Here is a 64,404-nt window from a genome sequence, read left to right on the forward strand (position 1 = left end):
GGAGGTGATTCTCCCTCTCTACTCTGCTTTTGTGAGACCTCACCTGCAGTACTGCATCCAGCTCTGGGGCCCCTAAGCATAAGATGGATGGGGCTGTTGGAGCAAACCCAGAGAAGGACCACAAAGGGCTGGAGCCATTAGGCTGAGAGAGTTAGGTTTGTTAAGCTTAGAGAAGGCTAGAGGGAGACCTTAGAGCTGCCTTCATGTGTAAAGGGTACCTACAGGAAATCTGCAAAGGGACTTTTTATAAAGGCATGTAGTTACAGGACAAGGGGGAATGGGTTTAAGCTGACAGAGAGAGATTTAGATTAGATATTAGGAAGAAATTCTTTACTATGAGGGTGGTGAGGCACTGGAACAGGTTGCCCAGAGAAGCTGTGTCTGTCTCATCCTCAGCAGTGTTTAAGGCCAGGTTGGACAGGGCTCTGACCAATCCAGTCTACAGGAAGGTGTCCATGTCCATGGCAGAGGTGTTGGAACTAGGTGATCTTGGAGGTCCCTTCCAACTCAAACCATTCTATGATTCTAATTAAGTTATAGTTTGCGTATTTTCTGAAATCTTGTTCAAAATAATATACAAAGCCATCAAAGATTTAGGGGGAAAAATGGTTGAAACTTGGGAAATGTTCACACAAAGACTGAGGCTGTACCTGACCATTGCAAAAAATACCTTGTGTTATGCTGTGACTTGAAATGTCTGTGCATTTTATGAAGTTTTGAGGTAACGCAGGTGGTGATGTAGGCTGCAGCATGGAGAATGCCCCAAGTGAAATGCCAGACAGTGCCTATTGCCCATCAGCACCAGGCGGGGATAAAAGAACATGATCACCTTTAACAATTGGTCTTTAACTAGTTCTTGGCTATGCTTATGAAACTGCCTGCAGACAAGAGTGTCAGAGGAGAGGCTGTTGACATGGCAGGTGTCTGTTTTCCTGAAGAGAGGGCCTTATAACACAAGAGTATGGAAGGGTAGGACACACCGTGGTTTGCAGTCCCTGTGAAATGAACAGCAAATACACTTGAAATAAGGCCAGGAGAATCTCCCTTTTCTGAGAACCTGAGATGCAAAGAGAGGTATTGGATGTCACAATGGATGTCACATGGACCTGGGGAAGGCAGCCTACTGGTATTTAGGTAATTAAGTATTTAAATTGGGTCCCGATGCATCAGTGCAGTAAGCAATCAATCAGGAGTGTTATTTAGATCAGTCTTGAGAATGGTGAAGAACAACTCTTTGTCGGCAAGTTGGTTAGCTCCCTGTTTCACATTTAATTTCTAAAAACTGTTACTCATGGGACTAAGTGCCATCTACATTCACTTTACAACATAGTTCGAAAATATGCAATAGTCCACCAGACTGTCAGCTTTCAGTAAATTTTAAAAGCAAAGATTTAATATGACAAATGCTGTATCACAAGAAACACTGTTTAATTTCAGTTTATGTGAAATAATCCTCATGCTTCTTGTTTCAGGTGTATATTGGGTATTTCCCAAGAGTTTTGAAGGCTTTGGAAACACGCTGGGACATACTAGGTTTTACCAAGTTTCATCAATCTTCATTCTAGTAACTAGGATCACTGGATGCTTCTAAAGCCTTGGCAGTAAACCAGTGATCAATCTTGATGCTGCAGCCACTTGAGGCCTTCAGGGCTGTGAAACCAATGAGGTAAGCTTGGAAGCTCTTTCTTGTATGAAACAAGCGCTTCCAGGTTACTGCAGATACACCTCTGGGCTGTGCTGGCACCTTCTTGGGTGCAGGGGTACAGAAGCAAAGGGTCAGGCTCTGCCATAGGTTTGTGAGCACACACAGCCTGCATAACAAGCTGCAGCGAGGCCCACACATGAGCTCCGTCAGCAGCCATGGCAGTTTCCACCATGGGAAGACATCGCCCTTCCTTGGCAATTCGGCTTCAACTGCCCCGACTCAGGGCCACGCCTGTTCTGTTCCCTGGTGTCCAACCACCCCGTGTCCCACCAACCTGGCTGCAGCCCAATGCGGGCAGAGAACACCCAGCCACCTGCTGCCGCCAGTCCCAGAAGCCAGGCGAGCCCTTCGGGCGCTCCCATAACCACGGCGACAGCCGGTGCCTCCGGCCTCGCTGGCACATTGCGCCTCGGGGCTGCGGCCGTCATGCGGGCTCCAGAGCCCCCACCGCCGGCAGGCCGACGACGGCGGCACGGCGGGGCAGGTGGCGCGGGGCGGGGACTTGAAGGGGCCTCTCGCTTCCCCACCCCTTCCCCGCTTCTCGCGAGGCTTCTGCCGGCAGCCCTAGGGCCTCTGTCTGCTGTCGTTGGGGCGGAGCGGTGGCCATGGCCGCTCTGCGCACCCTGCTGCGGTGGCGCCGTCGCTTGGGCCCCGCGCCTGGTGCGCAGCCGGCTCGGCGGCTGTGGGCTGGCGGTGGGGCCGGGGCGGCGGGGCTGAAGCGGTGGCGACGGGAGCTGGGCTTGGCGGCGGGGGGTGCTCTCGCTGCGTACATGGGGTACCGGCTATCCGACCGGCACCGGGAGCCCTCCCGGGAGCCGGCAGCCGCCGGGCCGGGCGGGTCCAGGGCGCTACTCTCCATCCCCGTGGCGGCCGCTGCCAAGGAGACGGTAGGTGTGTGCGCGCGGCGCTCCCCTCTCGCCTCACGGCCCGGAGCCTTCGCACTGTGCCGCACTCGGCGGGCAGGCTCGGCTCAGTGCGGCGGGGGCACCGCCGGGCGCTGCCCGCGGGGATGGAGGAACGTCGCTCCCCTCCCCTTCGCCGTGTAAAGGTCCATGCGAGCCGGTGGCGCAGAGGTGACCCCGCGTGGGGTCGGCCCGGGGGCTGGGAGGCGAGGCAGGGCCAGCGGTGAGGGCAGGGGCCGGAGCTCCGCGCCCGTCAGGAGGGAAGGGCTGTCAGTGGGGCGTCGCGGCAGGCAGCCGGCCTTGGCTGCGCTTTAAGGCGTCAGTTGCATGCGTCCTCCACGGCTTTTCGGCTCTGGAGCTGTCCTCAGCGAATTTTTATTCTTTGATAGAAAATAGTGTTTTGCAAATAGAACTGCTGCTGACAGTGCAAAACCTGCCCTCACCTACTTTGTATTTAGGACAGTTACCTTCTTACTATAAAATGTTCTGTAGGGTGAAAGTTCTTGCAGTATTTTAGAAGTGATAGCATAGTGATTGGTGTAAATAAGTAGCACTTCAGTTGAACTAACTCAGCAAAATGGCCATGGGTAACAACGAGCTGTTGGTGTAAGTCTGGAAAAAATGTTCTCTGTATTAGGAAACTTAATGACAAAATTTTCTATCTCAAACATAATGTTTGAGATAGTTTGTACCATTATGCATGGTACACCTGTACCATGCTGTATGTAACATACGGTGATGCTGTACCATGCTGTACGTAACATATGTGATACGAACCACTTGCATCATATGGTGATGATAGTAGTTTCCTCATTAGAAAATTGTTTTTTTTTTTAAAATGTCAAGAGCTGTGATTAGGCAGTTTGTCAGTATGGCATCTGCTGAGACTGGAAATCAGTGATGCAAACAGCCTGCTTTCTGTGGGTAAAGTCTATTTTGTAATATGTTTAGAAGACGATCTGTGTCTTTTCAATGGAGGCCTTGGGCTTAACTATAAATGTTGTTAGCCCTTTTGCCCTGAGTTGTTAGTCAAAAGGCAGATTCTGTTAGTAGAATCCTTTATGAAAGGAAGTGGAGCCAGGTGTTTTTTATTATTCATGTGCTTGTTGTCTTGAGTATGTTACAATGGCACAGAAAACCAAAGGCAAACTCTTCCAGCTTTTCATACTGCCTTGATTTGACAGAACTTTACATTTTTACTTAGATGGTCTTAATTCTCAGTCTTCTCTCAAGGGAAATACAGCTGCTGCACCCTTGAAAAAGGTGACTTTAGTGTGATGTGTAATTATGAATTTTCATATCACTATAAAACTGCTGAGGTTACAAAGTCAGAATTAAGGTTATATTGGAACAATGTAAAAAATGTATAAAATGTGTCTTCTGTGTGTACACAGGACTATTTCTTCAAGACAAACACCATGCTCCTTTGTGAAAAGGGTCTAGTTAATTTGGTTTTCCATTTGCATAGTAAAAAATTTGAAAGATTAAGGGGTACTCAGTTTGTGTGGCCAGAATGTATGCACAGTGCAACATTTCAGAATATTAGCTTTATGTTCCATTTTTTACTTTCTGAACGAGAGGTCTCACTGATTTTAAATTTCAGATCTGAGTGCTCAGCATTCCGGAAAAAATGGCTTTTCAGTTGAATCCCACCAAAAATGAGGCTCAAATAGTTGTGGAATTTTTGGTCTGAGGTAGTGGGTTGCTTCTGCTTTTTTTATTGTTGACTGTCATGCTGCAGAAGGGTTTGTGTGGCAATGGGGAAAGACCATAGTTGGATACAGGATCTACCTGGTGAACTACCAAGGATAGTTTGACCATGAGCTCCATCTGTGATCTGTACTCCAATTTATGTTTGCCCTCTAGACCTGCGTTGAGCACCAACTCTTTCATTACAGGTTTCTAAAACACCTCCAGAGGTGTCTTCCGGGGGAAAAAAAAAGGTGCAAATACTGTGTTCAAACTGCATTGAATGTTACTCTGCAGTGGTTTTGTATTGCAGTGTCCTTTATTAGAAGGCCGTATTTATGTTGCTTGAGTGACAGTAACTTTTTAATTCCTAATTTTAAGTACTGAGCTTACACCTTAATAGTGTTTAACAGCTTATAAAACATAATGTTTGAGATAGAAAATTTTGTCATGAAAAGTCATATACATTTTATTGGGTTCTGTCATGTAAGTGATACTAGGATGAAGGTTGGAGCTCATGGGTCTACTTCAGTGTGTTTAAAGTAATGGCTGCAGAATGATAACCTGCAGTTTCTATATAGATGAGTTTGATGGAAATGTGATGCATTTTTGCCAGGTTTCTTATGATTCTATGAGGTACTGGCCAGCAGAGAATGATGAGGCTCGAGCATCTTGGGATCCTCTCCAGCTGCTTTTGAAGGTCAAAGACCTTTATCCTTTATTCCTGATGCACAAAGTCTAGCAATGTTTTCTGGGGCTTTCTAGGTTTGTCCTTCCCCCACTTTCCTATTTCTTTAGCTCCCCATTTAATTTCCAGTCTCAGTCTGCTTTTCATTCCACGAAGGCAAATCATCCAAAATGTTTTTTCCTCTGTTCATCTAATCCAAACTTTTCTATTTCATCCTAGCATTTCCATTTACATGGAATGTCAATGTCTTGGTATACAGATTTACAACAGCTGGTAGAAGCAGTTACACTGAATGTTTCTGTTGTCCCCACCAGTAAGGCTCTGACCTAGAATGACCATATAGGAGGTGGAAATTTTGGGGAGCTTGGCTAACAAATTATTTTGGGGTGATGGTTTGCATAGGCTCATACCTTAGTTACTTCTTAGCAGAACCACTAAAAAAAACCCAGTACTGATGCTAAACCCTTGAAAAACCTGAAATAATTTCCTTTTAAAACATGGAATTGCTGGAGATTTGTAAAAAATTTAAGAATGTTCTAATGTGGGAAAAACAGAAACTATCTCCTCCCATAGTTTTTGGTTCCATTCAAAGAAAATCCATTCTGAAACATTGACCATGGATAATTTAATTTTTGTTATTGAGTAGTAAGTTTTTAACTGAGACAGTATCACAATGTAAAGTATTCAGATATTCAAAGTGTTGAAAAGTATTCAAGATAGCTGTGGCTGTCTCATCCATCTTGTTGTGGTTTAACCCTGGCCAGCAGACACCACACAGCCCAGACCACTGCTTGCTCACCCCTGCTGCTCCCCAGTGGGGTGGGGGAGAGAAGGGTGAAAGTTAGAAAACTCATGGGTTGAGATAAAGACATTTTAACAGGTAAAGCAAAAGCTATGCACACAAGCAAAGCAAACCAAGGAATTCATTCACCATTTTCCATCAGCAGACAGGCGTTTAGCCATTTCCAGGAAAGCAGGGATCTGTCAGTTACTTGGGGGGATAACAGTTACTTGGGAGACAGATGGAAAAATAAATGCCTTCACTCTGAATGTTGTCCCCTTCCCTGTCCTCCTTCTTCCCCAAATTTTTTATTACTGAGCATGATACTGTGTATTACGGAATATCCCTTTGGTCAGCTGGAGTCAGCTGTTCCAGGTGTCTTCCAACTTCTTGGAAGCTAGGATATGTGTCACCAGCATGGGGTTAGTGGTGTGGCAGACATTTCAAACAGACCAATCTCATGTGGTCAGTACAAAAAAATACTTGTTTGGCCAAGCATACCACTAGAGGTGTTTTGGTAGAGAGTAGGATTTGTTACAGGACCAGCATGAAGCTAAGCTCCCTACAGGATTCCCTTTTCCCAGACCCTTTCTGAGAACGATTGCAGTCTTGAGGACCAGTGGTTTATTTGTGATTACCTGGAGCAAAATCTTAGACACAGTAATAAAGCAACAGTTTTAATTCCAGCTTTGCCACTACATAATATTTCAGAACCAAAGTAAAATTCTGCACTTAGAGCTGCTGGTTTTGTGTCTGCAGTTTTGGTCTAGACTGGGAAAGCTCCACCAGTAGACAGTTTCTTTAAAGTGTAGGAGATGCTTGTGCAGAGCAGGAAACTCTTTGAAAAAAAACTATTACTTTGATACAGATTTTGTGTGCTGACCACTGAGAACAGTATTGGCTCAAGAGCCTTGATCCAGTATACTGCTCATGAAGTACTTACCTTGTTGGAATAGCTGTGTATCATGGGTTTTTTTTCCCAGGGAAAAAAATAACAATTTTAGAAAAACATAATCCAGTGTCAGAATTCCTCAGAGGAGTTAATATTTGTCTTACAGTTCCTGGCTTCTGTGCTCCTTATTTTCAAAAATACAGTTAATTTGTAAAGCTTATTAAAATGATCTTGAAAATACCAATGATGTTTCTTTGCACTCTAAAGAGATCTTTTCTGTAATCATGTTGTCACTGTGTAAAGGTAGTGAACTCCAGGTCTCTGTTTTTATGAAATACTCTGAGAATCACCTCCTTCAGAGGTGATTTAGGAATTAAAAGTTGGGCAGGGAAAGGCATACACAGAATATGTACTTTATCACATTTCTTGAAGGCACACTGATTTCTAGGAGAAGGAAGTTGCATACTTCAGATGTTTCCAGAGGGTTTTTTTTCTAGTATCTCAGCAGTACTGTCAAACTCTGTCTGTGAAAATACTCAAAAGGTCAAGTTTATTTGTAGCAGCCCATTTCTAAGTGGATTACATAATGTATTTCTATCTGTATAATGAAGAACAAGATTTAACTCCAAAAAGTAAGGCAGACTTCCCTAGGGAGGAGACTCCTGCCTGCTCAAAGAGGATGTTCCAAGAGGTGCATAAAGCACCACTTTTACAAGAACCACTTGTAGCTAACCTTTTTTCATAAGCATGGTGCATTTCATGTCATAGGTCAATTGGCAAATGTAGGAAGATGATTTGCTCTTTGGCTGATGACATCTGAAACTCTTCACGGTCATCACCCTGAGAAGGATACTGTGCCAGGCAGCTGTAGTGAGAGATAGGCTGATGGAAAAGAAGCATTTACCTCTCAGCATTGATTCTGTGGTTCCTTGGGATGCTAAAAAAGGATGAGACGTGTTTGGGACATACGGCTCCAGCTACTACTATGTGTTAGTCTTACAAGCAGTGAAGCATATGGCAATGCATAGCAGCATATAAACACTGACTAAGTCTTCTTGAAGAACTGTTAAGAGATTAAGTAACTTCCGTATGAAATTAATGTGAAAAGGACTGTTGGAGAATATTTTATCATAATACTTATTTTGGAAGATTTCTGGAATAGCTGTGTTTACAGCTAAACATTGTTACCCCAAGGATTTCCTGTAACAGAATTTTATTTGAACAGGGCCCTTTTTACAGCATTTTAAGCACGTTCCGGCTTCCTATGCTTGTAAATATTTTAATATAATAATGCCCTTATCTCAGTGGAGCGGGATCAACTGACAGAATTGTTGGCTGCACTACATCTAAGTAGTCTGCTAGAAATATAACTTCAGTAAGCATCAAAACAGTTTTGTCTGCTTGGGATTTTCCCACACTGGGAACTTGACGTTTAACCTTTTGGCCACCCAGCATGAAAACAAAATGTGCTACTTTTATCTACATGGGAGCATATTAAATAAGCCTCAAGTCAAATATAAACGAAGGAAGTAAGGAACAGCATTGCTTTGAAAACCTTTTTATTTTAATAGTTTGCACAGATTCTCATTGATGGAAGACAGATTACTTTGCAAGCAAAAATTCAAAGAAACTCACTTGAAATAAATTAAAGATTAAACTACTGTAACAGAACGTATATTTGACTGCAAGCAAAAGGTACTTTAGTAGTAAACGTTGGCTTCTTTAGCTAAAATATTCTTACCTTTATCTCAGTTGGAAAAAGCAATAGGACACTGATTCAACTTGGAACTCTGCAAAGTTATGGGATTTTATGTGATACTCTTGGAGCTTTTTGCCTTGCATGCACATGTGGCATATATATATATTTACCTATTTGTTTTGTAAAATACATTGCATTATTTGTAGATATTCTCAGAATCTGGGAGCTGGGATTATTGTTCTGGGTTTTGCAGATTATTTCTGCAGAGCTTTATAACCTTGTAGGCATCAGTTTTTCTGCCAGTTTTTCTGGCATTTGAGCTTGTTTCTATGGGAAAACCAGATTTAATCCATTTTAGAAGGTGGTTTGAAATGTCAGCTCTGTGAAAATTGCGTATGTGCATATACATTACTGTGTTAGGGGGATAGCAAGAAAATAGGCAGAGATAATTTTTTCTCTTTAGCTGATTTAATCTGAGTTTGGAAGAGTCACACACTCTCTGTTCTTAGTTTTGCAGAAGGCAGATGGAAGCCAAAACCGTGCATAACATCACCCCAAAAAGATGCTGTATTGGGTCTGCACTCCTTCTGCAAGATATGGCACAGGAGGACGGGAGGTAGAAAGTGAAATACGGAGCAACAAGGTACCAGAGTTTGAGGGAGGAAGGGCAGAAGGATGATAACTAGGAGTTTTCTGATTACAACTCTTAATGCTGAAGAATTTGTTGAGAATAGGGAAATTATGATATATTGTTCTTGAGAGCTAATGAGCTTCAGTCTTGCCTCTTTATTTACTTCATATGTTGTGAAATTAGAAGGACAGAAATTCTGACTACTAGCTAGGTTCTTGGTTTCAGCTGTGGCACTTTTGTTTTCCTAATAGTTCCCATGACAAAAGTGGGTTGGTGTAGATGTGCAGATAAAGCAAAGCTAACCTGCTAAACCTAAAATGAAGACAGTACTGCTATTGGGAGATTCATGACATGGTGCTTGAAGGAAATGGCCGTGTCCAGTTTTTAAAAGGCAAAGAACCATAACATAACATGATAAAAGATTATAGTGATTAGTAAGCAGGATTGCCAAGAAGGTTAGTAAACAGAGCATAAAAGAAAAAATCTCCCCTCTTTTATTTGTCAAAGAGATGTAATTTCATGAAAGTTTTTGAAGATTGCTGATAATTATAGGGAGATTTAGTCTGGATGAGCTCTTGAAACTTCAAATAGAAATTGGAATCTTACTGAATCTTGTTCATTCTTTCTCCAACAGTACCTTCCCTGAGGTATTGAACATCTACTTTCTGTGTCCTGTTCATGTGTCTGTTGGATTTGATACTAATGCTAATAGTATCAAATAATAATAATACTAAATACAATAAGATTGCCTAACCTGGGCATAAATATGAAGTAGATCAATTTAGAGCAATTGCTGTCACTAAGACTCTCACACTTGTCTTCACTGGATTATTATCTGCTAATGCTGGGGAAAACAGGGACATTTCATACTTTTTCATAGTTAAATGAATGCCTGAAGAGGTACAAATTGAGGCTATACTTTAGAATGGGTTGGCCTTTAATTTAGCATATTGATTAGTTCCTTATAATTGCAGCTTTTATGCAAGAGAAGGTTGCTGTATCATACATACATTCTTAAGCAGTAATAGAAAAATGAAAGCCATAAACAAGAAACTTGGAGAAAAAATAGTAGTATTCCCAGGGATGGTTTTATTTGTCAGTTTGCTAAGTTATGTTTCTTGCAGTCTTCTGCAGCCAAACCTTGTTTTTTATTTGGACATTTAACGTATGGGTGAGTGTACACTTAACTGTACACAGTAAGCCCTGCGTACATTTGTTTGAATTCATGTTGGAGCAGTAGCAGAAACAACTTGGTTTGGTTCTTTCAGATACAAGCACAGTTCAAAATAAAGTGGTACTTTTATTCCTTGGAATAAAATTGTCCTGGAGCTTGCAGTTTTCCCAGAGCTTGCTGCTGGAACAGGTGATAGCTTCTTTGCATAAGCTGCAAATTTCCATGGCCTAGGTTTTGAAACAGCTGTTGTGGAGTAGATCCAGGCATTTATCTGGCTAAAAATTACATCCCCCAAACAAAAGTTTTCTCAGTCAGATCAATTCCCTTATCCAGTTTGACATTTGGAAAAATGAATATAAAGTGCCAGAGCAAGAGCATGCAGGGTGTTGAGCTCTTTTTAGTGGTAGGCTGCATTCTTATCAGTTTACAATGACTTTGAACCAGAGTGTGGCATGCAGGCATTGCTATATACTCAGAATGAAACTGCAGATTGGCTAAAATGAGACAGAAATTAAGGTTTTGCAGACCTGACATGAGTTATGTTTAAGGGTGTCTTGAAAATTCCTGTTTGCAGGATGTTCTTTTATATTTATAGTAGCATAGAGTACTTTAGATAATGTTGAAATATGTGTCTGAGAATGTAGCAAATGCTTTTCGAAGTGTCTCAAGAAAAATACTAAGTGGTAGTATCTGAGAAAGTGTGAATTTCTTGAGAGAGCAAAGAATCTCAACATGCTTTTACAAATACTAGCAGTGATCAAAACTAAGATGATATTTCTTGAGTGGTACATTATCTACAGATTCTCCTGATTATGTATGATTGATTATGACTGATTACTATTGATTACACCTACTGAATGTGTAATACGGCCTTGAAGCAGTTTCTTTTCTGAAAATTGACTTTGCAGAAATACAGCTTTATTTCTCATACTTACAACCTGCATGCATTAAAAACATGTTTCTAGTACTGATAAAATAACATGTATCAAAAATAAGATAGATTATTAAACTTCAAATACAGGGATAATCAGTTAATGTCACTACAAGCTCTGTCAAAACAATTGAGTTGTGTAAATCCCACATGAAGGCATAGCTTGAATGCCACTGGACTGCTGAAGGATCAGTAAGACCATAACATTCAAGCAGTGAGATAGGACAGAAATATTTTGGCTTGCACGTGAGTATGTCGGAAGGGAATTCAGCTTTTTTCTGTTAGTCTAAAGTAAGTTTGTTGGTCTAGCTGTTAGATTTATTTTTTTTCCCTCCCCATATTTAATTTGGTGATCATTTGAAAATTCTAAGCACCATGAAGACCAGGTTTAAAGCTGCTTCTTGGGCAGAAAGGCAGTGTATTTATATGTAAAGTAGTGTTCTGTAAATTAGATGGTTGTATAAGCATTTTTATTTCTTTCCATTACAGACTTTTCCATTGAAACATTTTCACATATGCACACACCTAGTAAAAGGAGTAATTTCAAAAAGACTAGAGACAATCCAGAAGGAGAAGTACACAGTCAATAGTCTCTTTTTCCTTCTAGAAGGCTGGTTAAAATCTAAACTAGTGAAATACTGAGACTCCCATATATAAATTCAAGAAATTGTGAGTCTTCTTTTACAATGTGATTATATATACATGAATTTTTTTGTTCTCTTTTCCTAATAGGAATTGTTTGACTTCCTTCAAAAGTAGACATACTTTTGATCTATTTTACACACCTAATTTAATTTTCTAGCTACAACTGAGGCCATAAAAATTTGCTTTGCTGCCATAATCTTACTAATGTGAAATCTGAAACCTGTTCTTAGAAGGGTTTTGGAAAACCTGTTTCCATTAATAGTTGAGGACTCATGTCTTAGTGTACAGAATTGCAGACATCTCCCAACTTACCTTTGTGTTTATATACCTCTCTGAAAAACAAAATGTATTTACCTGTTTTATTAGTTGTTAAAAGAAAACATGAACATTAGTTAAACCAAGTGCTACTGATTGCATTTTCTTAGTTTGACACCTGAAGAATTTCAGGGATTCTGTATGAAATGATAGGAACAGTGGAGAACAGTGGCAGCTTGGGGTATTTCATAGGTAAGATGAAATTCCTATTTTAACATACTGGGAGGAGTTAGCTATGTCTTTGTTTTGCCTTTTATGAAATAGTTTGTGAAAGATTTATACTTTTTATTTCTGAAAAAAAACTTCAAGATGCTTACATTTTCTTCAGGATGCTGATTCCACAGAGTAGTTTGCCTTGTTACAGGCTAAGAGAGGTTTTGCATAGTGGTAACGTATTTTCTGTTCAAAGGTTTGACAGTGTAGCACAAAGATGTAATAATTTAGAACACTTACAGTTTTTTACTACTAAGTTTACATGTAAATCAGCTGGATAGTAAACATACCAGAGACTCCTGACATCTACAAACTCTCATGAGGTGTGAAATTACTGCCATATGGTACTTCTGCAACTCTGGAGGAGTAATTGTGCTTTTCTTCTGTCCCCCAAGTACGGTAGCTTTAATTGCACTGGACACTTGATACAGTTGTATTCATAGAAGATTTACATTGGGGTATATTATGAGGTGTCTTGCTTACTATTGTCAACAGCTGTGCTCTACACTAAGAAGCAATAGAAAACAATGTTATTCCATTCTCTTCTGGAAATGTCAGAGAGCTAAATAATTTTAGCAGAGTTGTTTAAGGTTTGACTGCCTAAGTTACTGGATTTCCTTGAGTCAAAGTTGCCCCTTCTTCCATGATTCAAGAGCCTAAGTTCTCTCTTTCTCCCTTTTTTAAGTTTTTCTGAGCTTGGGTAGTGTCAGCAATTTGAATGCATAAAGATTGATCGCTAAAATTGTAGAAGACTGAAAATTATAGCAGTGAAATCCTGATCGGTGTTTCAGCTCTCCCCATACAAAAGTATTCGGATGCATGGACCTTCTGAATTATCACCCTTATGTTTACATTTTATTTATGGTGAATGGCAGTAGAAATTGTAAAACAAAACTTTTTTTGTACATTAAAATTATTTCCTTCTTTCTTCCAAGGTTACAGAAAACAGATCAGACCTTGAAGATCTGGAGCTTTATGCAACTCCTCGGGAGCAACGGTTTCGCAGGTTTGCCAGTTTAGAGTTTGAAGGACAGCTATATATGACTCCATATGACTTCATTCAGGCTGTCACAAGTGATGAGCCCAAACGTAAGCAGGAATTTTATACTGATTAAATTGCTAGGGAAAATGCCAGTGGCATCTGTTATTTTTCCATTTGCTTTTGATTACTACTTCTGTTTCTGATTGTGGTAAAAAGGTACTGCATCTTCCAGAATTTTGGTTTTAATGGTATCCCCAAGGGCATGCGGTCAGTACCCTGATTGTTATTAGATTGCAAACATCTGTATACTTGTCATTATTTAAATGTTCTTGTCTTAGAGGTCACAGGTAGCTCAACAGGCATGAAAGACAAGAAGTTCATTTGTACCGTTTGCACTGACACAGTTACTTTTTTTTTTTCCTGGGCAGGTCAGTATAGCTGTAAGACTCTTCCTGCTCCTCTTTGTAATTTCTGTGTAAATAGGCAAGATATAAGTTCCCTAATAACTTAGGATAATTTTATTTTGCAATTTTTGCCATCTTAAATTGTTATCTGCTATCATGTTGGGATTTTTTTTGCCCTACAGAGATCTTACAACCATATCACATCTTTCTAAATAACATGCTTTGACTAAAACTTTCAGTCCCCCAGGGGATCCACTTTCTATACTTAGAAGTTGCCAGAGTTAAGCGCTATGTGTTAATTAGATTAATGAAAAATAAACTATCAACTTTAATTCAGTTATTGTAAAATGTTTGCTTTAAGTATCAAAGAGTGACTAAATAGTAAGGTGATCTATTTCTGATATAGTTTGATTTCCTGGCCCTCAGGCTTGCAGTGCATTGGTAGCAGCACACAACTTCTGGGGAAAGTGAATATCTTTGCTCAGGTGTGACATGTATAATAACTCACCTTAAGTCTTTCTTCCTAAAGTCTATACCACAAAGCTAGTATAGAGATCAGTCAAAAGCAGCTAAAACAGTCAATGGAGATCTTAAAGCTCGGCACAGATGTTAGATTTTTCCCCTTTGTTCTCTTAACAGTAACAAAACAAGAGGAAAGAATTCAGCCGTGGCACATCAGTTGTCAAAACTTCTGTAACTTTTGAATAAAGATATAATCTCCTTATAACAATAAAGACAGAAGCTTAGATGGTGAAAACTTGGAAAACTCTAAAACTCTTTACCAGAAAGCATATCTTCATTCTCTTTTTTTTAGCTCTGTAGTTAAAAGAGAGGAAGCAGATTCCTTATCACAGAAGTTAATAAAAATACACATCAGCAGTTTACATCTACTTTCTGTGCCCAGATGTCCAAGTCCTCCTTTTTTTGTTACTATGGAATTGAGTTCCATCACATATGGTCATGAAGCATTTGTGGCATATACTGTACATCAGTTAAACATTTAAATTTAACTCAATTTCATGAGAGTTTGATTGGCTTGAACACACTGTATGTATGTATGTATGATTTGTTATTAAGATTTTTCCGTGGTAAAGAAATTTATGTTTCCTGCTCTTTGACAGCAAGTATTCAGATTTAAAAACAAAACTGAACCAAAAAATATTAAGCTCACAAGGACATTCTGTTCACCTCATGCCAAAAATGAAGAAATCTGAAAGGTGAACAGTTAGGCAGCCTTCTGAGTGTGGCAAATCTTTTATGTACCAAAATCCTTCCTGTGCATACAGTTAGTCTTTGAGACTGAAAGCAAAACTAACCTGGATGTCTTTTAGTTTTATAGACTAGTATCAGAGCTTACATGACTGAGATAGTTATTTTGAGGGATAGTGTAAGAGGATGTAACTAAGTAGAAGTGGATGACTTCATTATAGTGGAAGTCATTGTGTGGGACATTTGGAAGAAGGCTGACAAGTAGGAAGTAATAGGTGAAGTAGATGACCTGCAGATTACCAGTTTGAGCTTTTGATCTCCAACTATGTTAATTTCAACCTTTGTAGTGCAGCTTTGCCAAAGGACTGCTTTGTCTGTTTCGGGCAAGTCTTAATTTTCTGCCTTGCTCTGTTGAAAGTAGTAAGTTTAAGGAAGGTATTTTTCTGAATAAAATAATTCATTCTAAACATCTTATTTTGTATTTTTGGAGCATTTTGTAAATAAGCTGCAAGTTGTAAATAATGGAGTCCATTCAGGCTGACACAGTAGAGCATCTGTATTTTGCGGAAAAAAAAGAACATTCACCTGGGTTTTTTTTTTGTGGATGAAGACGAGAAAGTTCTTGAGTTTTGTCAAAAAGCAAAAATGCCCTTTGAAGAGTAATAATAGTAGCTCTTTATGTCTGCTTTTTAGAAAAGCTAATAATACTAGACCTGAATGAGATTTGTGATGGAGTGAATGCGTCTATTGTGGTTGATTTACTTTGGAAATCTTGTAAGCCCTACAAAAGTCAAGAGGGTGTTAACTTCCTTTTTTGATTAAACACTAATACTGTAAGAGTATATTTTCTTTTATAAAACATAAATTTTGACTACAGATGGTTATTATAAAAAGAGATATATAATAAATGCTGTAATTAACTTGCTGATGATTTTTTTAGTGCAGGCTTTCATTTGGGAAAATCCAGTAGTTTTAGCAGTCATGCTTGATACATTTTTATCATCTGTATATATCTTTATATATTTAGAAAGCCAGTTAAGAGAAGAGGAAATGTATTTTGTTCCCTTTAGCTCTAACTATAGTAATTTAGAGTAATTCTGAGCTGTAAGATAAATTTTCACTTTCTTGTCCAGAAAGAAAATCTATATATCATGTATGAGACTGGGAAATTATCTGATTGGAAAGATAGATATATTTATTCTGAAAGTTTTTTATGGTAGGCTTAAACGTATATCAATTTGTATGGCAAATGAGGTTGTTGGGAAGGTGGGGGAAGTATTCAGTGTTTTGAAACAAGACTTTAATTGATGTTAAAAAATTGAACTAAAAACTACATGAAAATCTGCTTGCTCATGTTATGATGTTGCTTGATGTAATTTCACCATAGTTAGAGTGGGATTTGTGGATAGTCTTGGTGCTAACCTTTATTGAGGTTTCAGTAAGTTTCTAACCATGAACTAATGATAGACTATAGTGAGTAGCTTCTGTGTTGTGGTAGTTACTTCGTGGAGCATGGAATTCATCATAAGGAAGGAATTTCTAATGCCTGAGTGGTTTGCTCTATAAAATGAGCCTTTACCAACTAAAAAGTTATGGATTTGACCACACATTATGCTACTTTTGTACCTTTGTGAATTCTGATATTCATAGTGCTTTATCTTAATATTGAACCTGTTCATGTTTGTCTTGAGTATGAGGATGAACCTCTTGGATACTTGTAGGCAACCGTTGTCAAATGTAAGTATCTTTGCTCCTGGAGTCTGTCATGTAAGGCATTAGGAAAAAAGCATATGCTCAGTCTTACTCATCAGTTTTCAGTATTAACAAGCAGTTCCAGTTCTGAACTGAGGGCCCTCTTCAGCTCCTCTGTTAAGACTACTAACAAAACATCCAGTCTGACAGAGACTGGAGGAGGAAGCATGGAACTGGGTTGTTAGAAATGGCCAAAGGGAGTCTTGGCACCTGCTGTAGTTTCAAAGATTTTTTTTCTGTATTTGCTTTAAAAGGTACGAGTAATCCCTGAAGCAAGAGGCAGAATCCAGGTCTCCCTACAATCTGCTGTGTAATACTGCTGCTATTAAATAATAATTTCATAATATTGATAACACTGGTTAACATGAATGCCTTGTATTGCCTGTTTAATCTTTTAATAGTGTATTTTGGACGTAGAAAGTCTTTTTTCTCACTGAACCAGAGCTGGATTAAAAGCTATACATTTGAATTGGTTCTTTAAACTTAGGAGTTTATGTATGTAATAAACTAATTATTTCTTAAATACAAAAGAGATTATTTTGGAATGAGGTCAAGTATTATCCTCATGCAGTAGGGAAAATAGCTCTTTGGCTGGAAAACACAGTATAGATGAAGTCCAATTTTTATGGCACCACATTGGCATAACTAAATTCTGTACATTCATAACTTTGTCTTTTGTTGCAGGTACTAAAAAGTGGCGATCCCTTTCAAAGCAGGTGGGAAATAATTCCTGTGCTCTCTTAAAGCCATAGATTTCAATACAGTTACTCTCTTTCATGCAATAAACTTAGAATCACAGGAGAATAAGGGAGTTTTTTAATTTTTTTTTTAAGAGAGAGACTTTAATTTCTGAATTTTTGTCACTTCAGGCTCAGCTGAGTGCAGAATCTCAGATACTTGATCAGCTGTGCCTGTTGTGGTGGATTTACTGACTTTCTCAAGCCTCTGTCAATTCCTTCTTCAGCCCACATCTGACTTGAGTTTCTTTAGTGTCACAAGTGTAACAGGTGTATGAAAAACTGCTGTTTAAGTGCCTCTTACTTTTTTTTTTTTTGTACAACTGCAAAAAACTGTCATTATCCCTGTGTTTTAAGTAAAGTACATTCATATTCATGGATGAAGTTTGCTTTAGTTCAGGTTGAGTGTTTTAAAAGAACAGTTGCTTGGAACTTGTATGAAAACCTTACTGAAATCCAGGGGGACTTATCCTTGGCTTCAGTGAATATGAGCAGTGGTGAGTAATTTCAGCAGCAAATCCGTTACATGTCTCTCTCCAACTCTGCAAACAATATTCATGCGGATGAATATTTCTTGTAAGAATCATGTGTGCAAGATTTATGTATGTGCTTGAGTACTTCCAGAGTCATTGTGGTAAACTGAAGTTAAATTAACTGGCAGATTTGCATGCAGTTCCTTGTCTTTTATATTGATTCCTAGTATTTGCTCATAATTTGTTAATTATTTCATCAAATATTTAAATACCTACTTTTATCTTTTTTAAATCTTATTTTAGGAGCTGAATCAGATCCTCATGGAGACACCACCAGTTTGGAAAGGATCATCCAAACTTTTCCGTAACCTTAATGAGAAAGGTAAGGGATAGTAGTTCATTTTCCTGAATCAAATCTTCACTTGTATTAATTTATTGTGGCTGAAGTGATATTATAATCTGAGTCACATCTACAACAAGATTAAAAGCATTTGTTGCTTTCCACATTTTACATCATGGAAAAATCTTCTCTAGTCTCTACAATGTTTTAATCATTCCATCTTTCAGCAAGGCTCTTCAAGTGAATTGGTATCATAGAGTTTGTTAAAATTATGTTTGAATGTTTAACGTTCAGTTCATTGTAACAAAATGATCTATAGACCATAGATAAAATATTCTAGTAAAGGCACTATCTCCTTACTTTTTTAATAGGCTTGGTGATGTGGTTATTTTTAAAGACAGTAATGATATCTTGTATCACTATATAAGCATTTTCTTCACAAAGAGGCAGTTTCAGAAATGCTATATATCCCTTCAAATTCTACAGATAAGGGCTTTGATAGCCTTTAAAACACACATTATTGGTAAATCAAGAGCCAAGAGCCACTTCTGGTCTCTTTTTTTTTAATAGGATGGCTTGCATGCAGAGATTTGAAAGCTATTTGTGATACATAATCCACATATTCCTTTGCTTATATTCAGAATGGCAAAGATCTGGTGGAGCATTTAAAATATTTTAAAAAGCAGCCACAAGTAATTGCTATAAAATAAAGATGGTTTAGGAATGTTTAAAATAAGCATGCCAGCAATGAAATTCCAAATTCGTGCATGTAATTGATGGATCTATTTTAAGTGTAGCTCAAATTTACTAACGGAGTAAGTCTGCACGTCAGAGGAGGATCTCAAGTTTTAATCTAGTGCATGGAGGTGCCTTCTTTTTTCCTCCGAGTCTGCAGCCAGAACTCCAGAGATGCAGAATCTGGCACATCATTGCACTGTATTTTCTTGTTATTTCCTTGCTCTTGGCTGCTCTCTGTATAGTCATAACAGCTGACTTCTGAAATATTAGTTACATAAAAATTCAGCTTCAGAATCTGTTACATCAGTATGTTATCAGTGAAAAAAAAAAAACAAAAACCCTGTATGTGCTGAGTAAGTATATAATAAAATGTCTGCAGTGTGCAATCTTAATTCAACAATATCTTACTTCAGTTTTCTGCCAGTGAAATTCTAAAAAGTTGGTGGAATCAGAGGCCAAAAAAGTGACTTCGTAATCTGGTAAAATTAGCAATAAGCTTTAGCGGTTCCATAGCTTTTCAACATCCTTTATAAAAAAGTGAGTTCTGTTATCCCTGTGTATAGTTAATAGAAGACGATGGGTCTTATGACTGACAAGTTCATTTAGTAAGCTAGTGAAAGGAATGGGAATAGAATTCAGGTCTCTGTAATCCTTAATTAGTGAGGGTTTTTTTATGTATTAGTTTACTAATTTTCTTTAAAATGTGCACATTTTAATATGAAGAAAGTAGCAAAAGCCTGTGTCCATTTATTTTGCCGTAGATTGCTTTAAATCAGAGGAACCACATATGTTTATGCAGTTGTTAAGTTTTATTTTTATGTTTTACTCTGGAGTGACCTCCCTCTCTTCTTCCATTCAGTGTCATTTCAGAATCTTTCTGCCTTAACATTCACAGCAATCAACCAGAACTATCTGAAACCACAATATACCAGTACAAACAAAAGACGAGAATGTTTTCAAGGCCTTTTATATTGCTTTCTCAGTAGTACCTGTCAGGGGCTGCTTAACACACACGATTTCTTCCTCTGTTTTACAGCAAAGAAGGTGTCATCAAACAAACCAAAATACATATTTACATTTGTTGACTGACTATTAAAGAACTCTACATCACTGGATGAGAACCTTTGAGATAGCTGATTTCTGATAGCTGCTTGTCCAAACAGATTCAAGCAGGGCTTTGAAAACTAATTTCTGCAAGCTGCAGTATAAAATCAAGAAGAGAAAGCGTAGAACATGTCTACTTAAATGCCTGCATTTAATCTTTGCTAACCTTCGGTGTGTAGCTATGTCTAAATTGAGGAAAAAAGTAGGTGGTATTAAAAATACTTAGTAGCTTTCCTAACTAGATCTACTAGCAGTACTATAATCTTGATTTTGAATACTTAAGTTTGCTCTTCGATCAAAAGGTGGGAAAACTTTTATTTTTTTATCAATGGAGTGGTAGTTGGATGGGCAGTGTTTTAGCTTGTAAAGGTTGAGGGTTTAAGATCTCTGTGGTTGGATATTTTTTTCTTTTGTGTTTGAGGATAAGCAGCCTGATTCTCTTGAAGGTCCTCTTTCAGGACAGTTGCTTTTGGGGAGGAGTCCTGAAGTATCATTGAGGTTTGGAGAGGCATTTGGAAATTTGTACGGATCCAAGAGAAATATAGCTGAGATTTTCAGATCACAGGCATTCAAGAGGACAGAGAGTCCCTCCTGAATCTAATTACAGTATAAATTTAATTTAGAACTTTTGGTGCTGTAGATATTAGTAGAAGATGCCAAAGTATCTTACTTTAGCAGTGTTGGAAATGCTGATGTTAAATGTGTTCGATAAATGTAAAATCTACATTAATGATACAGTGTTTTGAGTCTTAATTGTGCAGGTTTTTCAGTGAAAAAATGATCAGATGACTTTACATGCTTTGTTACATATTCATTTAAGTCAGATTTTAAAAGATATTTAAACATCCAAAGATGTGGCTGTTTTTAAGAAAGTGTTTGCACCTGACTTGGACTGTAATCAAGGAGAAAACCAGCAACTTTTGAAAATCCCAGTTGATAGACATCTTTACTCTCAGGCACCTAATTACTTTTTTTTCACTCTTTTGAAATAGTCTACTGTTGTGAACTGACTTAACACTTTTAGTTTTGGAGGATAGGCAAAGTCAATTGGTTAGAAATCAAGAACCAGTTTTACTAGTTCAGTCTCAAAGATCATTAGAGCTAAAGGCCTTTGGGAAAGCTGCAAGTCACTGTTTTTAGTTCTTACTGAACCGTAAGATGTTTCTCTTTGTTGGTACTATGGGCATTCTGTGAGGTTATCACTGTGCCCCACAGTTAGAAAAGCAGAAGTTCAGGTTGTGGTACCAGACATGCTATTTGGATATTGACTTCATCTTTAATTTAAATTTATCCTTAATCACTGCTGAAGAGAAAAAGGAAGTGCCATTCCACAGTTTGATTGCCTTTTGGCATCTAATGGAAGATTAAAAATTTAGAATGTATTCCTTAAATTCCTTCTGAACATAGAAGAAGGGATAGTACAAGTGTCTCTGACAAGATTTAAAAATATTTAATAAAATTTATGCATTCATTTAGTATGAGTTTTAATATAAACTTCATGTAATTATTGTGAAAATGTTCATAGAAGGACAAGTCAAAATTGTGCTTTCTAAGGTAGTGTGAAGCTAAGTTTTGACTTAATATAGGGCATGCACTTAAGAAACATGTATTAAAGTCAAGACTTGTATTCAGATAGTACATATCAGGAGAGCACTGTTAATGTTCTCATACTGTTATGGAGTGTTGTCATGAGTTATTGGTGGGGTTTTAGGAAAGAAAATCAAATAAATAAGTTATATTAACTTCTGAGTATCCAGCCAGCTTCTGTTTAATGAGCCATTCTCCACTGACTGTACTTGTTTGGCTGGTTGGAAATGTGATGCTCCAGGGCAGCCTTGGTTGTGGCGATCATGAGATTGTCGAGTTTGAGATCCTCAGGACAGTGAGAAGAGCGTACAGCAAGCTCACGCCCTGGACTTCAAGAGAGCATACTTTGGTCTCTTCAGGAACCTGCTTAGTAAGGTTCCATGGGATACAGCCCTAGAGGACAGGGGGGCCCAAGACTGTTGGGTGATATTCAAGGATCATCTGCTACAAGCTCAGGAGTGTTGCATCCCAACTAGAAGGAAGTGCAGCAGAAGGGCCAGGAGACCTACTTGTATAGATAAGGAGCTGCTGAGGAAACTTCGAAGGAAAAAAGAGGGTTATAAGAGGTGGAAGCAAGGATAGGAGGCCTGGGAAGAATACATGGATGTTGTCTGGGAAGCTAGGGACCAGGTTAGGAAAGCTAAGGCCCAGTTAGAATTAAACTTGGCTAAGGATGTGAAAGATAACAGGAAGCGATTCTGTAGTTACATTGCAAACTAAAGACAGACTATGGACAGTGTGGGCCCCATCCAAAAGCTATCAGGAGAACTGGCTACCCTGGATTTGGAGAAGGCTAAGGTTCTGGATGACTTCATTTCCTCAGTCTTCACTGGCAAAGGCTCTGACCGCACCACCCAAGTCTTGGAAGGTGGATGCAGGGACTGTGAGAATGAATACCTTACGCCCACTGTAGGAGAGGATCTGGTTCAAGACCATCTTAAGAACCTGCATGTGCACAAGTCCATGGGACCTGATGAAATCCATCCATGGATCGTGAAGGAGTTGGCAAATGAAGTTCCTAAGCCACTGTCCATCATATTTGAAAAATCATGGCAGACAGGTGAAGTTCCTGGTGACTGGAAAAAGGGAAATATAACCCCCATTTTCAAGAAGGGGAAAATGGATGACCAGGGGAATTACAGTCCAGTCAGTCTCACCTCTGTGCCTGGCAAAAGCTTGGAGCAGATTCTCCTGGAAGGCATGCTAAGGCACATGAAAAACAACAAGGTGCTTGGTGACAGCCAGCATGGCTTCACTAAGGGGAATTCCTGCCTGACCAATTTGGTGGCCTTCTATGATGGGGCTACAAAACTGATGGACAGGGGTGGAGCAGTTGATGTCATCTACCTGGACTTGTGCAAAGCATCCTGCGTGACATCCTTGTCTCTAAATTGGAGAGACATCAATTTGATAGGTGAATAGAACCACTCGGTGGCTAAAGAACTGGCTGGATGGCCACATGCAAAGAGTTGTGGTCAATGGTTCAGTGTCTGTCTGGAGACCAGTAATGAGTGGTGTTCTTCAGGGATTGGTGTTGGGACCAGTCTTGTTTGACATCTTTGTCAGTGACATGGACAGTGGGATTAAGTGCGCCCTCAGCAAGTTTGCTGATGATACCAAGCTGTGTGGTTCAGTTGATATGCTGGAGGGAAGGAATGCCATCCAGAGGGACCTCAATGTGCCTGTGAGGTGGGCTGATGCCAACCTCATGAAGTTTAACCATGCCAAGTGCAAGGTCCTGCACCTGGGTAAGAGCAATCCCAGGCACAGCTACAGGTTGGGCAAAAAGGAAATTCATGGTAGTCCTGCGGAGAAGGACTTGGGGGTGTTGGTTGATGAGAAAATGAACATGAGCTGGCTTCAGTGTGACCTCGCAGCCCAGAAAACCAACCATATCCTGGGCTGCATCAAAAGGAGTGTGACCAGCAGGTCAAAGGTGATCCTGCCCCTCTACTCTGCTCTCGTGAGACCTCACTTGGAGTATTGTGTGCAGTTCTAGTGTCCTCAATATAAAAAGGACATGGAACTGTTGGAACAAGTCCAGAGGAGGGCCACGAGGATGATCAGGGGACTGGAGCACCTCCCATATGAAGACAGGCTGAGAAAGTTGGGGCTGTTCAGCCTGGAGAAGAGAAGGCTGCATGGAGACCTCATAGCAGCCTTCCAGTATCTGAAGGGGGCTTACAGGGATGCTGGGGAGGGACTCTTCCTTAGGGACTGTAGTGATAGGACAAGGGGTAACAGGGGAAGTTTAGATTGGATATAAGGAAGAAGTTCTTCACTGTTAGGGTGGTGAGGTACTGGAATGGGTTACCCAAGGAAGCTGTGAATACTCCATCTCTGGTGGTGTTCAAGGCCAGGCTGGACAGAGTTTTGGGATTACATGGTTTAGTGTGGGGTGTCCCCATCCATGGCAGGGGGTTGGAACTAGATGATCTTAAGGTCCTTTCCAACCCTAACTATTCTATGATTCTATAGTCAATGTATTCCTCCCCTAAAGTAGTCCAACCCAAAGAAAACCCGCACCCCATAGATTAATGTTTTACACAAATAACTCATTGACCAGCTTGAATACAGTCACGTGTACACAAGTATGAATATGCATATGAACAGAAATTGTTTTTCTTATACGCAGATTTAATATTTTCAAGTTGGATAGGAAGACAAGGCAAAAGTAATATGGCATAACTTTTTTTTTTATTTTTGTCTTCAGGTGTGATATCTTACACAGAATATTTATTCCTCTTATGTATTTTAACAAGTAAGTATTTTTGGAAGCAAAAAAAAAAACAAACAAAAACCCACAAACAAGACCAAAACTTTTCTTATAAATTTAGAAATTCTTCATGTGTTGTATATTATAATACTCTTTCATTTCCCCTCTCCTGCATGTCGTGCATCTCTGTGTCCATTTGAACCCCTCCCGTCTTGTCTTGTGTCACATTTTATTTAAGTGCTTTATTATCTAGAACACCTTTTACTGAGGTGATTCATGCCTTCACTGATGAGAAAGTTGTGCCACACGCTTCAGCTAAGCTCCAGTTAAGAGCTTAAATTTATTTTCTTCTTTGAAATTCTTTTCTAGATGAAGTCAATAAAGGATACTGAGTAAAGGGAGAAGAGAAAGATACATGTTATTACAGGGTTCTTTCACCTATTAGTCCATAATGGGTGACATTAGCGAGACAATGATAAAATACAAAATCTGCCAAACTGAAGTAAATGTTTATTTATGTTAGAAAACACTAACAAAATTGAATACTTACTCTTCTATCACTCATAAAACTAAAGTAGAGTAACTTAGAGTAAACTAAGCCTGATACAGACTATGCTTTGATTTTTAAAGAGGTGTTTTTTGGGACGGAGCCAAGTGTTTAACTTCTATTCTGTTTGTATGTAATCAAAACACTTTTCTAGAATTTGTTAATGGTTTTTTTCTCCAGACATGATCTGGATTCTTACTATGAATCAGAGCAGGCGCTTGACCCTGAACCCTTACAACCTAACTGTTCGATTGATGGATATTCTTCCATAGTTTCCTTGTTACCTTTACTAACTTCTAGGCATTATTCATTCATATTGCAAATCATTGAGTCTCACCAAAATGTTCCCTAAAGCCTCACTTACAGTTAACCTTCAAACTCCTCATATTTTAGAAATAATTCAAAATTTTAGCCTAATTCTATATTTCAGGGACTCCAGGCATGTAAACAAGAAAATTCTGGGTCTTTTTCAACACGTCATTTGTTTGACCAGAAATTGCATCTTGTACCTTTTTTTGCAAAACTTTTTTAAAGTGTCTTTTAGAATGCTGTGTTTTCACCGGGAATTTATTTTCTACAAATGTGTGTTTTGTAACTTAAAATGGACTCTAGTTGTGAGCTAATGCTCTTAACTCCCAACCAGCCAGTACTGTGTGATATTTTTTTAAATATTTCATGTTCTATTTCTACAGTCTGTTTCCCCTAATCTAGGAATTTGTGAGCACGCCTTCTATTTTCATAGCATGGATAATGCGTTTTTACAGATGTTAGTATTTTACTATGTGCACAAATTAATTCAAATTAGTTGAGGATATGGCTGTTATAAACAGACACCAAATAATTTCTTGGAGTTTTATATTTGATTTCTTTCCAAGCAAATAATTTAACAGGGAATTCTCTTTTTGTCAGAGCCACATGCAGGTTTTAGAATTGCTTTCAACATGTTTGATACTGACGGCAATGAGATGGTGGACAAAAAGGAATTCTTAGTGGTACGTATATTTTCAGTCTTTGAACATTTTTATCTGCTTTTGAAATTAATTTTTTTGGTCTGTTTTCAGAAATCATGAGACATGATCTGTTTACTGAATGTAGTTGTTTGTGTCTTATTTAATGTAATGGCAAAGGTAAATCGTAAACCATAGCTCCTTATTACAGTGCACAGGTGAGTTGCATATGATTTCTGAAGCTTAATTCCAGGTTTTATTCTGGATCTTTTTAGTTGCTACTACATTCACAGGTAATTAGCCTATTAAAGTAATGTTGTATCAGTGGCAAGCAGAATAATGTAATTACCATAATGGTGGAGGAACTTGCAAAAGAATCTTTTCCTGGGAGACCCACTTCACTTTGTCATTCATTTTGCATATAAACCCAGGTGAACTGAAAATATTGACTGGCGTTATGTGGTGCTATTATCTGTTTTGGACATATGTATATATATACATACTCTGTGTGTGTATATATATGTATTCAGCCCATGAAATACATATGGTAAAGCAATTTGTTAAGCTGGGGTTCATTGGTTTCTTTTTAAGGAGAAAATTCCTGATAGCAAAATTGATTTTGGGCTGAATAATTTTCATGTGCGTAGGAGCAGTTGGCAGGACATCTAGAATTTGGCAGTAGTTTCATTACACCTACAGTTTTGTTAATTACCAATATGAATTACAGTATTTTTCAAACTAGAGCTTTACTCAGTTTTTTGCATGGAAAAAGCAGTTCTGTAAATTTTTCTTGCTAGTTATTTAATCATAGAGTTTATTTTTCTTCTGGTTAGAAATCCACAGTCCTAAAAGGCCCATAGTTAGAAAGAAAAATTGGCTTATTTCCCATCATTGAGATTTGTGCATTAAGAATAATTCATCACTTGACAGAAAATCTTCAAAAAATCTTAAATGACCCACTATAATTTGATTTTTATCATGAAAAATCTGATAATTGCATCTTAAAATTCTAATACTTCATTGTTTTCATGGTGATAGGATCCACTAAGTATGGGAGAATCATGTTTGCACTGCCAAGCATAAAATTAAAAAGCCTTGGAACAAGAGGGCTATTTCAGGTTTATGTTAATGTCATTTATTTTCTGATTAAAAAAAGAAAAAGGGAGAATAGTTAATGCTATTCTAAACTAATGTCACTGATGAAGTAAAAAATCGGTATTTTTTTTTAAAATCATGAAATGCCAAAGATGACCCACTCAGCACTGAGGCTTCTGATTTTATGACGCCTACATGGTTTTACATTAACAAACTCCACAATGCAGTATAAATCAGGGTTTTCTAAATTGGTAATATCCATACGTAGCAGATGTCTGGGATTACTCAGTTATGGCAAAAACATAGTTTTTGACATTTTCAAAATTATTTAAGATTTTGTGGTTGGTAGTTTAGACAAGCTTTCTGAAGACTGCACAAGGCCTTTATTTTCTACTGAACAAATACAGGTGATTGATAGAATAAAAATATTTATAAGAATTTAATCAGATGTTTGTAAAAAATGTATTTGCAGGAGATACCAGTTCTTCATACATTTTTTTGTGTGTGTATTTGAGTTTTTAAATAAATACAGTGAAACATAGGAGAAAAAGCCCAATACCTTTCTGACGAACAAGAAAATGGAGCAAAACGTAAAGATGAAACAGGCACATGGATTTCAGTTTCAGACCATGGTTTATGTAAAATGAAATTTAATTTCTTGTGTGCTGTTTCTTAATTGTTTTCAAGTCAAGTTACAAGGTTTGATTTATATAAGTTATGCTAACCTAAAGAAAAGGGAAACAAACTGAACTTCCCTCAGTTCTCCTTTTCACGAAAGTGAGATGAGATCTTGCAAATTTTGGCATGCCGATCAGTTTTTGTATTCCAATATTAAATGTGCACATCTTTCTAATTCTTAGTTCCTACCAACCATCTCTTCCAGTTGAGGGAAAAAGCCAGCAAGCATTGGATTAATTGGCTAAAGGAAAAATAGAGAAAGAAGGAAAAAAAAAAGGGCTTTCATGATTCAGTAAAACAGAATGTGATGGACTAGACTGACAACTTTTTTCCATTTTTTATTTTTTTTATTTTTTCTTTTAGAAACAGCTTCCATTACAATAGCTAAATAGGAGGAAATTGAAGCAGGAGGCTTTGTCTTTCAGAAGCTGATGCTGAAAATTAAATTGAATAAAGTATATAAGGCAGGAAGCAAGAACACCATTTAACTGTGGATATTTCATCTTTTTTTCTAATTATGCTTTTGTAGTCTTCTTCACATCTTGATGTTTATTTGTTCTCTGCCATGGTTCTTGATAAAAACTTCTTTTATTATTCTTTTTCTTTACCAGTCTTGGTGGATAGAAGAAAGCAGAATTTTCAAACATTAGCTACACTGTTCTCCACCTATTACTGTATTTAACAGGTTTGCATAAATTAAACCTGATCCTAAATTCTTGATTACCGTGTCAGTGACCCTTCACAAATTACATCAAAACCTGTCAGAATGTTAGATCTAAAGTGAGAAAGACTAAAATAAGTAGGTAGATAGGTAATGTCTGTGTAAATAAAAGTAAATATGAAAATAAAAGTTGATTCAGTGATGCTGCAGCTGTGATAGATCTGTCCCCAGAACATGCATTTGGCATTTCTACTTTGCCTGCATGTGCATCATCTCCTGTGTGCCTGGTAGCAGAACACTCTTTAAGTGTTGCTATTTGAATTATATCGAACATTTGAGGTATACTTCTCCACTGATTACAGTCATAGAATTGGGAGTACAGCTAATACTATTCAGTTTTGCAAATTAAGAGATTTTGAAGATACTGGTGTAGGGGATCACACACAATTCTTGAAGAGTATGGGTAGTGAAGAGTTGAAAAACATTTAATTTTTCTGATAACAGCTTTAGTGGTCTTGTAAACTAATTCCATGATGTTTGTTCTTTCTTCTTTGCTTACATCATAGGGTGGAGGTCAGGGAACAGAAGGATTGTGTTACCTTGTTACAGGAGATCTTGGCTTTGCTGCTTTCAGCAGTCAATTTCATTATCCTCTTTCAAACAATGTTCCTATGAAAGTACTCCTAGATCCTTTTTGCATTCCCTTTTCTACTCACTGGTATCCTATAGCATTTCTTCTGAACAAAAGATCCATTTCCAGAAGTTTAGCAAGTGCTTTAATGGTGAATGCAACAGAATCCTACTGCCTTTGCCTCTGTGGCAGGGGAAATACATCCAAGGATGCACTGCTTTTTACTGATCTTTTTTGGTTTTTCAATTGCTGCCACTCTTCTCTCCTACTTGATGGCTTTTCACTTCACTTTTCACAAGGTATTTTCTTTCTACTTCTCTCTCTTCATTTGCTTTTCTTTTTTCCACAGTTTAGGGTTGCAAGCAGTGTAATACTCTACGCCATCCACCTAAATGTCCTATTGTAACTCTTGTCAGCATAGGTTATGGTAATCTGTGACCGCAGGTTTGCAAAAAAATGGGAAAAACCATAACAAGGTCTGTAAATGGATCCCATACTCAAAACCATACAATATTCTGCTCTGTTCTGGAAAGAGACAGTTCCAGAACACAGTAGTCAATTTTGGAAATTCATAAAACATTATTTATTAATTCATTTGCTACTTAATCAGTAAACACTATTTCAGTGGTGTTACAACCCTGCAGTAGAACTTGCTGAACCTTTTGTCTTTGTAATCTGCCTTCCCTGAAATGCAGTATTCTGAAATTCAGTTTGATAAATTTGCTTGTAGAATTTAGTACACACACTCTGTCTTTCACATTCTGATCCGTGGGGAGCTCTGTGTCCATGTCACTACAGTATCAGGTTTTTATCAGACTTTTGGTAGGTAAAATTATATCTTTGAAACAACTGCCACAATTGTGTCTGTATGCCATGTTTGGTTCTGGAAATACCATATTCTAGATAGAAGGATTTTTTTAGCCACACCATTTATTCTTTTTCCATTCCACTTTCAGATTACCAAATGCTGCAAGTGGCAGTATGATATTTTCATATGCAGGTTTTGAAAGCTGAAGTTTGTTGGTAGAGATATAGATGGCATCATATATACTTAATACTGATCTCTCTTTCAGTGAAAAGTAAGCATTGTGACACATTTTTTCTAATAGTTTGGGGATATTCGCAAGTAATGCTATAAATAAAAATAGCTAAATAAAACAGATACTTAAAGAAAAGAACAGAACAGTGCTTGGAAGACTTTATAATTTAAAAAAATAAGTATGCTCAAGAATCTGTATGTTTTAGATCTGGTATTTGAGGTTTTCTCAGAAGTCATGTTTAAAGCTCTTACAAGTAGAGAAAGTTGTGAAAGGGATATTTTACAAGACCTGGAGGTATTCTTTGAACAGACTTGAAAAAAAAGGGTACTTGATAAATTATTCTTGAGTAGTAGTTTGTTGCTGCTGAAAGGGAATGTTTCACCCCCACCAGGGGTTTCCACTCCTCCCTTGTGCCAGCAGGAGTAAGAACTGATCTGGCTGGAAACTAGCAATATGAAAAAAAGATGGATCCATCTGACTGCATAGCCACACAAACACTAATTCGTAGCCAACAAGAAAGGATGTGCCTAGAAGTCGTGAAAAAGACTGGAACTTCCCCTTTTAGTATAGGCTTCATTAGCTAAAATGTAAAGCTACTTAGGATATTCTTAGTATTGTGCTCCCAAATAGAATTATTATACCTTGCGGAGAAAACATTTCCTTTTTCCTTTCTGTGTAATGGTTAAGGTCACAGGAGGAACATGAAGGCTAATATGAACAATAAAGCACCACTGAAACACTGATATTTTAATTACAGTTTGTAATGTTCCTCACAATCAATTACTGTTATGCACGCGAAATAGCCAAAAAACTGAGTAAGAACAAAATGGTTTGTTTTTTTAGCTACAAGAAATTTTCAGGAAAAAAAATGAGAAAAGAGAAAGAAAAGGAGATGAAGAAAAACGTGCAATGCTGGTAAGTAAGAATAGTAACAGCTGGTAGCTGGTTTTCTGAATTTTTTAAAATTGCTGTAGGATGAAATTGTGTATTTCATTGATAACTTTCTTTTTTTCAAACAGTAAATTCATATCATTGAAATAATAGGCATAATTTTATATATAGAAAAAAGCAATATTTAGCCCAAACTGCAGTTATTTAAAAAAATCCCTATTTGAGTGGTCTATAGAAAGGAAAAATTAGTGTTTTAATAGTGTATTACCTATTATGACAGCAGCATTGATTCTGCTTGGAGTCTATAAATTTAGGGAAAAGTGAATAGTAATGACCCAATGTTACTGTCTAGGAGAGTGAGTGATCTCAGTGGCAAGACCAAATTATACTCCATAACTAACTGAAGCTGTTCATGTAGACATACTGATTCTGATGCTAAAATAGCTGATTAAATATTGCAAATTAACCTAGATTTTATATTCAGATTTTTTTTTTACTAAATACTGATTATCATCAATAAAAAACGTTTTAGTGAAATACTTTATACTCATGTAATGTCAAATTTGCACAAGAAAGGTAAGTCAGATGAGTCTGTGGTGGTTTGTCTGAAGGATGGCAGCAGTAGCAGGAACTTATTTTACTGTTGGACAGGTAAAATCAGGGACAAGTCCCTGTCAAGTTCACAGCAGAATAAAACATGTTCTTTTGCAATCTGCATATGTATGGCAAAAATTCTCTATCACAAGAAAGTTTTTGTCATACATGCAAAGCTTCTCATAGTGCCCATTATATGAAACCATAGGTGCTTGATCTCAGGTCTTTGTCCTGAAACCATAGGAAGTTTGCATTTCAAGAATTAACTACTTTTCAAACCTTCCCTGAGCGTAAAAAGGGATCTTTTCTTCCCACCCAGAGAGACCTGTCCTTCTCAGTTTTTCAAAACTGTAGGTCAGCTGTTGAGTCTTTCACACACTTTATTCTGAACAGAAGAAACTTACACCTGAAGGAAGAGCTTTAGGCAAAAGTAAGGGTTGTAAAATGGAACCTTTCTCTTGAGAGTAATCTCTGCAGCTCTGTACTTCTCTTTTGAAATTTTGAAGAATAAGATTAAAGATTAACCATTTTTTCTTCACTCTGATTTTAAAAACAAAGAAATCTAGTAATATATAAAGTTATGCATGTCTTAACCTATTCTGTTGTCTTTTTTTTTTTTCCTCCCCTCTTCTTTTGGCATCATTCTGACATGTGATACTTGATTTGGCCCATGTTTGCTGTATGTCAGCGTCTTCAGCTGTATGGATATCATACTTCTACTAACAGTGTATGTACTCTAATTACTTTCAATGTATGCAGTCTTCACCAGTGAGGTGAAATGGTCTGCTATAAGAAAATTAACTGTATTTGTCTTTTTCAGCAAGTGAATTACTTCTGCTAACCAGTAAAAATGTGATGGATCTTTACTTGCATAAAAGATAGTGCATACTTGTTGCATGCATTCTGAAACAGGCAGGCATACCTGGAGGAAAGGTTGCTCTATATATATGAAATGAAGGAAACGTTATTTTGAAGGGAAAAGACAAAATATGTCTTAAATCATTGACTTATTTTTAACTAATGTGTGTAATTTAAGTTGTTCGATCCAGTTCTCTCTTGTCTCCTTGTGTATAATGTGAAATAATAATTAGTCAAATGAATCCTTCACCTCTTAGTTCCTCCCCCTGCCAAAAAAAAGAAACTAGAAGAGAGCTTTTGTATTTTTGTGCTTCACTTGGAAAACAATTAAATAAGAACTTTCAGTGCTCTAGTAGAATAGGATTTACAGAAAATGGTCCCTGTATTACACAGGTGATGGTAAACTTAACTTTCAATCAGTTTTGAGGAGTGGGAGAGAGAATTGGCAAGAGAGAGATCTGGGTTTTTTAATGTCTTCATCATGATCTGATTAATTTTTGGATCACAGCAGAAGTCAAACTGTTGTAAAACAAAAAAGATATTATGGTATTTGAAGTGAGGGGAGGGAACTTGTGAGAACTAGACAACTAGTGACATTCCAATTCTACATTCTGTTTCTTTATATAAGTATTCACAGGAATGCACAGATTTTTTTCCTGTGAAGTTAGCTCATACAATTTGGGCAGTATGCAGGAAGGAAGCCTGTTGAATGAAAAGGTGCAGTGACATGATGTAGATGCTGCAGTGTTGTGAGAATTATGTAGGGAATGTAAGCCCTTATGAGTCAGTGGATTTTAGATCAGGCTTCACTGCAATGAAAGATGCTGTAGAGTGGTTGCCATATTCCTGTGCTGCCTCCTGTTTTAAAATGCAACCAAACTAGTTAGGCTTTCCTACTCATATAATAATTTTAAGTTTTAGTAAACAGTCTCCTTCTAGACTCCAGCCATATCCAAACTCATTATCAAGATGATGTCCAGGTGTGCACTGTGCTTTTCTGCCCTCCTGCAACTCGAATGGAGATCACCATGTAAAGAAGAGTCAGATCACAGAATCACAGTATCTGACAAATCCCAGAGTCCAGAAAATAGATTATTTTGGGTTTCTATTTCTCATCCTGAAACAAGAAGTGTAGCAGCATTTTCAGTTTGCCTTGTTGTCCTGGGGAGTTGAGGATACTCAAGACCAAGGAGATGCAGCCATAAAACATTTGGTATAGTCCAGAGTGTTGAGCCCTCCTGCTCACTTAATCCTTCAAAACAATTTTAATTTTTTGAGAAGTGTCAAAGTCTAGTCCATAAACCATAGAGTGCATACAGTGACATTTTAAATGGGTTAAATATTTCTGTATTTTTATTTGAATAGGTTAATTCTTTCAAGTCATGTTCTGGGGCATACTGTGGCTGTGTGTTGAGGTCACTTCAGAATGTATTGCATGACTATTTTCTCTAGCCAAATGCTAACCAGAACATGATAATTATGATGAGATGCATGTAAGGTAAATAAAATGTGCACACCTATAAGTACTGATTCCATTGGATAAAGTAAATCTCCAGTAAGAGAACCAATTCAGTGAACACTTAAAATAGATAATTACAGAATTGTTTGCAGAAAAGAATGAGGTTTTTTTATTCATATGACCCAATAAAACATCAAAGTGTAAGAGGGAAACTGCTAAGGACTTAACCCTGTACACACTGAAGTAAACAAATTATATGAGTTTAGCAGTTTAGGACTGAATGGAGTTATATATGAGAATACTGTGGCCACGATGAAGGAACTGTTACTCCATAATAAGAGAAAGATAAGTAAAACCAGAATTTTTCAAAAAGGAAACATATACAGTAAGCGTGGGTATAGTTTGTGGTAGTTCATCATGTTTCTTTGATAACAATTTACAGAAAGCTGAATTGAATTGGTTAGTGGAGGAAGTGCGGAATGGAACTTGTAGAAGCAGTACATAAAATGTTGACGTAATGTAGAATACATAGAGACAATAAACCTTCAAGTCTGTACTGTATTCTGTATGATGAGAGTGTGGGTTTATGTGTCGCACAGCACCATAAATCTTCTAAGAGAGCAATGTGTGCCGGGTCAAAAAGAAAAAAAAAGGTTTTATTTGTAGTTAGAAGATTAAACTTACTCTGTCTTTGTTTTGCTTGCCCAGATGGATGTGAGTGGGGAGCCCTAGATTACCTTGTGGATGGAAAGCAGAAAGTTCATTCAGTTGCAGTAACCCTAACCAAGTTCAAATAACCTTCTACTGTCTTTAGGGTCACGTTCCCTAGGTTGGGTGTGGGAGGGAGGAGGAACATATTGCATAGTCTGCAAAGACTAATTGCAGGATAAAGGAATGTCGGTTTTAATAGGGGAGGATTTTTCAGGCTTTCAAAAATGAAACATTTCAGAGCAAAGCGTAAGCATATTTTACTTGGATAGATTAATCATTTGCTTTCTATTTAAACAAGGTAAGTTTGGTCATCAGATGTGCATAGTGTTTTCTGGATAAGTATGTTTCAATTGAAGTTGGACTTATGAGACTTGTTTTTTTCCATTTCTTGATTGATGCAAGTGTGTCCTGATTATTGGATGAAGGCAATTTTAGATAGCTACTTGTAATATTTATATTTTGAACAATGAGAAGTTTTGTAAATACATGAATTAATGTTTTGGGGGGGGGGGGCAACACAGAATTGTTTAAAAAAACAACAGCAAAATACCAAATTTAAATAGATGTTTTCTCTAATTTTGTTCAGGAAAGGGGAGTCTGGTGATACTTTTTGCACAGCCAGGTTATGTAATAAGCAAATAGCTGTAACATACCAGTGTTCTTTTAATTTATAAAGTGTCATTTAACTGGATAGAAATTTCTCTGTGTAGAAGCAAAGGAAGCAAGCCATGCTATTGAAGATCAGTTAGGAAAAGTTCTAAAGTCTGTAAATGGTTGTTTTCTTGTTTGTTGGTTTTCAAACAATTGTGCTTCTTGAAACTTCTGCAGGTCCTTAAAACAGAAGGAGAGGACCTTGTTCCCAGAAGCTATTGGGATACTTTGAGACGTAGCACAAGCCAAGCACTCTTTTCGGACCTTGCGGAGGTATAAGCCAACCTCTGTCTCTGGTCCATAAACACACTGCTATTTTATTTATTTATGTTCTGATTATTTTCCTATTTTATGCACTTTGTTTCTTCTCTTCTTTTTAATTATTTTAAAAACAAAACCAAAACCAAATCAACACTGAAAGTTCTATGATGAAATAAATTTGGTTCCATGCAGTGGGAATAATAGAAAGTTGTAATTTCCAAGTAAAAGCCAAGTTACCTTTTGAAAGACTTGGAAAATTAAATCCTCTTCAGTCCTTACTGTACGAAGCATTTGCTAATATTAGCAGTGATGATATTTCACAGTTAGAGAAGTAATTCAGGAAAACTTAGTCATTTAGGCTTGGTCCAGTGATATGACAACTTTAGTAAGAGTTGAAGCCCTCTAAGCTTTTAATTTTTTTAGGTCCTTAATGTGCTTATCTTCACAGAAACAGTATCACACAAAGATTGCTTTAATTGTCAGATGAAACCGGGAATGTTGTAAGTTATATTAGTTAATCTTTTTTAATATCATGCGATCGTTATGGAGGACTACCAATATCACTGAGCTGTCAGATATATTTCCATAGTGCTTTAAATTCTAATAAGATTCTTGTTTCATGAATCTGCTTTCAGACAACTGAGACATTTATTTATATTGATCATTTAAGTGGATCAGAAAACTAGATCATTTAGGCTTTACTATGACTATGCAGTTAGGGTGCTTGCTCTTGCTGGTTGTGGCATTAAAGGGCGTACAGCAGCTCCTCACAGACTCTGATCTCAGTCCCGTGCAGGATCATAATGAGAAAAGAACAAGGAACTGAAATGGACCTCCATGATAAAATGATCTTTTTTTTTTTTTGCTTCATAAGCAATGTGTGCTCCTTATTAAAAGTAATTAGTGTTTTGTCCATCTGTTTCTCTACAGAAGCTATTGAATGACCTTAGGATTTCGATGGACTTTTTCTAATTTCCAGGTTAAATTTGCTCATAGTCCCTTTATACCAGTCTGTTGTCCCTTAATTTTCATAGGGCTTTTTCTTCTTTAGTGTTAATCTTCTTACTCATGGTTGTATTTATAAATGCAGTCATAGCCCTGTTTCAATTATCATAGGGTAAACACAACAAGGTTTTTGGTTTTTCTCTTAACGATAGAACCTGTATTTCCCAGGTATCAAATAGGCCTTCTCTGTACCTCTCTCAGCTTGAGTCCATTTGCCTTTGAACAAAACAAAATGTAGTGTTACAGAATTCAGTTTTATACTACTATTTGTAGCCATGCTCACAGTAATAATACCCTCGTAGTAATCGTGCAATAAAGCAGTATACCCAGCCTTTCTTTCCTTGCTTTTAAATCAATGAGATCCTGTATTAGTACAGTTATTAGTCTTTATTTCATCCACCATATTTTAAAACCCAGAAAATCAGTATTCTTGTCTAGTCAGACATAGATGGGAGAGTGGGCCACTCTTTTCATTAACTGAGGAGCTTGAGGAACTGAGTTTTCTGAATTAACTGTTGTCTTAATCTACAATTAGCTGGCATGGATTCAGTCCCAAGTATAGATGGATTCAAGTTTGGTAATTTCTACACATCTTTAATTTAAAGAGAGAGAGTTTTTTTACCTCTGGTGCTATAGACTAATATTTGTAACTACAATGTAATTGAAGCTTAGCAGCAGCTATACTAAGCATTGATTTAAATTGTCTGTAAAATATATAAAAGGTCTCTCTGCTCATCATTTTATGAAGAAAAATCATGTCCTGCATTTACTCCATTGACAATTTCCCACTTCTTACCATAATCATCTTTTATCTTTCTTGGGTAAAGGTTGAGCCAGCTGGCTTTCATCCATATTCTTATCTCTCCCAGGTACTTTCAATACTGAATAATATTATAGCCATCTCTACTAAGAAAGTGGCAAAAGCTAGGTGACACTGGCATCTGTGTTGTTTCATAGCCTTTTGAGAAGGCCTTGTGTAAATTGAAAAAGAAAGTAAATAAGGTTCCTTGTTGTCGGAATCAACTTACAAGGTCTCTGCTCTTTATTCATCACATGTATTTTCTTTCTAGGACAGTTTACAGTACTGTTCTGGCTATTCCTAATTTGCAGCTACACCATCCTGTTGGAATATGCCAGTTATCACTGAATTCAATTTGTGGGTTTATTCTACGGTTTCTAAATGAAACTGGGAATCAGTACAGTCATTTTGACTGTTGAAAAAACTAGGGGTTTGAAGCAAGAAGTCTCTTATTAATTCAAAGCATAAGATGCATACTTCATTTTCAGAATTTGTTGCTACAAGTGGACCATTCCGTTTGAGAATAAATTTAGTTTTAATCAATTCTCTTTAATCAAAAGCTTGAAATTAATTTTGCAGAATATTAAAATAGATTTACTGCTCTTCAAGTTATGAAATTGAGAGGAAAAGTTGTTGCCATTATGCAACAAGCTAATAATATGACCAAAACACTTGTCTCTCCTGTTTGTCTCTTTACCTGTATTTGTATTACAGTTATGTAAAAGTAAAGAGAAATGAGGCGGGGCTTTATTCCCATTTTAATGACTGCACAATATACTAGATCAAAATAGAGGCTCATTTGTATGTATGGAAACAGGTGTGGTCGTTTCATTTTTACTGATCTAAAATACAAAATTCAATTTTTATGAACAATAAATAATAGTTTTAAATGATTGAGGCTTTTTTTTTTTTAATCCTTACCCCTTTAGAGAGAGGATTTACTTAATGCTGTCGAGTGCAGAAGGAGCACAGGAATAGTTTTCAGTTGCCTGCAATTCTGCAGAGGCATACTGGGTTGAGTTTCTGGGGTGAGATTTTTGTTTGGGTTTTTTCTTTTAGAGAGGTTGGCCAAATTGGAATTGTGAAAAGACTTACAGATTGTATTTTTTAAATAGATCTTTAAATATGGGTGAATGCAACCTAATTCTAAGATTTTGAAATGTTTTTGCAAGATGAAAGTCTGTAATTTAACATTTGATATCTTTTTGGTGTACTTGAGGGATATTGTTTGAATATGCTTAGGGATTTCATTGCTTAAAAGGCATGCTTAAAAATCAGCATGTCTGCATTTCAATGTATTGTGTCCTGTAGTGGAGGATAACAATATTAAAAGTCAAATAGTGATTACTTCTCTGAATCAGTTTGCTCACTTGAAGAGTGGAGCTGTCTTAATTGAAGGACATGAAATATCTTTCTGCCTACATATACACTATGTCATCATATTTCTCCCTGGAGAAGAATATGAGGATAAAGAGGAAGCTAGAGTGCATGAAATAAATCTTGAGAATCCTAAACTGACAATACTAAAGTAAAGAAAAGTCTCTCGCATTTCTTTAGTTGCTGGCTGTTGAAAGGAAGGGATTTGTGTTGTTGCTGCCTAATGTTTTTCCTTGTTGTTTGGACATGAATGGGTGTTGCAGTTTGCATTTTTTACAGATCGGTAAATTTGAAACTAATATAGTATATTCAGTGCAGCCCTGAGGAGAAGGACTTGGGGGTGTTGGTTGATGAGAAAATGAACATGAGCCAGCAGTGTGCGCTTGCAGCCCAGAAAGCCAACCGTATCCTGGGCGGCATCAAAAGGAGCGTGACCAGCAGGTCAAAGGAGGTGATCCTGCCCCTCTACTCTGCTCTTGGGAGACCTCACTTAGAGTACTGTGTGCAGTTCTGGTGTCCTCAACATAAAAACGACATGGAACTGTTGGAACAAGTCCAGAGGAGGGCCATGGGGATGATCAGGGGACTGGAGCACCTCCCTTACGAAGTGGTTTAAACCAGGTCCGCACAGCTCGTTCACTAACTCCCCCCCTTTGCTCCCCCAACTCCCTGAAAGTTAGGAAGGAGAATCCAAACAATGTAGCCCCCACGGGTTGAGATAAGCACAGTTTAATAGCTAAGGTATAACATAAATCACTACTGCCATTACTACTACAAATAATAATGATAAAGCCAATAACAAGTGAAGAGAATACAACACCTCACCAGCCACTGACCCATAACTCACCCCACCCTGCCCGACAGAGCACCGACTGATACCTCCTCCATCCCCCCAGAGCTCCAGCCCTCCCGGGTCTCTCCCGGTTACATCCTGGGTATGATGTGCTATGGTATGGAATACCTCTTTGGCTAGCCTGGGTCAGGTGTCCTGTCTCTCCCTCCTCCTGGCCTCCCCTCCTCCCTGGCAGAGCATGAGCTCAGAAAAGGCCTTGGATGAACCAAACATTTGAGCAGTAACTCAAAACATGCTCGCTATCAGCAACCGTTCCCAGCTTGAAAGTCAAAACACAGTACTGCACCAGCTACCAAGAAGGAGAAAAAATGATTGCTACTGCTCAAACCAGGACATTGGCTGAGAAAGTTGGGGCTGTTCAGCCTGGAGAAGGCTGTGTGGAGACCTCATAGCAGCCGTCCAGTATCTGAAGGGGGCCTACAAGGATGCTGGGGAGGGACTATTCATTAGGGACTGTAGTGATAGGACAAGGGGTAACGGGTTGAAACTTAAACAGCAGAGGTTTAGACTTGATATAAGGAAGAAATTCTTTACTGTGAGGGTGGTGAGGCACTGGAATGGGTTGTCCAGGGAGGCTGTGAATGCTCCATCCCTGGCGGTGTTCAACGCCAGGTTGGATGAAGCCTTGGGTGATATGGTTTAGCGTGAGGTGTTCCTGCCCATGTCAGGAGGGTTGGAACTCGATGATCTTAAGGTCCTTTCCAACCCTAACTATTCTATGATTCTGTTTCAGAGAATGTAGGTATGAAATAGTTTTTCCTGGTACATGATGTTGAATTACTGCATACTGTTCAAAATTTTTTCCCTAGTTTCTTCATGTAGAGTTTCTCCATCTGTTATAAATTTTATTTGTAGCCTCTTTTGTTATGAAATAAAGTCAGACTTAAAGGACTCTTTTAAGTCCAGCTTACAGGCTCGTATATGCAGATCTTCATAGATAAATATAAACAGTTTTCTGTACTTACAGTAAATCTCATAGGTTCATAATCTATGACTATGGTGATAAATTAGTAGTTACATCTCCCATATGTACTAGGTTTCTGTACTGTGTATTCTGTTTTGTACTTCAACAGTGGAGTTGGTAGGCACACTTTTGAAAAAATATGGTGTTGCTGATGGATGGTAGCTTGTCTAGGAAGAGCAGAGACTACTGGCTCCCACTTTTTGCTTTACTTCTGTCTTGCATTTGTAAGAAACAGGAGAGCTCAGATAGAAGGTTCTCCCTAGGCCCATGCAGCAAGGAGGCTAAATATACTACTTTTTTAACTTCAAATGTTGGCAGACACACATTAATGCCAGACAGACATTGCCATGGTGGCTGTGGCTTATTTAAGATGCTTTTGTTGCTGACGCATATTACTAGCTCTTCAGTGTATCAAGAGTTTCTTTTGTAAAAGAGGTAAAATCAGTGCATAGGCATGACATTAGGGTTAATGAGTATGCAGTGAAAAAGTGGAATGTTGCACAGTCACTATACACAGATGATAGTTACTCTGTTTATGTGCATGTCTTCTTATTTACAACTCTTGCTATTACAAATGGTCAAAATTAATTGGCATTGCTATTCTAATTCTGTGCCTTCAAATACGGTAGTTACTTATTAAGGAAATAGTATTAGTATGTGTTCAAAGATTCCTGTGTGATACAGAGACCACATACTTGATAGATAAGGAACATTCTTAAGAGAGTGAGTCAGAATTACTTCACTATTTCAAAATTTCTTACAATTCTGTTGTTTTAAGCATATCTGGACAATAAAATTTTAACTGTCATTATCTGCTACTTATATAAAAAGAATCATATAAAGAACACCTGATTGATGTGAATGGGTTTGAAGTGCAATCCCATACTTAATAATTTTGAAATATAAAATAGGAGTATATGAGGTAACATCCCTTAATTTCTTTGTAGTTGAATAATAGAAGGGAAAAAGGAGATTGTGTACAAAGGGATTTATTTTTATGGTTTACGTCAACTGACTAGAACATCTTTATTTTTCCTCCCCCCCCCCCCGAGCTTCTGGTTTTCTTTTTCCTGCTTTTTCCCCTTCATTGTATTTTCCATTCTATTATATTGCTGTTTTAAGTGTTTCCTGCTAAATGTAATTAATAGCCTAATGCCATTTTGTGTGAAAATTGCATGACTAAATTCAGTTAATGTTTCAGTTAATACAAAACTCTTTCTTCAGACTGTGAACATAAACCACAAAATCTTTTGAGAGAAATGTCTATTGTGATGATAGGCATTCTCAGATTATTCTTCTGTAACTAATCCAGTCATGGCCTTTAATTTTTTTATTCTAATATTTAAGCGTGCTGATGATATTTCAAGTTCACTGTCAGATACTACACTGCTTGTACACTTTTTCGGCAAGAAAGGAAAAGCTGAACTGAACTTTGAAGATTTTTATAGGTGAGTCTCAACTTTATCAATTCTCTGTAAAATACACTTGCGTACTTGGTCTGATCAATATGTATTATATTACTATACTATATTATATTACCCAGACATACATAAAGTTTATGTTCCCTTTGTGTGCATATTGTATATGCAAAGAAGAAAATAAATCAGTAAGTCTACCAACAGAAATAATCCTGTACTAATGCTGCCACATTTGCAAATTTGGTTAGCACTTGTGTACATGGTTGGTTTGGGGTCGAAAGATTATACTTCAGCCTGTCTTTATTGTATACAGGAACTCATCTTGAATTTTAATTAGTTTTATTTTCTTCCCCTGTTTTTCAGTGCTTTGAAAAAAATTCTGTGTGCATCTCTACTCTTAGGGATGTATAAATGTGAGGATTCTGAATATGTTGTGTAGGCACCTTAGAACCTTTGGGAAGAAGTGAAGACACAGTGGAAGCTATCGGCTTAATTATTGCACCAGTTAAAACAGAGTTTAAAGATATAGGGATTGTGCCATAAATACAAAGCCATAAAACTGTTTCTGTATAATTGATGGATACAGTATTTACTTAAATATTAGTAAATACACCCATTACCTATTGTCTTTATAGCTATCATTTAACTGTGCATTCTAATCAATCAAATGTTTGTAAAATAATTAAAATTATGTTATCAAAAGTAGTTAGTATTTCACATAATATTAAAAACTGTCATTAAGTGAAATTGTGATGTGAGTTCAAAACAAACACCAGAAAAGATGGTATTTTTTCAAAAGGCATCTAGTTAAAATATCCATCTGTTGCTGTAAGATGCTGTGAATGCTAAAGAGGTCAAAACCTAGGAGGCACATTCTAGTGTAAAAGAGGGAGCTATCAGCTTTTATTCAGTGCTACTTTACTAGGTCAGAAAAATCATTAAACCATGGACTGGTGAGGGAAGTACTGTTGTCTGTTTACCTTGCACTTACAGTTTTGCCAAGACATCCTTTTGATTTTAATTCCTCATAGTTCCTGGAAGTCAAGTTAGGTATCAGTAAGGAGTGTTGCAGACAAAGTCTACAGGATGGGAACCTTTGTGAACCTCTAACAAGGAAGTTACAGGTTGCCAATTGGATAAGCTCCCAGTGCAGTACTGTGACTAGAAAGCTAATTCCATCCTTGGGCTATATAACTAGAACATCAAGCATAATCAGGGAAGTTGTATTTCCTGTTTATATGTAGCTGGTTTTACACTTACCCAGTTTTGGTGTCCAGAATATACTAAATATGTTGTTGATCAGAAGAATTTAAAGAAATAATCTAAGAAGAGTGAAGAATTAAAAAAAAAAGGTTAGATTGAAAGGACATGAATAGTACAAATGTAAGGTATTACTACTTCTTCATATTTGTGTTTGTGCTTACAGATTTATGGATAACCTACAGACAGAAGTTCTAGAGATAGAATTCCTTTCCTACTCTAACGGGATGAACACCATTAGTGAGGAGGACTTTGCCCATATTCTTTTGAGGTATACAAATGTGGAAAATACATCAAGTTACCTGGAAAACATGCGCTGCAGGATTCCTGAAGAAAAGGTAATTGTTTAGCTACAAGGACAGCAGTGGGCCACAGCATCCAGTCCCACTGTCGTTTACAGGAAAACATAGCCTTGTTGGACTGAATGAGATTCTGTCACTAAATTAATTGGCACCAGAATTTTATTGTGATCATAAACTGTCTTATGGTTTTCGGATTACATCCTGAATAAAATGTAGAAGAGTAAATAGCAGAGAATTATGTTCCATAGGATATAGGTAGTAATGTTTTTGAAGTTTAGATAACAAAGCTTTGTATTACATGAATATTGAGTTTAAGGAGCAGGAACCATAAGACTTGAAAAAGAACCATTTTTTAGCAAAGAGGGGTTGGTTTTTTCTTCTGTTTTGCACGGCCACTGGGATAGCACCTTTTCAGAAATAATTGACTTTCTTTGTCTAGTTGTTTTATAGTCTTAATAATGGATCACTTCTATGTAATTGTTGATGGGTATGTAGTTCTTGCTAGTTGCTGAAGAAAGAAAAGATAATAAAAACAGTAAAGGTCATGAGGTCCTTCATTTGTTTAACAACCAATGTGTTGTCAGAAGTGTACCTGAGAGAAAAGCAGTGGCAACTATGTGGCAACTATGTATCAATGGTAATCAGTAGGATAACGTTTAAAGTAGCCCTTCAAACAGAGGATATTTTGGATATACTCCTTTTGTTTGTGCTGGAAAGATTAATGTTTCCTAGAAATGTAACTCTTTGAATAGCTGTATATTTTAATAGCATTGACAGCAGAGCTTGTGAAGAAAAGTAAAAATCAGTTTGGACAGTTTTGGTTTGGTTTTGGGTTGTGTTTTGTTTGTTTGTTTTTTCTTTTATTTCTTTGAGGAATTGCATTGTAATTTCAGTGTACAGAGGAAGTAAGTTCAGTCAGCTGACCTGATAGAAACATACTTCAAAAATCAACAGCTTTCTGTTCAAGTAGCTGGATTTTCTTACTCTTCTTGTGATTGAACAGCAAGTAGGTCCACTGAGAGGTGAATGTAGCTGGGGGATAGAAAGGGAAAGCAGGGCTGTCTCTTTTGCACCTAATTTAAGATGAAGTGTTAAGATTGGGACCTCTAAAAGGTCTGCGCAGCATTCAATATTTAAAGCCAAGACAGTGCACCAGAAGTGGTATAAAGCTCTTTTTGCATGATTTGCAGATGTGTTGGGGTTTTTTTTGTTTAGGGTGGAATCAAGGTTTCCATATATATGGGAATCTGGAAAAAAATGTGTTTTGGGGCTTGTATAGCGATGACATCTTAGGTAACTGAAAAATTACAGTCGTAGGTATACAGAAATACTTCTTTGAATGACAAGGTTGAATAAGTAAATATAAATATAGACACTGTATTTTAAAATAGGGAGTAGTCTTGGAAGTTCATCTCTTAAGTCTTCCAATGCCACTATTATTATGGCAAGCCTTCCACATAGTTTCCTCTTCTTGATCACTTGTGGGACCATCAGTTAAGGAATACTTCCACCAGAAAGCTGTGATACACAGTTTCAGGTTTGCTTATGCTGCATTCTGGGAATACCCTGGCACTTGACCAGTAACATACTTCAGTATGTCATGTGCTATACCTCCCATAAGTGAAAAAAGATGTCACAATTTTTCATAGCTTCTTATCACTGGCTTGGTAAATACACAGTGGAAAAAGTAAATTCCCAGGCTTTTGAGAATGGGACTTTGCATCTTACTGCCAGCCATGGAGGCGTTGTTCATATATTTGCACTTTTTTACACTTGTACTAACCTTGTAATTTGAAAATTACAAAATGTACTCTCTATTTTGTTGCAGTGATATGCTGCAATACTAATACAATCCTAGGGATTCCATTTAGAAGAAAAATTAGTCTAGGCTGTGAAGTAATAGGCAGCTACTCTTACAGTTGGCAGTATTACTCTTCCATGGTGCTATATGTAGAAGCCTCCAAAGCAACACGATGATTATTTGGCATAGTGCAGTCATGTTAAAATGTTCAGATGGCATGCTGCCTGCTCACAGGATGTTTTCCTCCTTTTACTGACTAGATGCCAAGCAATGATTCATTTAAGCTGGCATCTTGGATTGCTCTAAATAACAGCTCCTAAAGAAAGTCTATACATTTTTAACAGCATTGGTAGGCATGTGTAACTGCAAGGTTTATGTATTCAGTTGTCATCACTGCTGATAATTCTTCTGGTACATATTGTGTTTCCATTTTTAGGGTATCACATTTGATGAGTTTAGATCATTTTTCCAATTCTTGAACAACCTAGAAGACTTTACAATTGCGATGCAAATGTATAATTTTGCAAGTCGTTCCATAGGTCAGGGTAAGTATATTCATATAAAAATTTTTTGATAAAGATACACAACTGTTGAAAAAAACTACAAAAATGCTTTAGAATTCCTAGTCTGTAGTTTTAATGTCCTAGGTAAACGGCTAAAAGGGCTAGAACTCCAACTTTGAAAGGAAAAGGCTCAGGTATATCATAAGAGGTATGATAAAGGTTTACAAAGAAGTCATGTAAGGGCCGGATAAGCTGAATGCAGAATAGTTTAGTTACCACATCCTACAATGTAAGAGTTAGGAGACACTTGATGACACCAGTAAGAGATCAGTTTGAAGCGAACACAAACATTTTTTTACTCAGTGGGCATCTGGAACTTGACCTGCAAAGGTTGTAGAAGGAAATGGTGTCAGAAGGTCTGAAGAGGGATTAGACAGATTTTTGAACAAATCAGTAAGTGGGTGCTGAAAGAACTAGGCAGGTATCTTCTGACTAAAATCATTAATAACAATAGTTAAGATGGTTGGGGAGTGCAGGTGAACAGTACATGAACTGGTCAGACTTGTGTGCTCTCCTCAAGTAGCATCCTCATGGGTCTGACACAGTCACACGAGCATAATCCTACTTCATGTGGCCTTACTAAAGGGACTATACTGATTTCTGTGTGCTCTGTTTGTTAGGTTCTGTTTTCAGATGGCAATTAAGTAGATGCCATTGGTATATATGTAACGTAAGTTTAATGATGATACTGTAATTTTGTCATTACACATAGTATATGGGCGCTTATCTTTCATATAAAATAATTGGTACAAATTAAACAGCATCATTTTATATCAGTTGACAACTATTTGGTTTAGAAGTGTGAAATTCAATCCTAATTTTCACATTTTCTTTTTTTTTGACTGCTTAAATGTAAGAACTGAAAAGTTTACTTGTATTTTGTAATGCATTGCCACAAACTACAATTAAATTAATTCTATGTTTTGTTCTTTCTTCTGATGTTCTCTTTATGCAGACGAATTCAAACGTGCTGTGTATGTAGCCACAGGTGTGAAGCTTTCACCACATTTGGTGAACACTGTGTTCAAGATTTTTGATGTTGACAGAGATGACCAGCTGAGTTACAAAGAATTTATTGGCATTATGAAAGACAGACTCAATCGAGGGTTTAGGGTAAGGATTCTAATTTTTATAGTTATCTTAGTTGACTACTACTTCCGCTATATACTTTAGCACCTGTAGTACCAGTATGTTGCAAACAGTACACATGTTTAAAGGCATGTATTTTATAGAAATCCGGATCAGTATATATGATAAATTTCTTCTTAAATTCTTGACTTTTTTGTTAGGAAGCAATACATAGAGTACCTTTATAGTACAGAAACTAAATTGGAAATGGGAAATCCTCTGCATACTGTTGCTTCTTTGGTATTGTGTGATTGATAGATAGACATTAAGAATTTTGACAGGGGTATCTATAATGACTGGGTTGTTTGCAGGGAAAAGAGAGTTTGTCTCTCTTGAGCTCTGGAAGGTTAGTTAAAGGGTAGCCTCTTCTAAAACATTATTTAAAGTACCAAGTGTTGGTAATGACTGTCAAAAAGACTTACAGCAGAAGATAGTTTTAATTTTCAAATAAACAATTATTGAACAATGCTATGTTCTAGTTCAAAGATGCTTTTGATAATTTACCTGTCTGTCTTATATATTAAATTTATAATACGGGAGAGGGTTGGAAATTAATTGCAGAAACTTTTCACAGGGAACAGCTCTTAAATCACACCTTTTAGGTGAATGTATAGGCCTTGCTGCCATCTTCAGGTTCTGTGTAGTACAGGGGAATTTTATAGTAGGAGAAAATTTTGTATTAAGAGTATGATCAATAAAAGTCACTTTTTCTTTTCTTCACATGGCAGGTGTTAACATTTTTTTTACCAAATGTAAAATGGTGTTCTCCATGACAACGTAATCACTTAGACATAAATCTGAAACACTATCATAGTTCCTGAATTCACATTCCAGTATGTTACTTCTGCATTATAATTCTACTCATTTTTAGTTAGCTTCTTCAATATAATTTTAGAACTTTTTGTGAAGTTGTGTTGAGTCTAATAGTCTATTTGTTATTGTAATATTATGATAAAATGTAAAATGCATTTGTAACAAACTTATTTCTTTGTTGGTCCTCAGTTCCTTTTATTATGGTGTGGGAATGATGATTGTTTCATAACTTGTTTCAAGATGTTCAGTTGTATGTTTTAATTGTTTACTAATTGTAAGTGTGCAGTGTATGTTTAATTTAACAAGAAAACAGTCTGCTTACTAAGTAATTATTGTAAATGTATTACATGTTTCTATTTCACAAAATGCATGACAGAAATCACATATAATCCTGAAGAATATATATCATCCAGCACTGTTCAGTCTTTTGCATGTGTCTTTCTTTTGCATAGGCCACTATAAAACATTCCAGTGGCCTGTAAAAGAACTGTAAAGAATAGCCAAGGATGTACAGAAGAATAGCACCATCTTTCATAACTGAAATGTCTAATTTTGGTTGGATATGAGATCTCCTGGTTTGCACAGGAGATGATAATGATTTTGGTCCTATAATTCAGTTATATTCAGACATGCGTACATGCACGTTTGTTAGATTATTCAGAAAAATGCATTCCCTTCACTAATCATTAGTAGTCCAGGATGATTACAGTACCAAAATTAAGAATTACAATTTCCAGTAAGTTTTCCTTAAGCGTCACACAAACGTGATTTTTCCAAGAGTGGGTAGTAGTAAAAACTACAAAAATTTGCCTTTTCTTAGTTTAATATACTAAAAAATACAGTCTTTTTAGTATACTAATTAGTGTAATTAGTATGATTATATAATTGTTACAATTATACTAATTACTAGTGTATTCTGTTTAATTAATTATACTATATACTACTATGTTCAGTTTAATAAACACCCCTCTTCAACCCCAATCTCACTTTAGAATGAAAAGAAGAAAACACCTAAGAACCTTTTGCTCAGAACAAATTGGTGGAAAGCATCTTTAATTACTTTCTATTCTTTGTACATTAGAAGTTACATAGCATTTAGTTTGGCCAGAACAAGTAAAATTTACCCTCTTACTCCTGCATTGTGGTGGCTCAAGTGTTGTCTTGTTCCAAATTAAAACTAACAAATCACTAACCTTTTTTTGTTAATAACTGTGTTTTGAATCCATATTAAGATTGGTCAGTTCTGTTACACAGATAAAAGAACATTATAGCCTCTGTCTATGCAGTATTTTGTAGCAACATGGAAATTTTTACCATGAGAAATTGGAGCCTGTTTATAAAGTGTAAACACCCAATTTTAATGTGAAGTACCTTACAATTAATGTCCGCCCGAATCATTGTAGTCTTTTATTACCACTGTAAAAACATCTAAAACTAACCGTTTAAAATAGTCCTATAATTTGAAGTATGATTTTACAATTACCATCTTACAGTTAGTAATTCAACTTTTTAAAAAAGTTGTTTTACCAAAATGTTTGCCCAGAAGAAACTGGAGGGCATCACAGAGCTTGGTTACTAGGGCCATGTATTTTGTAGTTATATAGTGTGACTACAGCAAATGTATTTAAGATCAAAGTTTTGCACAAGTCCAATGAAACTGGAATTCTGAAAGGCCAATCGGTCAGCTTTTAGAAAGTTCAGCCATAGACCTGAGATCAGGTACTACCCTTTATAGGAACATAAAATATTCATATTTTAGCTATGATTTGGGAAAGGAAAATGTCTTAAAGAGCTTATCAAATGAAATTTCTTTTTTTCTGGAATATAGTATTATAACCTGAAACCTCTTTTGGTTTTAGTAGTTTGAAACAAACTAATATATTAAGCTGCCATCAAGCGGTCAGTCAGAGTATTGCCATAAACTTACTAAAGTGTGCAGACGTTAAAAGCTTTATTTTTGCTTGATGTTTGGTTTAAAATAGTTATTTCATGTCTTTTTTTTATTAAAAATATAGATGAAGAGTCCCTTTCCTTTAAAATTCAAATTTTAAACTGAATGATTTGGAACATGATTTAAATGATAAACGTTTTACCTAGCACAAACTATACTGTATCTTCTAGCTATTCATCACTTAAAGCCATTTTTTTGTATTTTCATGATACTGTTGTCTTATGCTTACCTCTGGCTGCCTTCACATGTTGTCTGCATCTGCGCACTTCTCCATCTTCTGCTCCACAGGGCTACAAACCTATACAGAGGTATACTACTTTCAAATCCTGCGTGAGGAAGGAACTCTATAGCAGATAAATGACGGTATGTGTTAGCCGCCCAGTCTGAGTGTGCTGGCATGCTTGCAGGAATGGCTGAGTGTTAAACTGTCACTGTTTTGTTTCCCATTCCAAAATGCAGGAATTGGTTATCTGAGTGTAAGCAGTGTAGTAGCTCAAAGTGTCATGTAGTTTTGACTGAAGCAATAGAATTTTGTTCTGGAGTTGGCAATAACTGACTTGCACTGTCACTGTTTTGTAAGGCAGCTGAGATTTTGTACTGTGTTTGAAATAAGGAAAAGCTTTCTTTCATGGTCTCTGTTGCTGTTTTCCATCTGTCCTGTGACCACTTTATAAGTAACTTCTCAGGTACCTGTAGCTAAGAAGTATGTAGCAGTGAAGACTGTAGAGGCAGGTTTTTCTTCTTGAGAGACTGTTAGTAACTTGTTTCTAGCTCGATTTAGACTTTTGAAAGCATTAATGTGGTTTTAGCTCAACTAATGCTATACCAGCAGTTTTCAGAAATCAGAATCACCATGGCTGTTTCTGCCTATCCACTACATGAATATTATTCTTACAATTAGGTTGTACTGTGAGTTTCAGTGTGAAAACTGGGTTGTGCATATTCTGTAGCCAGATCTGTAACTGTTTGGCACATGGTGGACGCAGCAGAAATGTGCTAGTAGACATTTCTCTCACATGAAGCGAGTTTGCTCCTTTGCAGTTTAAGGTTTTGGTGCCAGCAAATTTTTCCTGTTTGTGTTTGTAGTAGCTGCTACACAGGCTGTTAGGAGCTAACAAAGAGATGTGTGCCATGACAAGCAAGGCCTCATAGCCGGTGGTCTCGTGTGAATGGACCTTGTGGGGCAGTCAGCACATCTCGTGCTCCTGAGCCAGGGGGGTTTGACTGTCATCAAGCCTTATAAAATTAGCTTGGTGACAAAAAGAGAGGTTGTGGTAAAAGCATTAGGTTACATACATTGACAGCTTGACAGAGATCTGAATTCAGGCCATAAATTAATTCATATTTTGAGATGGTGTAAAAAAATGCACAGTGGAGTTTCATAAAGAGAGATTTTGTTCACTCCGTATAAAGTCATTCTCAAGAAAAAAAGATCAAAGTTGAATAATAGTATGTCTACATTATGCACTGGGAGGCAGAGAAACCAGGTGAGTTCTCAGAGCATAGACTTGGCTACAGGCAGCCTCATTGACATAGTGTAGAGGTCACTGGTTATATACTCTGCTCTTCTTCCCACCTGGAGCTCCTGGATGCTGTTAAGAAAAATGCTTTTTCTACCTAAGCTTCCTTGTGTAGGTCCGTATCAGATACCTGTTACCTGTGGCAGGAAGAATACATTGTAAGCCTTGTTGACTTATATAATATTCCTTCTTCCCTGCTGACACTTTAGTTGGCAACTGCTCTTCACTGGAGCAGCTGATTCTTGTCTGTTATCATGAGCTACAATCACATACTCAGTTCTTAGCTATCAGGAGTTCCATTTTGTGCAAAATATTACATAACTTAATCATAGAATAGTTAGGGTTGGAAAGGACCTTAAGATCATCCAGTTCCAACCCTCCCTGCCATGGGCAGAGACACCTCACACTAAACCATGTCACCTGGCCTTGAACACTGCCAGGGATGGAGCATTCACAGCTTCCTTGGGCAACCCATTGTCGTGGTTTAAACCCAAACACAGAGCTCATTGACTCACTCCTCCTGTCTCCCCCAACTCCTGGAGAGCTGGGGAGGAGAATCCAAAGAATGTAGCTCCCACGGGTTGAGATAAGAACAGTTTAATAGCTAAGGTATAACACAAATCACTACTGCTACCAATAATAACAATAATGATAAAGGAAATAACAAGTGAAGAGAATACAACACCTCACCGGCCGCCTATCCATAACTCACCCTGCCCAACCGAGCACCGATACCAACTGATACCTCTTCCAGCCCCCCCAAGCACTAGCCCTTCCGGGTAACTCTCGGTTACATCCTGGGCATGACGTGCTATGGTATGGAATACCTCTTTGGCTAGCCTGGGTCAGGTGTCCTGTCTCTGCTTCCTCCTGGCCTCTCCTCCCTGGCAGAGCATGAGGCTCAGAAAGTCCTTGGCCAGAGTAAACATTTAAGCAGTAACTAAAAAACATGGGTGCTATCATCACCGTTCCCAGCCCGAAAGTCAAAACACAGCACTGCACCAGCTACCAAGAAGGAGAAAAAATGACTGCTACTGCTGAACCCAGAGCACCCATTAAAGTGTTTCTTCAGATTTGTTGTAAACTTTAATAAAAGGTAGTTGCAAGTGTCAGTTAATGGTATGGAAACTTTAGCCAAAACACGTGTGAAGTGATTTGGTGTTAGTTAGCTAAGGAGAAGAACAGAAGTAGTCCTGTCTTTGCCATACAGTGTGGAGTGAAAGTGGATTTACATCATTCTAGAAATAATTATTTTCCATTTAGTTTATAAATTGAAAAGATACTAAAGATTGAATCACTGTAGATTTGAAATTGAACAATTTCAACTGGGTAATTAAATTTCCATTTGATGTACACAGAAACATAAATGTATGTGAAATACAAAAACATGCTGCACCTGCATCCCAAAGTTAGGCCCAGTGCAATTACTATTAAATTTACTTTGTTCCACATATAAATGTAGACCTCATTGGGCTTTGATACACTTTATGTGGTAAATATAGAACTCTGATGAGAGATTAAGATGCTTGGCATGTGTACCACAGATTACACTATACTTTGAATCTGCACCCTGAAAAGTGACATACAGCACATTGTACTGTGCATTACGTATCTCCAAATTGAACTAACTCAATTTACCTCACAGTGTAAAGCATGTTATACCCTTGCAATAAATAATGAGAATCTCTCCTTGGGGAACAACTCTACAAAGCGCTGTGTGGTCCAAACAGCTGGTGGTGTTCTCGGAGAGCTTGTCTTTCTGCATTGCTCTCCATGCAGGGCACACAGCCTGACTCAGCATCAGCAGGTACTCCTTTGCATACACTGCAGGGAGAACAGAAGTAAACATGTTAGTAGAGAAATACCTGCCAGAGCAGAGAGGAGAACTCCACTTTGAATGTTTTACAGAAGGGAAATTTCTAATGAAGCCCTTACGGAGTTCATTTCCAAAAAAGGCTGCTAGTGGCCAACTTCAGGAGGGATTCAGGTCCATCTATTTGTGTGCTCAGTAGCTGCAGTAATTTTCATTTTATTGACTTCTAAAGTATTGAAGATAACTATTACATGTCACAAATATATATCTAGAAATTAAGTTGTATGTCCCAGTAATTCCCCCCAAAATCTTAAGAGTTTTGCATTAGATTAACTCTTTTCTAGATGTTCTGAATTTTGTGGGGTTTCTAAATTTTTTATTAAAGGTTTTTAGGAAATAATAGTTAATAGCTAAAAATAGTATCTTGGGACTGATTGAGGAAGGAAATTTCATTTTGAGAAAGACCTGAAAGACTGAAGCATGGATTCAGAGCCTCATTTCCAGACATGTTTCAATAATAAATTGCTGTCTTCTGTAAATATTTCATTCAGTCAAGTGAGATTAAATTTGTCGTGTTGTGATTATTTTGAAAGCTTGTAATTTCCACACTTTTCTAGTTCACAGTGGTTGAATGCATCTGGTATAAGAGATAGCTTAAAAAAAAAACAAACCCAAACCTGAAGAGGCTGTTGCTTTTCTCTTTAAATCTGATGAAGTGAGAAGTGTGTGGTAGGCATGCCTTACTGACTCATCTTACAAAGGTAACTGGAAATTACAGAACCCAGACTTTGCATTCTAAACCTGCCAAGAACTTTAAAAACATACCTGTATACAGTGGGAGGAAAATGTTCCAATGAAATGTGAAAGCATTGCAGAGACTGTGGACAGAATGGTCTTTCAATAGATTTGGTACACTACATGTAGATACAACAGTATTAGAAATAAGTAGACAAACAGTTAAAACACTCCAGTGTTTCTCTTAATGGTTTTCATGAACATTTGTCTGAACCTTTTTCATAAAATAAAAAATAAATGCATGTACTAAAGCACTGCTTATTTAAACTGAATGTGCTTCTGTTAAACAATGCAATGCATTTTGCAAGTAATGCTTTTTTTTCATAAGACTGTAAATCTCAACTAAATTATGTATTCATGTAAGTACTGTTTCTAATATTTCATGTAAAGTCTGGATTATATACTGCTGTGGTTTAGTTTGTTTTCTGAATCTTTACAACTTCTCTATAATATGCTATGGGTTTTAATTATATAAGATGAGTGATGAGAATAAGTGCATGTAGGCTTCAGTCTCTAATGGGCATATTTAATGTACTGCAGTGTTGCAGTATTTTTAACATCTTAGTTCAATCAGACCAAGCTATCAGACAACCTCTCACCCTTTGTCCTGGTTTTTGCTGGGATAGAGTTCACTTTCTTCCTGTTTTGGTGGGGGTTTTGTCCCAGTTCTCTCTCTCATCCCACTGGAGGCGCTGGGAGTGAGCTAAGTGCTGTGTAGTGTTTAGCTGCCTGCCAAATTAAGCCTCCAGATACTGAACTTAAATTGTAATCCATTTTAGAAATTGAAATTGCATGTAAATGCTTCTGACTTACCCATAGCAATTACAGTACTTATTCTTCCCTTAGTTGCTTTAAGAGTCTCTCTCCATCTTTCAATATTTACTATCAAAATAAACTTGTGAAGTTAGGAATAGTGGAAGAAAGAAGGAGATCCAGTGATAACTATGGATAGCATAGAGTCCGGTGAATCTTCCAGGCCAGCCTTTGGCCAGTATTCCTTTCCACTCAGTGGGCACTCATTAACAGTGCTGACCCACAATGCAGTTTAGAATTAAGGTAAGCTAGTTTGATAATACATATTGTGTTTGACTTTTGTTGATGCCTCAGTTTCATGAACATCAGTAATTTTCTATGCTTTTTTATTTGGTGTTATAGGTGACCTTTTTAGTACAGTGTCAATACAAAGAAGCAAGAAACAAAACTAGAGACAGCAGGACATACCTGAATAAAAAGGAAATCCTTTCTTGCAACTTTTAATATAAATAGGCTATTTGTTGAATGCTTACTGTGTGCTGTGAGGTGAGGATGCATTTTGAATACTTAACCTGTGAATGGATTTATAACCCTCATTTTACAGAAGTGCTTTTGAGCTATAGAAGTATTTGATCTTCATGATTTCAATATTAAAACATATATTAGTGTATGAGTCTGAGTAAAATTTAATGTAGTATTAAGGAATTTAATGAAGAATATATTTTTCCAATTGTATGTTTTTCACTTTTTGTAGGAGACTCCAAAATATGGTTGGAAGGAATATTACTCTTGCGTGATGACTGTAACCAGTGAACACCTCAGAGATCTGTGGAAGCAGTTTCGGAGACGAGATATGCTGAGATAAAGGAAGAAAGAATGGTTATCTGCACTGGCTAGAACTATTTATCTCTATGAATTCCTGATGGAAGAACAAACTAACCCAGGTGAACTGTGAATTTTACAGCTGCAGTAGAAAACACAGGACTTCTTTTCCACTTAGTCTAGTGATCATCAACTCTTACAACTGCTTTTCAGTATGTATTTTATTTAAATTATGAACTATCACGATTGGCAGAATTTTTTTCTTAAGAACGTTTTGAATATTTTTTATTATTTTGAGCTAAGTTTGCAATTTAAAGGAAAAGATAAGTAAGTTTTACACCTGGGTAGGCAAATGTGGCAATGAAGAGAAACTGCAGCAGCTTAGACTGTGAATTTTCTTTCAGAAGAGCACTATGAAAAGTTTGTGCAAAATTGGCAATGAGAATGCATTAAGTAGCATAACAGCTATGTACAAGTTGAATGGACAAATTAAACTCTTAGAAGCTATTACTTTAAAAAGAGTAAAGCTGTTATGGTTATAATGTGAATGATAGGTATTTACCTAGGGAAGGTACTGTATGGACTCTGATGTTCAGATTCTCCAAGTCTTACTATTACATTCAGTAACTTATCCTTTTTAAAAAATAGTATAGATTTTAAGATGTCTTATGAGCAGTATGTAAAAAAATCAGTGTTCAAATTCATGTTAAGTAATACACACTTTGTAATATTTATTACAAATTTTATTGCGATACATATAAATTCACAGATATATTTCCAGTAGAGTAAAACTTCATGTGTTTCTTGTGAATAGTGCACTTTTTTATGAATTGGCACTGAGTAGAAATTATAGCCATCTAATTTGCTACTCTGGAATGCAGTGTCTGGAAAATAGATAACTTGTGCATGTGTCAAACAACAAAGTAAAACAAAACGTGAATGCATGCAACAGTACAGAGCAACACTAAGTAATATTTGAATATTATACATCAAATATTAGACCACAAATTAGGCTTTACAAAGGTCATGGAGATTACACGCAGGCAGTAGCCACTATGCCCTTTCATGCCCTGTAGGTTTAGATGTTACTGAAACAGTGGTAAGGACACTGTTATATTTGTTTTTCTTATTCTCTAAATTCTTTTTGCTGTCCAGCAGCAGCATTTTTCCTTATTCCCTTTCAATATTATTGGTATGTGGTATCAATTAAACCCACAAAAACATGAACACCTATTTCTTACATCCTTCTTGGAAGGTTTGCTGGACGTTAAATAAGTCTTTACCTATTGAGGAACAATCTGTGCCTTGAAATAGTTCTAGCTGAATACACACAGACTAAAACTAATGTCAAGAAGTTGTTATCAGAAAGGCAAATATATAGTGGAGTCAGATAATTAAAATACAAGAAAAATAATGGTTTTAAATCTTTTATTATTCAAAATGCATGAAAGTAAACTTTGCAAAATTCTGTTTAGTGCACATGTTGCTCAAATACCATCTGATTATCATGTGAGTAGAATGGATGTATAGCACCTGTGTAAGTGTAGCTAAGTTTAGAAGTGCTTAATTTATAATAAGATTTACCTCTGCTAAAAAAATTAAAACAAAATGAGAAGGAAGGTGGGTTTTAAGAAATACCACACTGGGCATTTTAGAAAATAAAATGTGCTACATGTGTCTTTCATCTGAGCTGGGTCAGAAAGCAATTGAAGGGTGCTACTTTAATTAATGTTTAATGCTAGTTGCTTACAAAATATCCACCTTGGTGTCGTTAAACTACTGACAACAAGAAAATCAAACTGGGATGAAGTTTTTTGAATTGTTACAACAGAACACAGATAAGCTGCAATCTCTGTGTGATGATTTAGGGAATCAACTGTATTCAATGTATCATCTTGGTACGCAGAACTGTCTCACTACTTCTTGTCAGCATATGCAAAACCCAGATTGCTACTTCAGTGATGAAGGACAAAAAAATGGAAGAAAAGTTAGGGAGTTCCTCTTCATTCACTCTACTGCTCAAGCACACCAATCCTCCCCTTGGAAGCAGCAGTGCCATTATCATTTTGCTCCTCCACTGCCCTAAGCAATAATGCACTTTGCTTTTACGGCTGGCTTGAGACAATTTTATCATTTTTATATGTATTTCCTAACTATGTTCACTTAATATAAAATAGAATGTGAAAGTGTCAGATTAGTTTTTAAGAGTATTTTTTCTCCTGTTTAATAATAAGTTATTTAATATAAATATGAATATGTGCATATAATATTCTTGTTTATTTCAAAATAAATGCACTTGAAATTAATTTTCTTCGCAGTTTATATCATTCAATTTTTTTTGTCATGAAAAAACTTTCTTTGCATAACATGAATGTGTAAGTGCTATGAATTAGAGCATCTCACCATCACAAAAAAACCAGACTTATTTGCTTCTTTTGGTCATTTATTTAAACAGCATTGCTCTTCTGCCATGGAATTCGGTATAAAAGAGCTGGAAGAGCAAGGATAGACAGGTGAAAAGAAGGCTGGGTGATGGGATATGCCATCTGCTATAGAGGCACCCCTCAGATAGGCAGCAGTCACTGTGCCCAATGAAACCTTACTCAAAATCTGCCAAATTCCTGGCAGCAGAGAAAATGCATATGCTGCAGCTAAATTCTGTGAAAAGTTGCATAAATGAAGGGTTTTTTTAAAACCAGCTCTTGTTAAGCTAAGAAAACTGTAATAAGGTAAGAAGATACTCAAAGGATGCTTAGGAGCTGCCTGCTGGTGCCCAGACCAGCTGTAAATTGTAATGAAATGGTAGCTATTAAACCTGGAGCTTTGGGTAGCTTTGTAATAGATACTAACTTTTGCCTGAGCTTTGATGAATTCCTAGTTCCAGCAGAATATCCTGTGCTTCAGGCTGTTCCCTGCTCATCTTCTTCTGATGTTAAAGATTACCATGGCAGTTTCCCTCCTTGCACATTTTGGCAGTAAGTCAATATAAATTACTTCCATTGCAGATTCTTGTGTTGTAGGACATAGAAATTTATTAACCTGAGGAAAAAAAATCATTATTTAACAGTGACTTGCAGCATATTGTTGGTCATACTGCTGGGTTCCTATAGTTATTTGATGTCTTCACGTAAATATCAAGATAAGGATGCACTGAAATGAAAAAAAAAAAAAAAGGATAGAGGAATAGTTCACTTAATATTCTTTACATAATGATGTCTTGCGCTCCTGTCTCACCGAGGACACTCTGAAGACAGATTCTAGAAAAGAACTCCAGACTAATATTTGCAGAAGGAAAATAATCAGTCCAGAACCTCACTATATAAAATTAATCTGAAACTAATTTATAGCAATACCAAGTCTGAACTCCCCTTAAAATCAAGCCAAAACTAGTAAGAGTATTTTCTAATATATGTGAGGTCTGAATGTACAGTATTTTTCCTTATATCTGAAAATCCATGAAAGCGTTTGGCACCCTGAACCTGTCAGCAGATGGTGCCCTTGGATATCTTGTGTTCTTTTTCATACACACACAAGTAATACATGAGGGTGTGCTTTAATCTTGAATGGGTAATGTGAATGTTTACCACTAGTTTTGAGTTGTAAATTCCTCCCACAGAGGTACATTATTATTAGCTAGGGGCATTCCATAAAAAATGTTAGTATCCACTTGAAAATTTTAATACAAAATACCTAATTTTGCATATGTAAAAATCCATAGAAACAGCAGTGTATTAAATGTATTTAAGTTTTAGTAATGTGTTTCTATTTATTCAATATAAGCAACTAAACTGTTAATCCTGTTGGTTTGTTTGTTTAAATACAGAGAGATGAGTTATTTATATGTCCATCCTAATAAAAACAAGCAAATATCATTGTAGAGGAACTTTTCCAGTTCCTGGTTCATAGCTGTCCACTGCAAATAACTTTTCATTTACAGTTTGCTTCTGACAATAAATTTAGAATCCTTCTTTTTAAGTAGCCATACCTGTATACCATGGTTCTTTTAATGTGTGGGTTTACTGCTCAGTGGACTTCGGGGATATGTGTGAGGTTGTGAGTTCTGTTTTGAAACTGAACTTTTAACTCACGCTAACCTTGATTCAGAACCTACATTCAGAAAAGTGTACAATTGCTTTTCACCCGCCAACTGATCCCAGCCCAACCCAAGCAGCGATCTGGACCTTGTGACTCCTTCAAGTTTATATACTGGACTGGGCATGACATGCTGCGGTATGGAATATCCCTTTGGCTAGCTTGGGTCAGGTATCCTGTCTCTGCTCCCTCCTGGCTTCCCTTGCCCCTTCTCACTGGCAGAGCATGAGACACTGAAAAGTCCTCCATCAGGGTAAGCATTACTTAGCAACAATTAAAACATGGGTTTGTTATCAGCCTTGCTCTCAAAGCCAAAACACAGCACTGCACCTGCTATTAGGAAGAAAATTAACTCTATCCCAGCTGAAAACAGTGCAGGTTGCAATCAGGAAATTCCAGGAAGGACTTCATGACTTGAAAAGGAGCTAAATGAGCCTTTCCTGTGGAGAACCAGGCAAATTTCCATTTGTAAACAACTAATTTCCCAGCTGGGATGAAGGGAGAACAAGTGGATTAGTACATGTTGGCTAGTCCTTCAGTTAAAATGCATCTGACAGCTAGATTGAGACAGGAGAGGTGACCAAGCTGCTTGTTTTCATGTAGTTGGGAGCCACAAACTATACGTGGTTGGTACTTGACTCCAGCTGGGATGAAACATAGATTTTCTACGTGCCAGAGATGTTGCAGAGAGGCTTCTTTTTCCATTGTGTTAAGTGTGGTCCAACACCCAAGCATTCTGGAGAGAATCAAGCAGCATGATCACTGTTGTGAAAGTAGAGAGCATCCCTGCAGAGCCCCTGGGTCACGTCATTAGTGTCACGTACCTGTATGCCTGTGTCCATGTGTATTCCTGCTTCTGGCTACTGGTCTGTGTATCACACTGTTGTAAGAGCAAATATTTATATTCCTGTCCTATTATCCCTCCTCCTCTTGCTGTTCTACAGAATATGCAGGAAGTGCCAGGAGAGAAAGTATTCCATCATATCAGATTGCTTACATAGAGGAGGAGATATTCAGAGTCTAAGCTGTAAATTCCTAGTCTGAAAAATACTTGTTAAATTAAAAGCATTTTTCATGTGTGTATATTTATTATTCGCTGTATTTTGAATAAAGTTTAGGATTTTTTTAATTGACCAAATAATAAATACCATGATTAAAATCATCAGGAAGTTATTACGAGGTTTAAAAAATGTATCATGCTTTATCATTTTCAAACTGTTCTAGCACAGTAAGTCTGTGACATTTTAAAATGATCCAGTAACTTGTAATGTTACTTTTCCACACTCAGTTGTTGTTATGGTAGTCTTAAGAGTTCAGTGTAATTTTTTAGCTGAAATGTAATGAGCTAGATACACATAGGATGTTTCGAGCTTCTCATCATAACCTATGAATGGACAGTAAATATGAACATTTATAGCCAGCTTTGTATATTAAATTCCTAGGAGGCTAAATGAATGCTATCGTAATGTTAGCCAAATGCTCTCTTACTGCAGTATTGTGGTATTCAATTCATGTATATAATAAGGAGAACACTGTTAATGTTCATAATCACTTTTGTGGCTCATTTTACTTTTTTATTCTTACTTTATGACCTTTCAAACTGATACAAAACTGAGCACCAAAGACACTTGCTATGCTGAATTATCAGTAACAGGTAATTTTTCTCTGCCATATGTTAAGTGTCCTTTTTTGCTTCCTTCCATTTTGCCACCATTACTTTATGAGATTATCAGGAACTGTTTATCACATCTTAAAAAGATATATTCAGGACATCTGTGTAACTTCATTAGACATGTAAAAACCTCCTACTACTCTTTGTTCTAGATAGATGACGTAGTCACACCAGAATTTCTAGTAGTTTCTTACTTCTTAAATGTCCTGAAATGCTCTGAATAGTATCCATCTAGAATGAGCACTGTAGAAATGCAGCATCAGCTGACCATAAGTATCAATGAACTTTTAATGTCAGCAATTAGAACCACTGTGTAATTATTTATCTAAAGGTGGTTCAACAAAGTAGAGCCCCATAGACGTGTGCATGAGTAGTATTTAACTGGGACTGCATGTTAGGGTACTGGGATACCTTCCTTCAGAAAGAGGCACTATGTCCACCCTGTCTATCCAGCTGGGTTCATTATCTGAGCCCAGCTGGAATCTACCTGTCAGCATATGTGGAAGGAGAGGGTGCCTGCTTCATTAAAGTCATCCTTCATTAATGAAGGACCTTGACAAGTGGTATGACAAGGAGAAGAGGGGAAGCCAAATATACAGAGGCACAAACCCAGCTGAACAACGCTCAGAGACAACAGTGAGGACCATCCAGACTGACTGGTAAAGGGGTATGGAACAGGAGTATGCTAGTTTAAGCAAGATCAGATGGACAAGGACCATGTCAAAATTCAGTGATGCCAGATCCCCCGGCTGGCCTCCAGCAGCCAGGCAGGAGGATGCCCAGCTCCAGAGCTGCAGGAGGCAGCCCCTTCACACTAGCTAGGCCACACAATTTGATATAGTCAGACGTGGTAATGTTAGAAATACCCAGCTGTATTCCAGGAGAGGCACTTCTTTAAAGAAATCCACCAGCAATACTTTGCATACACCTTGCCTGAGGGGAAAAACTGAGTGTACCACTTATAACATTTTGTTTTCATTTGTCAAACACTCAAGCCTCCTCCCCAAACCCCAGCTATCTTCAGACCAGCTCCTGACAAGAAGAAAAGCTTGTAAATTACATTTTTCATTTCCTCTAGCTTGTGAACATTTCACACAAGCATCAATTAGCTGTGTCCCAAGTAACCGCTCTCATTGTAGAAAGAGGCTGCCTGAGCAGAGTAATTTGGGAAAACTGTCTATGAATACCTAATGGTTTAGATTATTCCAGGATTTACTTCTGCCATAACACAATGCTCCTTTGAATATGCTCACTCTCAAGTTGTTCTGCTGTTACCTGAAATTTCTGCAGGTTGTATCATGGAGGGAGGAGGAAAGGCACAGAAACAAGGGTGTCTTATGAGCCAGTGGTGACAGCTGTGCAAGGAACAGAAAGGAACCATAAGCCAGAAGATCAAGAGAGCCCAAATCCAGGGGGAGAAGTCAAGAGTGCAAGGGCAGGGGAGGAGAATTCTTTATAGATCTCTGACCAAAGAATGTTCCAAGGTAACTGGGAGTGTCAGTCAAGGCAGGTTTTTTTGTCCCAAATAAAGTGAGATTTGCCTGTTCGTTTGACTAAATGGGCTAAATTTGAACCAGAATGACAATGATTTTGGAGCTCTGGTAAAGAGTATGCTATAATAATTATTATTCATGTACTTATTAGCATACTAAGTAAGAAAATTCTGATTATTGTGAAATCCAAGCAGTGAGAAAAGGGCGATAGTGGCCAAAGAGAAGTTAGATAGCTGAACTTGGAAATTAGTTAAGAGTTAGAAAGCTCATTTCAATTAAAGGGTAATAAGGAATTAATACCAGGAATTGTATGATTTATTTTGAGGTCTTTGTAACACATCATAATTCCATTATCTCCAGCAAACTGCCATCTCTCTATGTACATAATTTTGTATAATAACTATTAATTCAAATAATTACTACATTAAAAAGCTTTCTCTGATGTTTACTATGTTTCCCTGGCATGTGTTCTTATTAATAACCACCATAACACATACAGCATTTAAAATGGTTTATAGGAGGAAGCTTTTCATGACCCCCCACTCTAATACAATACAAAACCTCCTTCATCCTTATACATAGGGCATCTAGCTGCTAGCTTCTTGTGGTACAGCTGTGTGTGTCTGGAAACACACAAGTCATTAGATGTGTTACCCTTTGCACCTGAGAGAGATCACTGCCAGCTGTTCCAAAATTAGTGCAAAAAGCCAGCAAATGAATTGAACTACCTTCATTTCTTTTCACATTTGCTTTTAAAGCATGGGTAATCCTATTTCTTATACTTTTAAAGTCTGTTTTGAATAACTATGGATGTTCTCATTAAAACATACTGAAGTCAAATCCTCTAACTATTGTGTTAAAATGTGGTGACTTTCATAATTAATTATGGTAAGCTAAAGAGGGTTTATTGCTTATGTCATATTGGGTTTGGTGAAATACAGTATGCAGGAATATCAAATGTAGTTTTTCAGCACCAGTCATTACATCTCTGCTTTTTTAATGTATAATACATAATTCCCCATTATGCAGAATCTTTTTTCAAGTTCTTAAATTCTTATGTTCCAATCTTTTAACTGCATATTCTGTCTATTTCTATTATAACTATACAAATTCCTCTGCTTCCTCTTACAATAAGAGGGGCACATGGTTTTGTATTACATGAAAATACAGCAGCCATATGGCCAACTTCTTTTCCTGTCTCTCCGTTTCATCCTCTGGAATGGGGCAGCACACCTACTATTGTTTTTGTCATATTTTCTCCAGCTTTTTCCCTCCCTCGCAGCCTGTTTCTCAGTCAAAGGCAGTTGTACACCTTCCATGCTGTGATTACTTCACTTCGGTCTCCAGTGTGTGGTATTACACAAGCCTTTTTTCAAAGTCCAAACACATTTTAGCCAAGCTCCTTCCTACCTCCCATGCCGCTGGTGCTCTGAGAGACTATAGCAGATTGCAGAAATACTACGGGCCGTGCTCAGCATTTCTAATTCTGGAACAGTAATTCACCAACCACTTGGGCACACACACTGCACCGCAGCCAGGGTTTACTTTGACATTCCACAGGTATTTCATTACGATAGCCATAACGCTATTTGGGAAGGAGTGAGTCAGCACAACCCTATGCTACTTTGCCTTGGCTGAACATCTGACAGCACAGGGCTGGCCACTGCGGCCTCACTGTGACAGCACTGCCTGCGACACTTGGCCACTGTTGTACCTTACTCCGAGACATGATTCACAAGTGAGGCAGTGCCATTCTTAACCAGGTGTTTTAAAGTGTTTCCAGTAAGTATCCACTTATTTTGGAGGTGGAAAAGTGGGGCCTTATAATGGGGGAAGGTGTTATGGGTGCCTCCAGCCACCTAATACCCAAGTGCTCCGG

General features: G+C 37.3%; 1 protein-coding gene across 1 annotated transcript; it reads left to right on the forward strand.

Moving 5' to 3' along the window:
• Positions 1-2,488: 2,488 nt before the first annotated feature.
• On the forward strand, positions 2,489-57,574 carry MICU3 (mitochondrial calcium uptake family member 3). The gene is made up of 14 exons (XM_013129059.3): positions 2,489-2,592; positions 13,201-13,354; positions 17,297-17,328; positions 18,126-18,204; positions 24,305-24,352; positions 25,764-25,846; positions 30,750-30,821; positions 32,080-32,118; positions 35,248-35,343; positions 41,677-41,777; positions 43,174-43,345; positions 45,547-45,655; positions 46,629-46,786; positions 55,201-57,574. Exons 2-14 carry the CDS (start codon positions 13,306-13,308, stop codon positions 55,309-55,311), a joined length of 1,149 nt encoding a protein of 382 aa, XP_012984513.1. The 5' UTR covers positions 2,489-2,592; positions 13,201-13,305; the 3' UTR covers positions 55,312-57,574.
• Positions 57,575-64,404: the final 6,830 nt, after the last annotated feature.

Source organism: Melopsittacus undulatus, chromosome 7 (genome assembly GCF_012275295.1).
Source record: "Melopsittacus undulatus isolate bMelUnd1 chromosome 7, bMelUnd1.mat.Z, whole genome shotgun sequence".
Lineage (NCBI taxonomy): Eukaryota > Metazoa > Chordata > Aves > Psittaciformes > Psittaculidae > Melopsittacus > Melopsittacus undulatus.

What these genes read in the sequence shown, in the direction of transcription:
- MICU3 (XM_013129059.3), top strand. Translation starts at nt 13,306, where the DNA reads ATGACTCCATATGACTTCATTCAGGCTGTCACAAGTGATGAGCCCAAA. An exon ending in CACAAGTGATGAGCCCAAAC is followed by an intron (nt 13,355 to 17,296) that starts GTAAGCAGGAAT and finishes CTTTTGTTGCAG; the next exon opens with GTACTAAAAAGTGGCGATCC. An exon ending in TCTTTTCGGACCTTGCGGAG is followed by an intron (nt 35,344 to 41,676) that starts GTATAAGCCAAC and finishes CTAATATTTAAG; the next exon opens with CGTGCTGATGATATTTCAAG.